At 42.9% G+C, this 71,525-nt stretch overlaps 2 protein-coding genes and 2 pseudogenes across 2 annotated transcripts; 3 read left to right on the top strand and 1 right to left on the bottom strand.

The window, feature by feature from the left end:
* Positions 1-7,376: 7,376 nt before the first annotated feature.
* On the bottom strand, positions 7,377-7,769 carry LOC128563390 (dnaJ homolog subfamily B member 14-like; annotated as a pseudogene).
* Positions 7,770-42,572: 34,803 nt separating this feature from the next.
* LOC128563389 (uncharacterized) lies at positions 42,573-47,176 on the top strand. Its single transcript, XM_053558677.1, has 5 exons — positions 42,573-42,587; positions 42,921-43,124; positions 45,012-45,202; positions 46,496-46,722; positions 46,845-47,176. Exons 1-5 carry the CDS (start codon positions 42,573-42,575, stop codon positions 47,174-47,176), a joined length of 969 nt encoding a protein of 322 aa, XP_053414652.1.
* A 13-nt stretch (positions 47,177-47,189) lies between these two features.
* Positions 47,190-57,528, top strand: LOC128563388 (ral-GDS-related protein-like). The gene is made up of 7 exons (XM_053558676.1): positions 47,190-48,015; positions 48,423-48,526; positions 49,048-49,117; positions 49,693-49,764; positions 50,209-50,283; positions 51,214-51,329; positions 57,426-57,528. The coding sequence occupies exons 1-7, from the start codon at positions 47,776-47,778 to the stop codon at positions 57,526-57,528; spliced, it is 780 nt and encodes a 259-aa protein (XP_053414651.1). The 5' UTR covers positions 47,190-47,775.
* A 5,673-nt stretch (positions 57,529-63,201) lies between these two features.
* On the top strand, positions 63,202-65,710 carry LOC128563387 (disks large-associated protein 5-like; annotated as a pseudogene).
* The last annotated feature ends 5,815 nt before the right edge of the window (positions 65,711-71,525 follow it).

The following is a 71,525-nucleotide window of genomic DNA, read 5'->3' as shown; positions in this document are numbered from 1 at the left end:
GTATGCTTTGTTTGATATGTTGCTGGATTCTGTTTGTTAGAATCTTGTTGAATATTTTTGCGTCTATATTCATTAGTGATATTGGTCTATAATTTTCTTTTCTTGTTGGGTCTTTCCCTGGTTTGGGGATCAGGGTGATGTTTGCTTCATAGAACGTGTTGGGGAGTCTTCCTTCTTTTTCTACATTTTGGAACAGTTTGAGTAATATAGGTACTAATTCTTCTTTAAAGGTTTGGTAGAATTCTGATGTGAAACCATCTGGTCCCGGACTTTTCTTTTTGGGGAGGTTTTGTATGGTTGATGTTATTTCTGAACTTGAAATGGGCCTGTTCAACATTTCCACTTGATTCTGGTTAAGTCTTGGAAGGTGACGAGCTTCCAAGTATCAGTCCATTTCCTTCAGATTTTCATATTTCTGAGAGTAAAGTTTCTTGTAATATTCATTAAGGATTTTTTTGGATTTCTGAGGAGTCTGTTGTTATTTTGTCTTTGTAATTTCTGATTGATGAGATTAGAGATTTTACTCTTTTTTTCCTGATTAGGTTGGCCAAAGGTTTATTTATTTTGTTGACCTTTTAAAAAAACCAGCTTTTTGATTTATTGATCTGTTTTATTGTTCTTTTGTTTTCAATTTCATTTAGTTCTGCTCTGATTTTGGTTATTTCTTTTCTTCTACTGGGTTTGGGTTTGGATTTTTCTTCCCTTTCCAGTTCCTTGATGTCCCGTTAAGTTGCTAACTTCCTCTCTTTCCGTTCTCCTGAGGAAGGCTTGCAGCGCTATAAATTTCCCTTTTAGAACTGCCTTTGCGGTGTCACAGAGGTTCTGATAGTTCGTGTCTTCATTGTCGTTTTGTTTCAAAAATTTGGCAATTTCCTTCTTGATCTCATCTCTGACCCAGCTATCATTCAGCATGAGGTTATTTAACTTCCATGTTTTTGTATGAGTATGTAGATTCCTGTTGTTACTCAGCTCAAGCTTTATTCCATGATGGTCCGAGAAGATGCATGGAATAACTTCTTTTCCTTTAAATTTACTGAGGTTAGATTTGTGACCTAAGATGTGATCAATTTTGGAGGAAGTTCCGTGGGCTGATGAGAAGTATGTGTATTCAGTTTAGTTAGGATGAAATGTTCTGTAGATGTCTGCTAGATCTAAATGCTGGATGGTTAGATATAAATCTAAAATTTCTTTACTCAGCTTCTTGTTGGAGGATTGATCCCTCACTGCCAAAGGAGTGTTAAAATCTCTGAGAATTATGGAGCTGAAGGAAATCAAGTTGCTCATGTCTGTTAGAGTTTCTCTTATGAATTGAGGTGCATTCTGATTGGGTGCATAGATATTAATAATTGAAATCTCATCATATTATTACCCTTAACAAATATGAAGTGACCGTTCTTGTCCTTCCTTACTTTTGTTGGTTTAAAGCCTATTATGTCTTCAAATAAAATTGCAACACATGGTTTTTTCTGGTTACTATTTGCCTGAAATATGGATGACCATCCTTTCACCCTGAGTCTGTATTTGTCTTTTAAGTTAAGATGTGACTCTTGTAAGCAACAGATATCTGGTCTGAGTTTTTGTATCCAGTCGGCTAACCTATTTCTCTTTAGAGGACAATTTCAGCCCTTCACATTAATGAAGATTATTGATAAGTTTGGTGAAATTTTGGGTATCGAGTTTTTCAAAAGTCCAGTGGACAATTTTAATCTTTTTGCCATTGTAGAAGTTGGAGTTTGATCAGGAGTTTGTGATTGAGTTTACGTTTGTAGTAGAGGATTGGGTTGGTCATTATGGAGGATAGGTCTGAGAATATCCTGAAGAGCTGGTTTGGTTGTGGCAAATTTCTTCAACATATGAATGTCGTTAAAGTATTTAATTTCTCCATCATAGATGAAACTCAGTTTAGCTGGCTACAGGATCCGGGGTTGAAAGTTATTTTGCTTTAGGAGATTAAAAGTCAATGACCACCCTCTTCTGGCTTGAAAAGTTTCAGCAGAGAGATCTGCAGTCATTCTAATGTTCTTACCTTTGTAGGTAATGGCTTTCTTTCGCCTGATAACCTTGAGAATTTTCTCCTTCATGTTGACTTTAGTGAAGCTAATTATGATATTTCTGGGGGATGTCTTATTGGGGTTGAATCGTCCTGGAGTTCTGAAACTGTCTGCTATCTGAATTTCAGAATCTCTAGGCATGTCTGGAAAATTCTCTTTCATAATTTCATGCAGAAGGGCCTCTGTGCCCAGCAAGGCCACTTCATCGTTTTCCAGTACTCCTATTATTCATATATTTGCCTTCTTCGAATTATCCCAGAGCTCTCTATGAGAAAGATCCGTTTTTGGTCTTCATTTCTCTTTTTCTTTGAGAGTTTGGGAGCATTTGAAGACTTTATCTTTGATGTCAGAAATCCTTTCTTCTGCTTGGTCCATTCTGTCGCTGAGGGATTCTACTGAATTTTTCATATCTTTAAGGGCTGCAAATTCTTGCTTCGGTGTGTCTAAGTCTTTGGTGGTTTTGTCTTTAAATTCATTAAATTCTTGGGACAACTTTTGAATTTCTCCTTGGATTCCTAATTCCATTTTATCAATCTTGTATGCAATCCAAATTCTGAATTTGATTTCTGACATGTCTGCCAGTTATTTATGAATGGGATCTTCAATTACATCTGCCATTTCTTTCCTTGGGGGGATTGATCTATTCTGGTTATTCATGTTACCGGAGATTTTCCACTGATTCCACCCCATGGTTGTTTTACTCCCTTTGATTTTTCCCCTAGGGTTTTGTTGAGGGCCCGTTCAGTGTTGTAGCCTGAGAGTCTGGGGCCCTGTCTGGTGCGGTGGGGCTGAGTGGTTCTGACTTATTGTCAGCTGGCTTCTGTTTTACCTCAGTGAAGCAGTTACTCTGGGTTGAAGTCTCAGTTCTCTGAGTTGGCCCTACCCTGGATGTTTCCAGGGTCTGTGAGTCACCTCAGGCAAATCCTATACTCAGGGGTGGCCTCCTCTGATTGCCCAGGGAGGCAGGGGGTATGGCTTCAGCCACCTCAGGGAACTGCCACTCTGATGTGGGTCTCCCCCAGCCTCACTCCTTTGTCTGAGAGTCAGGACTGACCAGCCGCTCTTCGGGCACTGTCCATGCCCCAACAAATCCTTCAAGAATCTGGACTCCTGGGGGACAGGCCTCCTGATCCCAGAGTGAGGGTGTGGTGGGGTGCTGGGAGCTCAGAGCCACCAGCAGCAAGCTCACTCAATTCCTCCCAATCTTTGACTCCACGGCACTGCTTCAGCCCAAGCCTCCAGGCTTCAGAGTGAGTGCGGGGTGGAGGGAGCAGCTGGAGCGCAGAACCGCGGGGCAGTGAACAGACTCAGCCCCACCCAGTTCCTTGCCCAGCCACATGGCATGTGCTCAGGTCTCCAGACCACAGAGCGAGTGTGGGGGGGAGCGCCTGGAGCTCAGAGCCAGCATGGGCTCTGAGCCACAGTGAGCCCGGTGGACAGCAAGCAAATTCATTTCCTCCCAGTCTCTCGCCCAGTTGTACCGCTGCTGCTCAAGCCTTCAGGCTTCAGAGTGGGGGCAGGGTGGGGGGAGCGGCTGGAGCCCAGAACCACTGGGCATCAAACAGACTCGGCTACCCCAAGTTCCCTGCCCAGGAACACGGCAGGCGCTCAGGTCTCTGGACCACAGAGTGAGGGCAGGGTGAGTGCCGGGAGCCCAGAGCCAGCATGGGCTCAGAGCTGCAGGGAGCCCAGTCAGCAAGCAAATTGAGTTTCTCCCAGTCTCTCACCCGGTTGTACCGCCGCAGCTCAAGGCTTCAGGCTTCAGAGTGGGGGCAGGGTGGGGCGGAGAGGCTGGAGCCCAGAACCACTGGGCAGCGAACAGACTCGGCTCCCCCCAGTTCCCTGCCCAGCTACACGGCAGGCGCTCAGGTCTCCAGAAAACAGAGTGAGGGCGGGGGAGCGCCTGGAGCCCAGAGCCAGCAGGGGCTCCGAGCCGTAGGGAGCCCGGTCGACAGGGAGCAAATTCAGTTCCTCCCAGTCTCTCGCCCGGTTGTACCATCGCAGCACAAACCTTCAGGCTTCAGAGTGGGGGCAGGGTGGAGGGAGCGGCTGGAGCCCAGAACTGCCGGGCAGCGAAAAACAGATTCAGCTCCACCCAGCTCCCTGCCCGGTCACACAGCAGGCGCTCAGGTCTCCGGACCACAGGGCGAGGGCGGGGGTAGCGCCAGGAGCTCAGAGCAGCAGGGAGCTCAGAACAGCTGGTAGCGAGTTCGACTCAGTTATATGCCTGGTTGAATTGTTGCCCAAGGAGGGCTGCTGCACCTCGCCTCAGGGAAGCGCCGCCCTGGTGAGGGTCTCCCTCCGCTGACAGTCCTCACCTCTCTCCGGTACCCCAGAATCAGCGCTGATAAGCTGCAGCTCAGGGATTGTCCTCTCCCCTTTAGGAGTCACCCAAGAATCCGAACTCCTGGGGGACAGGCTTTCAGACCTCAGAGAGAGTAGAGGGAAGTGCTGGGTTCTCAGAGTTGCCGGCAAAGGATATTTACAGATTTATACAGTTTTATGCCTGGCAGGAGAACGCCTAGGCATCCTAGTAAGGCAGGTAGGTCCAGTTTGTAGTAGGTCTCTCCCGTGAAGTGTAGTGGGATGGCCTTTGATTTCTGCCCATTTGTTTGTGGGGTTCTTAAGCCGACCAGGTGGGGGAGGGGGGACTCCCGTCCGCTTGGTGATGGGTTTTGTACCTTTTGTTTGCTTCCTTGTGGTCGCAGCTCTCCTCAGCAGGGTTGATGTGCGTTCTTCAGCTTTGTTGCTTGGTGTTGCTCAAATCCATCAGGTTACTTGCTAAATTTTCGTCCCCTAACTCTCCTTCAGGATGGGAGCCTCTGTGGAAAGCTGGCTTCAGTCCGCCATCTTCCCATCATCGAAAAATACACTTTAAATCAAACTAAGTATCAACTACCTTGTGAACTTTCACATTATTCAATCCTCAGGACAGAAGTGGCCTTCAGGAGAGCAGCCACCAGGGGAGGCTTTCAGGTTGCAGAGCTGCCTCCCACGGGTCGTCAGGGGAGAAGAGGAATAGCCAGCTCAGTAAAAATTCTTATTACTTACTTGTAAAAAAAAAAAAATCCATTTACTTTTGGATTCTGCTTAAATGATGACTAACAAACTGCAATTTTCATGGGGAGAAAAATAGGTGGTCCTCTATAAAGAATAAATTTTAGCAGCCTTCAAAAAAACATACATGAACATTTGGGAGTGTATTAATTACTGAAGTTGCAAATGGCACAACTGTACTTTACTGTTGAAGACCTTTTAATTTAATATGTATAGCCATTTCCTCATATTTCTCTTAAAGTTTACCAGTATAGCTTTTCATTTCTATGCATGTATATGTGTAGCAATTCATAAAACTAAATAGTAAACTGATACTATACACCAGTTCATTTATCTCAATATATTTTGGAATATAATGGCAATAATAAAAATATCAATTCCCTCTAAGCTGATATGCTATAAGATTTTACATAAAGTTAATCAGTTTTTTTATTTTTGAAAAAGTTTCATGGTTTAAATTCCACATATTTCATACCTTAACAAGAAAAATGTAATTGTGTCATGTAACATTTATTCCATCAATTTAAACTGAACTGTCTCATCGAGATAAACATTAAAGAATTTAAATGAAAAGTCAATAATCTTTATGTACACAAAATTATTATTCATTAATATTTACATGACAAAGGAAACATGGAGAATCACTAAAACTGGAAATTGCTACAGCTGTGACAATCTTCTCTCCAGACATTTTTAGTTAGGAATCATATAAGCTTGGAAAATGAAAATAATTATAGGAGCATAACTAAAATATTAATTTTAGTTTTCAATTCTTACTATTTAAAGGAGTCAGTGGGTCATAAACTGTCCAAGATTTGGGAACCAAAACCTCAGATTAGTTTTTAATATCAAATCTTTTTCTTCATTTCTCATGATGATCCTAAACTTACAGAAAAAAACAAAAAAGGTATACATAAAAATTCCAGTTCATTCTCCTTTATGAAGACTGGTCAGCCACTCTAATTCCTTACTGTTGTCCATGCTCAAGGCGTCCACCTTCCTTTGGAGAAGATCATCACGGTACACTTTTGCTGCATACTGCATATCTTGTTTATTGTTGTCTTTCTTTCCAGCAATTATTTTGTACATTAATCACATAATCTTCTACTACACTCTTTTCTATCCGTTTTTTAATCTTAACTATTTTTGTTCTTTAAATTTATTCGCCATGTTCTTTACTTCTATGCCATGTCTCCATTGCTATCTGTTTCTCTAACTTAAAGGGAATGTATCAATAGTTTTTTTTAATTATTATTATTAAATCAGAGCTGTGTATATTAGTGCAATCATGGGGTACCATGCACTGGTTTTATATATAATTTGAAATATTTTCATCACACTGGTTAACATAACCTTACTGGCATTTTCTTAGTTATTGTTTTAAGACATTTATATTCCACATTTAGTAAGTTTCACATGTACCCTTGTATGATGCACCATAAGTGTTGTCCCACCAACTGCCCTCCCTCCCCCCATCCTTCCCCATACCCGCCCTTTCCCTTTTCCCCTTTCCCCATATTCTTAGGCTTGATATGGATTATAGCTTTCATATGAAAGCTATAAATTAGTTTCATAGAAGGGCTGAGTACATGGACACTTGAGTACTTGGATACTTTTTCTTCCATTCTTGAGATACTTTGCTAAGAAGAATGTGTTCCAGCTCCATCCATGTAAACATGAAAGAGGTAAAGTCTTCAACTTTCTTTGAGGCTGCATAATATTCCATGGTGTACCTTCTGTCATAACATTCCTTTATATTCATTTTTAAAGTCCTTATTGACATAATAAACAACACCCTAATTTTGTCTGCATTTTATTGGTTTGCTGATCCAGATCTGGGATATAAGGAATAATGAGGATTAGAGACCATCAATTGGCTTAATAATGACACGAGGATCAATACAATAATGGGCATCAGCTGGATAAACACAGAAAACCCTCCATCTCCTCTTTCTTCCTCTCTTTCATGGCCACTATGTTGATGTTAATGGCTGTAACCAGCCCATCCATTTGAAAATGAATGTACACTACCTGAAGGAAATCCACCACCAAAAAATATATTAAACAAGTCTTCTGGAGTTCTAGCAGCTTGACAACCTCTATGGAAATTAAATCTCCCATTTTTTTTGGTGATTACAAGCTTGTTCTTCATTGCCTGTGAGTCGTATTGTTTTCGTTTTTCTGGATTACTTAAAACAGCATAAACCTGTCCAATCTTTTCAAAAGCATCTGTTGCTCCAGGTGCATGGTTTTTGTCTGGATGAAACTTCAACGCAAACTTTCTATAAGCTTTTTTAAAATCTTCATTGCCAGCATCTTTGTAACTCCAAGTACTTCATAGTAATTTTTCCATTTGTTTATGCTGAGAACTCCATCTATTTGGTCTTTGGTACACCCTTTTCCACCTTCACCACTACCAGATGAAGTTTTTCGTCCAATTAGGCTTGCTTTTATCATCACCTCCTGATGGTTTTCGGCAAGGAGCGCTACTTCCAGCTGTGCTTCCATTTTTCATAATTATTTCCAACAGTGCGCGGGAGGAGGGCAGTGGGTGGAGCTTCTCAGCTTTGTCTGGAAGCGCTGGGCCTTCTGGCTGTGCCACCTTGGGGCCTCCCGGGTGATCTCCACGGATTTCTTGGCCTCATCCCGGTTCCCCTTCATGGCCTGCGGCTTCTTCCGTTTCCTCCGGTAGAGCGGCTAAGAGGGCCAGAATCCCTCCCTGCTGAGAGGAAAGGCCTCCCGGCAGAGGCGCGCAGCGGCCAGCCAGCGAGGAGGAGCAGGGGACCACGGGGTGGCTCCGCCTCCTCACGGCGGCCTCACCGCCCGCGCCAACCGCTTCCCTCCCGTCCCCAGACCGCGCTCTCGGGCTGGCGTCCGAGCCCACCTGGCAGTCCATCAGCGGTAACCACTGGCCGAAAGCTGGCGGTGGCGGCCCGGCTGTTGGTCGCGGGAGGACTTGGGCAAGCCTGGGCCCCAGACCTCCGGGCACAACTCGCATGGACAGGGACATAGAGAGCCCTGCCCTAACTTTTATCCTGGATAAGGCTCTCCTAGAGAGTGTAAGTTATCTTTTCTTTTCATTTTTTTTTTAACTTTATTTCTGCAAAAGTCCATCAACAAGTGTTGGAAGGAAAAAGTGTAAAAGTTATTTTTTGCATATTTGGGGAGAGGGATTTTCTTGACAGGAATAAACTTAACACAAGGCATAGGCACAAGGGCCTCTGCCAATATAAATAAGTTTCCTGTGAGAGTCATGCTGGTTACAGTTTAGGTATGTAGGCTTTGGTCCTTTCACCCTGATAAAGAAGTTCCCCATGAAGAAAAAAAGGGGGAAAGGAAGAAAGAGAGAGAGAGGAGAAACAGCAGTTCATAGAAAAATGAAAAAATACTCACTAGCTAATCAAATAAAAACAAATTAATTTCGGAGATGGATGATGATGTTTACCCCAAAATGTGAATATACTTAATGGAACAAAACTGTACACTTAAAAATGATTAAAATGGTAAACTTTAAAAAAAAAAAAAAGAAGTTCCCCATGAAAGGCACATTGTAAAATAAACATCCATGACTTAATCCCCTATAGCTATAGCCAGGCAGGGCTAGAGCTTGTAGCCACTCTCCTAAGAGTCACAAGACTAAAGAAGAAAAGATTATAAAAGTTGTAAAATGAAGTGGGATAAAATATAAGGCCATCAGTACAAATTTATTTACATGGGTGTACTCGCCCAGAATCTGGGATTGATTATGTAAGTTCAAGTGCTCCGGAGAAGCAACAATAGTCAGTAGACGTGCTGAATCAGACCCAGACTTAATGGTGGCCCCTGTAAATGAGTTTGAAGTATTAGAACTCCTCTCGTATTCTGTGACCAAAGGTGACCAAAGAGAAATAGAAATATTTTAAGAACTTATGTGCATATTCTCCACTCACCTTTAACCATAACTCTCAGCATAGGAGAGCCTGAGCAAAGCACCCTGCAGTCAATGCATCAAGAAAGACTTTACCATTATCCTTGAAAACGTACATCATGTCTGTCCTCTGTAGGCCAGAGACAGTGGGGTGGTTGTAACACAAGGATAACTAACAGAGCGGGAATTTGGTGACTAATGTGGTTTTTTTTCTGGGAATTAGTGTGTTTTAGAAAAATCAGTCAATTTACCACATTACCAAAATAAAGGAGAAAATCTAATTATCTCAATGGAGGTAGAAAAGACACTTGATAAAATTAAGTAATCAGTCATGATCAAAATGCTCAGCAAATTAGAAAATAAAAGGAAACTTTCTTAATCTGATAAAGAGTATCTACAAAAATCCTTCAGCTAATTCATTCTTAATGGTAAAATATTGAACACTTTCTTCCTGGGGTCAGAAAGAGAAACAACACTTAAATTTGACCTTTTTCTTCACACTTCCAGAAGGCATGAAAAATAAGTTAGAGGTGGGGGAAAGGAAAAGCAGAGAGAGGTAAGGAGGTAGGCGGCTGGGGTCTTGGTGTGTGTCATACCTTTTGGGGGCAAGAGATGATTGTAAGAAGGACTTTACCTAACAAATGCAATCAGTGTACCCTCAATGAATCCTCAACATTAAATAATAAGAAAAAGAAGTTAGGGGTATCAATATTGGAAAAGGAACGAATAATTGAAAGTGTTATTAATCACAAAGGACATAATTGTGTACCCTGACGAATCTGCAAGCAAAGTACTAGGATTAATAAATGAATCTGAAAAAGTTGTCTATATGTAAAATCGTTAAAAATAATATTTCTATATATAAATTAAAAACACTTTAAAAATGAAATAAAAGAAATAAAAATAGCATAAAACATCAAACATTTAGATAAGATCTAACAGAAGATATAAAGATTTTTCATACTGAAAACCAAAAAAGAAAAAATGCAGAGAAATTTAAGACTTTAAAGAATGGAGAGGTATAGGGTATTTATAAATTGAGTAAATATATTGAAAATTGTTACAATGTCATTTATTGCTTGATTGAACTATGGAGTCAATACAACCCAATCAAAAGCTCAATCTTTGAGGAGAAGAGCAGAGTTGGTAAACTCCTAATATTAGATTTCAAGAATTAAAGCTTTTTCATTTAAAGTAGTGTGGTATTAATTCAAACAGAGTAGTATTAATTAAAGTGGTGAGGACTAATAGATGAAAAGTCCAGAAGTCAGTCCTCTCTCCACTTGATTTGTTGATTTAATGATAAAAGTTTCATGACAGTTCAGTAGAGGAAAGAAAAGTCAAATAATTGAACATCTGTAGGGAAAAAACATCTCCTTCAAACATGGCACTGAACACACAATAAAATCTAAGATGGATCATAGAGGTAAATATAAAAGGTAAGATGTAATACTTCTGGAAGAAATCATAAGATAATATCTTCACGAACTTGACGTATACCAAGATATACATCGGGATTGGTCACTGGTGTCTAGTTCATTTGGTGAGATCATGTTTTCTTGGATGTTCTTGATGCTTGTGGTTGTCTGTTGGTGTCTAGGCTTTGAAGAGTTAGGTATTTATTCTAATCTTAGCAGTCTGGGCATTTGTACCCATTCTTTGGTACCCATGCTTTTGGTAGTCAGAGGGATTTGAGTGTTGTGATCTAAGTCTTTGGTCATTGCAACCATGTCAGCACTAGGGGGTGAACGAAGATCAGTAACACCATGACTCCTGCTGCCTACTGGTGGTACCGCCTTGGTGGACCTGGGTAAGGCAGGCAAGAATTCCCTGGATCACCATCTCACTCTCTTCCTTTACTTTCCTTTAAATAAGAGTCTCATTCTCCATGCTGCGCTGCCTGGAGTTGGGGGAGTGATGATGCAAGCCCTTCCCACAGCCACCACTGCTCTGGTCACAAAAGACTATGTAGCCTGGAGACTGCTGGTGTTTATTTAAGGCCTAAGCGCTCTTTAGTCAATAGGTGATGAATCCTGCTGGGGCTCAGTCCTTCCCTTCAGGGAGGCACGTTCCCTTGTTGTCCAGGGTTAAGTCTAGTAATGTCATCTAGGAGCTAAGGCCTGCAATCAGGAACTTCAGGCGTCTGTGTGGTACTTTATTTTATGGTGGCTGTGCTGGTACCCAAGATGTGTGACAGAGTTCACTGTTCTCTACCCTTTCCTCTTTCCAAGTAGAAGGAGCTTCTCCCTGAGCTGCAGTTCCTAGAGTTGAGGTAGGGGTAATGTGATCACCCCCTTGGCCACAACAGCTGGTGTTCCAGCTATGCGAACCCCAAGTCCACCAGATCTAAGCTCAGAACAGGCCCAAGACTTGCTCAAAGACCACAGTCCTTGTGGCCTGACTACCTTTCACATTTATTACTGGCCTCGGTCCACTTTCATGAGCTGGCGGTGGAGCTAGCTGGAACAGAGGTTCCCACTGCAGCAGTGAAAGGTTCCCTTCTGGGGCTGGTCTGCATGCTCCCTTCATGGGTGCCAGCAGAATTCTGCCCTGTGTTGTGTTCCCCTGTGATAGGGTGGCCCTGAATTCCAATGTGAATTCCCACAGTCCTGTGCCCTCCTTTCCCCAAGCACATAGATTCTGTCCCCACCCAGCACTGTCCTGACACTGCTGGGAGATAGTGGAGTTTTGTGATGTTGTGACACTTTTCCTACCTTCTTCAGTGACTCTTTCCATGTTATGATGGTAAAACAAGGTACTGTGATTGGTTGTCTGTTGTTTGGTTCTTACAAAAGTGTTTTTCTGTGTGCATAGTGTTTCAATTTGGTGTACATACAGGTGGACAATCTCTGGAGCCTTCTATTTGGCCATCTTGCTCCACCTGTCAATGAAAGATTTTTACACAGGACATACTTACACCCCCCCCCACACACACAGTCACAATTACAAATGATAGATTGTAACTTATCAAAATTCAGAACTTTATGCAACGAAATTCATGATAAGGAGAGTTAAAGGATGAGCCACAAAATGAGAGGGGATCATTGGCGTTTATAAGTATTTCTGTTCATATCTTTGATGCAAATAAATTGCAAATTCTGATTTAATTCTTCATTATTAGGACTTTTTTTGGTTTGAGGTGCTAGGAGTTGCTCTGAACATTTTTTACATGTCTTTTGGTAGTCACTGCACTTAATTCTCTTGGGTATACAGCTAGGACTAGAAATACTCTGTTTGAGGGTACAGGGATACTGTCCAAAAATTTTCCAAAATAGTGGTACCAACATAAATTCCCACCAGCAAAGTACGAGATTTCCAGTTACTTTGCTTTCTTGTCAACACTGATATTGTCAGTGTTTTCATTTTAGCTATATGAGCAGTATACAGTGGTACTCATTGTAGTGTTCATTTGCTCTTTCCTTATGAGTATGCCGTTGAGCATCTTATCTTTGCATAATCTTTTTGATTATTTGGATCTCAACTTTTATTATGCATTTATTTAAATATTTTGCCCATTTTAACAAAAGGAACAATGTGAAACAGAAGCAGAACTCAGCCAGGGCTCAGTATAGTTGTTCAGAAAACAGGAACTCTTCTGCACTGTCTGGAGAGTGGGGCTGTCAGAAGCAACTGAGTGCTGAGGGTGTCCAGGCTTGGCTGTAGCCTCAGGCCTGCATCACACAGCACAGGAGAGTCACAAAGGGGTTTTGAGGGTGGGGAGGGGACATCAGGAGGAGGGCAGCCACAGCCCCCACCCACCATCCCAGCACATCCTCTGCCCCTGTTGGGACTTCTGAGTCCCTCTGTCTTCCCCTGCCATCCCATTTTACAAATTCACCCTCTCTTCATACCATGTGTTTGCCTCAGTGAAATGTTCCATTTGTTTTATCTGTAACCAGCTATTACCTGAGTCCTCCTTTGCTTTGTGCAGCCTTTGACTTGGACCTTGTAAGTCAGAAATAGCTGGAATTTTTTCCTCTACCTAGAGATATATGCTCTTAAGATTACACAGACACTCAAATCCATCTTATCTACAGAATTTTGTTGCCTTACTCTAACCTAGATATAAAACCTAAACTTCTATTACACTTATTTTAGTTTTATGAATATTGAATATAAAATATTTTCAAGTCAGAGTAGCTGACTCAAATAAAACTAATAATGTTATTCAACATTCCAAAACTAAAATAAGTATAAAATAAATGTATACAATTGAAACTTCGAGTGATATTGGGGTTAAATTTAGAGCACTTCTATTTCTGAAGTTAGTGAAATTTAAACTGCTCAAGAACTTTAGACATAATCTCTACACACACAGATACACAAATGCACATGCTCTGATGAATGAGTCCAATATTTTCCAATTCAGGAACCAATTCCCTCCTATTACTTCAATCTTCCATTCATTATATTGACCATACCTTTTTTCCTAACCCTACCCAAGGAATAGATGGACCAGGACTCTACATTAATTTCATTACAGGCGTTTGGCTCCCTGAAGCCAGGCATAGGTCACATTGTGATAAACTGTTGACTTCCTCAGCCTGTGGTGGCAAGGTAGGACCTAGGAGTGTCAAAGCCTTCAGGCAGAATCTGGTCTTGAGCAGCCTCACCTGAGTCTTCCATGGGCCATGTGAATGTGACCTTTCCTATAGTGAGGCTCTTCATGTCAGGTGTATATACTCCCTATTTTGCTCCACCTTTTCCTATACCTTCTTTGTAAACTCTTTCTCAGATGATAGCTGTCCTCTGAACTGTCTCCCAACTTCTCATGTCTCTCCTAAATTCTGCAGCCCTTCACTTGCCAAGATCTTCCACTCTCTTCTCCCTTTGATATGCATGGTCAATCAAGTTTTCATTTCAGAAATATTTCCTTCTGGAAACTAGGAGACACAGACATCTGTATATTTAGGCCTCTGCCCCTGACCTCATAATGCACTTTTAGCCGTACATCCTACGTAGTTCAAGATCTATGCAAATGAAAAGAACTGGCTTTCCTACCCAAAGCACTTGTAACTGCCAAGTGGTCTCTGGAACAAATCGGATACTGTGGGGCATACCTGCTCCCACACATCGTGTTCCCGGCATTATACTGCTTCACAGATGTGCACTAGTTGACTATTCATAAAACCAAAAAGTACACATAAAAACTAATATTTCAACAATTCTGGAATTATCGTGCAGTTTATTATGCTCATATCATGGAATAATATACATTTTGTTTTTTTATAGACAGAATCACTCAAGCAGGCTGGAGTGAAGTGGTACAGTCATAGCTCACTGTGACATTAGACTCCTGGGTTCTAGAGATCCTCCTTCCTCAGCCTCCAAACTATCTGGGACTACAGTCATGTATCACCTCTAATTTTTATAGAGACAGGGTCTTGCTATGTTGACCTGACTGGTTTTGAACTCATATCCTCAAATAATTCTTCTGCCTCAGCCTCTCAAAACATTACAGGCATGAACCAGGTGCATCTGGCCTGGAATATTATATTCAACGAGATAATGAGAACATTTAATTTTTTTTAGTGCATTAACTAAAACACAAAATATAAAATTAGACGAAAAACCCAGTATTGTGGTTTATATTACACACACAAAGGCACAAATGAAAATGCTAACCACGTGAGTGCTCAATTTAATTACCTTGATTGTGGTGATTTTTCACAATCAAGGAATATGGCAAAATATCTAGTTATGTACCCTAAATACACACAAATTTACTTATCAAGTGTACATCAATAAGCTGGAAAAATTCAAACTGAGAGATATTTTCCAAAATATAGAACTGATTTTAAAATGGGCAAAAGATTTAAATAAATGCATCATAAAATATGATATCCAAATAATGAACAATATTATGGAAAGATAAGATGTTCAACCCCATTACTCATCTGGAAAGAGCAAACTAATTAATACTACACTGTCTAAAATAATACCACACTACTTTAATTAAAAAATCTTACTTGAATTCTTGAAATCTGATATTCTTGCTTTACCAACTATGTTCTTCCCTTCAATGATTGAGCTTTTGACTCCATAGTTCTATCTAGTAATAAAAGACATTTAAAAAATTTTCAGTACATTTACTGAATTTATAACTACCAATATCTCTCCTTTCATTTAGAGTCTTACATTTCTCTCAGCATTTTCCTTTTGGTTTCAGTATGAAAAATTTTTATATATTTAGTTAGATCTTACCTAATGTTTTATGTTTTGTGCTATTTTTTCTTCATTTATTTTTAAAGTGTTTAAGCTTGATATATAGAAATACAATTTTGTATTTTGTACTTATATACAATTTTTTCACATTCACTTATTAATTTTGGTACATTGCTTGCAGATTCCTTAGGGTACACAATTATGTACTTTGTAATTAATAACACTTACAATTATTCATTTCTGTTCCAATATTAATATCTTTTATTTATTTTTCTTATGTTCTGGAAGTGTGCAGAAAAAGTTGAAATAGAAGTGGTACTTCTGTTTCTACCCTGTTTCCCTGAAAATAAGACATCCACCGAAAATAAGACCTACTTACAGGAAAGATAAGACATCCCATGAAAATAAGACCTAGCGCATCTTTGGGAGCATCTTTGGGAGCACACCTTAAAATAAGAACTATTTTCGGGGAAACAGGGTAGTTACAACCACCCCACTTTCTCTGGCCTACAGAGGATGGACACAATGTAAGTTTTCAAGGATAATCGTAAAGTTTTGTTGATGTTTCGACTGAAGGGTGCTTTGCTCAGGCTCTCCAAGGCTGGGGGCTATGGTTTAAGAAGAGTGGACAAAGTGGAAATAAATTTCATATATTTCCATTTGTCAAAGGTCTCTTTTGGTCACAGAATGCAAGAGGAGTTCTAATACTTCAAACTCATTTAAAGGGGGCAACCACTGAGTCCAGGTCTCAATCAGCAGGTCTAACTGACTATTTCTTCTCCCGAGCACTTGAGATTACATAATAAGTCCCAGATTCTGGGCGAGTACATCCAGGTAAATAAATTTGCACTCATGGCCTTATATTTTATCCCACTTTTTCTTATAACCTTTTGTTTCCTTCTCTAATTTGGTCTTGTATCTCTCAGGAGAGTGGCTACAAGCTCTAGCCCTGGCTTGTTCTGGCTGCAAGGGATTAAGTCATGGATGTTTACAATGTGACTTTCACGGAAACTTCTCCATCTTGGTGAAAGGACCAATGCCTACTTAGTTGAGCTGTAACCAGGCATGTCTCCTGTGTCTCTCTTGTGACTACTGTTAAGTTTATTCCTGTTATTTTTATTCCTGTTAAGATACTCTCTTCTTAGGAGAGCCTTCTCCAGGATGAAAGTTATGGCAGGGATATCATCCAAGTGAGACAGAGGGGGCAACACAAACAATATGAAAAATAAGAAATGACAGACATTTATTACTTATAGGCCCATGAAGGAAGAGGAGAACCAGTTGGTCCAATAGGAAGGTCACAGGGACAGTGTGCACAGCCAGGAGGAGGTGAGCAGGACAGAGATGGGCCTTTGGGCTCATGCCTTTATTGGTGTCCATGGCATTACCTAAGCAGGTTTCCCATGGGGAGCTCTAAGAGATGGGCTTAGAGCATGCAGGTGCACATCCCCAGGGGTCACACCATGACAAAAAGATGTCACTGTGCACACAATCATAGGCCAGATGGAGTTCACTGGAGTTATTCAGGTTGATGGAGTCAATAAGTTTCGGAGGGAGGTGATCACCAGCAAAGGATTGCATAAAACAGGTATCAGGACCAACCACACTGAAGAACTTGGAAGAGGTGGAGAACAGAAGCAGTGTCAAGGGTAACATTGTCCTGCTTCTGGTATAAGGTTGGACCTGTATTCACAATGGATGCTGAGGAACATAAAATATAAAAATTTACTACACATCCTAAGAATTCACTCCTGAACGTGTTCTTCTATTCCTGCTGATGTAAATTCAAAACCCCCTGTAGTTCCATCAGTATATACACTGTCTTCTCCAGAAGCAGGTACCATCCCTGCTCTCTGTGCAATGCTGATAATTAACTCAAGGTCCTAGACAGACAATGAGGGGAAGCGGGGGTGGGATGTGAGGAGAATCACCTCAGTGTGTGAGCTCTTGAGACAGGTGCTGTCACTGGAAGACTTCTCTTGTAACAGTGAGGGTGAGACTCCATCACACAGCAAAGGAACTTACGGGAAGATGAGGGCCAGGGAAACAGGGGTTCCAAAGTTCTCAGCATTGAGTGTGAGTGCCCAATTTCCCATTCCTCCTTGCATCGGCTCACATTTTCCTCTTCAAGCCTGATTTAGGCATGAGCCCTGGAGGATCCAGCACCAAAATGGGGCTACACATCCAAATCCTTACAATCAGCCTCAGGACTTGGTTTTCATCCTGATCTGCTCTAGGAAGAAAAGACTGACCCTTTCAAATTGCCCTGGAGGATTTTTTATTTTTCATGAATCTTTGTCTTCTACTTTATAAATAGAGAAAAATAAGTTTAAGTAGGTTATTTCTACTATGAACTCATTATCTACCAGTAGAACATATCGAAAGTAGAAGTCATTGCATTAAATCATATGTTTGTGATCTATATGATGTTATGGAAAGAGATACTAGAAATAGAAGGAAGTATAAGAGATTCTTATATTTGGATATCTACCTTAGAGTATAATGGAGAAATTAATTGAATTTGAAGGCTCTTAAGACTATTAAAGAAGGTGGGAATTCGAAACCATTATTCAGGTAATTCATGAACTAATAAGAGAGGCCAGCAGTTTAACATGCCCAGAGTCTCCATCTTTTTTTAAGGCTGCATAATATGCCATGGTGTACATATACCACAATTTATTAATCCATTCGTGGATTGATGGGCACTTGGGCTTTTTCCATGACTTAGCAATTATGAATTAGGCTGCAATAAATATTCTGATACAAATATCTTTGTTATGGAGCTGGAACATATTCTTCTTAGTAAAGTGTCTCAAGAATGGAAGAAAAAGTACCCAATGTACTCACCCTTATTATGAAACTAATGTAGGACCTTCATTATGAAAGGTATAACCCAGTTACAACCTAAGAATAGGGAGAAGGGGGAAAGGGGGGGGTAGGTGGAGGGAGAGAGATTAATGGGATTACACCTGCGGTGCATCTTACAAGGGTATATGTGAATCCTAGTAAATGTGGAATGTAAAGGTCTCCGCAAAATAACTAAGAAAATGCTATGAAAGCTATGTTAACTAGTATGATGAAAATGTGTTAAACGATCTATGAACCAAGTGTATGGTGCCCCATGATCATATTAATGTACACAGCTATGATTTAATAAAAATAAAAAAGGAAAAAACATAAAATAAAATTGACAAAAAAAAAACAAACATGCCCAGAGTCTCTTAAAGAATACATTTTATAAAACATTCTGTTACTGAGGAATTCTACTTTTTTTTTTTCAGACAGTGTCTCACTATGTTGCCCTCGGTAGACTGCAACGTTTATCAGATTACGTCACAGCTCACAGCAACCTTAGATTCTTGGGCTTAAACAATTCTCTTGCCTCAGCCTCCCAAGTAGCTAGGATTGCAGGCGCCCGCCACAACACCTGGCTATTTTGTTGTTGTTGTTGTTGTTGTTGCAGTCGTCATTGTTGTTTAGCTGGCATGGGTCAGGTTGGAACCCGCCAGCCTCGGTGTATGTGGCCGGTGCCCTACCTCCTGAGCCATGGGTACCACCCTGTTAAGTTTATTTTTTAAAACAAGTGTACATATACTTTTTAATATAGCTTGACATATAAACTACACTACACAGATTTTTGTAATCAGAAAAAGAAACAATAAAAATTCTATAAGTCTGTTAAAACTGAGTATCTTATCACTAGGAGATATGAGTGAATTGAAAGAAACATAACCGAGGATTTCCCTGCAGATTATGAGATCTGTGATCCAAATATACCTCCCCTCCCAGTCCTGATAATTCTCCATTAATGTCGGCATGGTAAAGAAGCTAACACCAAGTAGGTATCTACCTTCTAAAAAGATTTTCATATCTTTACTTAGTGTTCGTTAAATATCCAAGTAATTTTCAAATTAGTGTTTCATTTTATTTTTATAATATCCCTTATCCTGACCATACACCATTCACTAAAACAGCATGCTCCTTTTTAAACCTTTCTCCTCTGAGATTCCAACCTATCAAAAGCTGTCATAGTTAGCAATTTAATAAAATGTTATGAAAATCTGTGACAAATATACTTCTTTGACATTGCATTTGTTATTGGACAAGAAGAAATAACAAGTAATACCATTACAGGCAAAGCCTACTAGCAGGAAAGGCAAAGATGATTTAGAAAAGCCTAAGTATTGAGCAAAAGTCATAGTTTTTCCCCTAATTAAATGCTTTAAAAACTGTAGCCAAACTAATACATAAGCATTATTAATAAGAAAGTCTTTTCTCTCAAATTCTTTTTTTTGAGACAGAGTCTTACAATGTCATCCTTGGTAGAGTGCCGTAGTGTCACAGCTCACAGCAACCTCAGACTCTTGGACTTTTGCCTCAGCCTCCCAAATACCTGGGACTACAGGCACTTGCCACAATGCCTGGCTATTTTTTGTTGCCGTTGTCATTGTTGTTAAGCAGTCCCGGGTTGGGGTTGAGCCTGCCACCCTCGCTGTAAGTGGCTGGGGCCGTAACCACTGTGTTACGGGCGCTGAGCCCATTCCTCTCAAATTCTTGCTATCAAATTTAGTGTATGCAACTCAGTTTGAGGTAAATTTAAACAAGTTTTAATTTCATTTAAGATAAAGATTATTTTTGGTGTTTATGTCAATAACTTATTTTTTTTTAGACAGAGTCTCACTTTGTCACCCTCAGTAGGGCGCCATGGCATCATAGCTCACAGCAATCTCCAACTCTTGGGCTCAAGCGATTCTCTTGCCTTAGCCTCCCAAGTAGCTGGGACTATAGGCACCTGCCACAACACCAGGCTATTTTTTTTAGAGATGAGGGTCTTGCTTTTGCTCAGGCTGGTCTTGAACCTGTAAGCTCAGGGCAATCCACCCACCGTGGGCTTCCAGAGTGCTGGGATTACAAGCGTGAGACACTGCATCTGGCCTATGTCAATAACTTCTTATGGTGTGGAATTCAGCCAACAGTAAATGGCTGAATCCAAATCTCGTTTTAATTTTTATTCCTTTCAATATTATATGAGTAGATAAACGCATTTACAGATATTTAAAAATGCAAATATCTTTGCCACATATTAATATGTACAAAGTTTCATTTTAAAAAGTATATTCACATTCAAATAATCTAATTTATAATCTATCAAATAGGAGCCAAAACATGGTCATGTTCACCAGAAAAAAAGTGAATAATAGTTCTTACCTTCAAATGATTTTTTCTTTTTAAAGATGGGGTCTTCCTGTCACCCAGACTGGAGCCAGTGGTATAATCGTAGCTCACTGTAGCTTCAAACTCCTGGGCTCAAGCAATCCTCCTGACCTACTCCCTCAGCCTCCCAAGTAGCTTGGATTGCAGGCACACACTACTATGTCTGGCTAATTTTTCTTTTTTTTTTTTTAGAAACGGTACCTTATTATGTTGCCAGGCTGGCGTCAAACTCCTGGCCTCAAGTGATCCTCCCACGTGTGCCTCCCAAAGTGCCAGGATTACAAGCATGAGTGACAGCACATAGCCCTAATGATCTTTTCCCTTCACTTCTTCTAGCAGAGGCTAGAAGAAAACTGGGGTAAAAACAAAACACAGTTGGAAAGGAGAATAGTAAAGACTGAGGACAAAAGCAAGAAAGGTCGGTAAAAGGGAATCTAAATCAGCAAAGACATGTCTGATATTCATTTTTATTAGATGTCTCTATCGAACCCGATTGTTTTAGGGTTTGGTGTGTTCCTGATGAACACCTCTGCCGAAAACTGAAGCCTCTGGTGCAGTTAGCCAGCCCTGCTGCTCCGTGGGCACCTGTCAGTGTGCAGTGTGACAGGGGAGGCTATGGTGAGATTCCTATCAGGAATTATTAAGTGTCTACTCCAGCCTGAATTCATCTCAGCACAGTCACTCTGTGTTCTCAGACCCTCTCACGGTACAGATCCTTCCCAGAACTCCAAATCAGAATGGATTTCTCCCATTTCACAGTGGCAAAGCAGGTAGATTGTGAATAGCTTGGGAATAGATTGTGAACTGACAAGGGCAGGAGCCTGATCACAGCACTGACAGTAAGAAGGGTCACAGGGGTTGACTTGAGACCCCTGCTAGCCCCGAACACCCTACTCTCTCCAGAGCGGCTGCACTAAACCTGCTCATCTAATGCAGAACCTGAAGGAGGCTGGGATGGATATGGACTGATCAGGGAGGGTGATGAGTGCTGCCGCTCAGTGACACCTGGTCTTCTGTTCCCACTGGGCTGTCAGGATTCCTAGTGCCTTCCACAATTTGCATAATAAGATACTGAATACCCCTCTAAGCAGGTGGCCAAGCCCTTTCCTAAGGAACAAACCATTTCTAATACTCTAAGTTTTCTAAAAGGGAAAAATACTGAATAGAAGTTACTGCATTTTTGTATTACTACAATGGTCTTTTCACACATACTTAACTAAATTGAATAAATAATCTTGCACTTTCCAACTGAAATGGCTTTAGACCAACTATGAGCACAATCTGGTTTTCACAAAAATGGAATACTGATCTATTACAAACCCAAATTTTATTTTTTTAAACCAGGCAGACTGTATCAATAGGTATCATCTATTCAGTTTGTAATGGATACATTACAGAGAACTTGTGCATTCTTTGGATATATAAACAATTATTTGCTGTTTAATAGGAACTCACACTGAATAGATAAGCTGTGTGTTTTATATAAGACTGATGATTTCATTCCACATTCACATTAGATAAATCTGAACATCTAACTATGCATTCATATGTAAACTTTCCCAGAAATGACCTTTGTTAGGTCTGAAAAAATAAATATAGAATTGTTTCATAGTATTTAAAACAATAGCCACCACTTTTACCAGCTCCCATTACAGAGAGCCTAAGGCCGTGAGTCTGCTGGACTCTTATTATGATTTTCTTTTTCTCCAGAGACAGAATGCTTCAGAAACTGACCAGTAGCACCGATGTATAATCTTGATCTCATGGGCCATTTCTGAAAAAGAATATTTATTTTGTTATAATGCGAGAAAAATAAAAAGAACATCAAAAGTATTTAAAGAAGAATTCAAAGGTTAGCAACTATGATACATATGTAGCATAGTTTATAATGTGAAAGATTCTAAACAGCCCCATACAAATACAATATTACATAGCTAATAATAGTTATAATATGAAGTATAAGGGACATGAAAAAATGTTTTATGGTGGCGCCTGTGGCTCAAAGGAGTAGGGCGCCGGCCCCATATGCCAGAGGTGGTGGGTTCAAACCCAGGTCCAGGCCAAAAACTGCAAAAAAAAAAAAGAAAGAAAAAATGTTTTATTAATGCTAATGGTAAAAAGCAAAACTATTTCCAGACTTTGATTATAACTATAGAAATAATATGGGTACATGTGGACAAGAATTGCAAGAAATCATGGAAAGAATATAGCTGAAGTGTAGAAAAATGTATCTACTCATAATGTTTTAATTTCAAACTAAAGCTATAATAAAATTAACTTAAAACTAGATTTAAGATAAATGGCTTAGCTTTAAAGATATTTTAAAAAGTTCTATGTGCTTTTTTTCTGCCTTTTTTTTTTTTTTTGGTAGAGGCAGAGTCTCACTTTCTCACCCTCGGTAGAGTGCCATGGCATCACAGCTCACAGCAACTTCCAACTCCTGGGCTTAGGCGATTCTGTTGCCTCAACCTCCTGAGTAGCTGGGACTACAGGCACCAGCCACAACGCCTGGCTATTTTTTTGTTGCAGTTTGGCAGGGGCTGGGTTTGAACCCACCACCTTCAGTATATGGGGCGCGCGCCCTACTCACTGAGCCACAGGCAACCTGCCTTTATGTGCTAAGTATTAATGAGTCTATATTTGTCAAAGAATCATGATGGCACGGTGTGATGGCTCACACCTATAATCCTAGCACTTTCGGAGGTCGCAGCAGGAGAATTGCTCAAGGCCAGGAGTTTGATACCAGCCTGGGAAACATAGTGACTTGTCTCTACAAAAAATTTAAAAATTAGCTAGGGACTGGGAGTGATGGCTCATGCCTATAATTCTAGTACTTTGGGAGGCTTAGACAGGTGAACTGCTTGAGCTCAGGAGTTCAAAAGTAGCCTGAAATGAGTGAGACCCCATCTCTACTAAAAACAGAAAACTAGCTGGGCATCATGGTGGATGCCTGTAGTCTCAGCTACTTGGGAAGCTGAGGCAGGAGGATCACTTAAGCCCAAAAGTTTGAGGTTTCCGTGATGTATAGACATCATGGCACTCTAGCCAGGGCAACTCACAGAGTGAGACTGTCAAAAAAAAAGGTAGGCATGGTGGCACATGCCTATAGTTTCAGCTACTTAGAAGGCTCAGGTAGAAGGTTTGAGTGAGCTATGAAGGTGCCACTGCACTCTGCGCTCCAAACTGCGTCACAGAGTAAAACTCTCTTAAAAAAAAAAATGCCATGATGAAAAGCAAAAATTCAACCATCTAAATATTTTCTCCATCTGGAGAACATCTGGAAGTTGTAAATATTAGAATATTTGGTGTTATATAGATAGAACATCCAGATTAAATGTCCGCATGTATTGATATCACACAGCTTTAACCTTGTGGTAATTATCATACTTGAATTACTGAAAGGATTTTTCTCAATTCATCTTTATGATGGACAACCTCCCTCTCAAACAATATAATTTATTGCCAGGGAGGCATAGTGATGAATAAACATATGAGTAGTACTTTTAGAATAGAATTCATTTTGGAGAAGAGGGAGTCATATAAACAGGTTCTAAGGTCCTTGGAATACTAATCAGAGAGATACATGTTTTTAATACAAAGATAAGACTAAAAAAGTGCAACTCCCAAAAAGGTGTGCGGTGTGGTCCCATACTCTCCAGAGAACGAATGCTCCCACCATCAGGCTACCCATCTTCATCAGTGAACATGCACAAACAGGCTGCTGGTTGCAGAGCACCAGAAAATGTTTTTAAATGCTTGGCAGATAATCTCCAGCGCTCACAATAGAGGTATAATTTATTAATGTGTTCTTGTTCCCAACCCAGAACATGATAGCTCTGGGTTTTCCATCCAACTTGCATATTAAAATCACCCGGAGACCTTTAAACAAATACTGATGGCCAAGTTGTACCTAGACCAATTATATCAGAATGGACTATTACTTTTCTTACAGAAGCAATGGAGCATAAGGTAGAGTCAGATCTTAGCTGGAATATAAACTCTCATTGCACAGTTATTTTCATCTAGACTGGGATTCCAAATGTAAAAGCCATCAATTTCTGTTTTGTGGCAACCAACAGAAGTTCCATTTTTACATCTCCAGATATGCTAAGTGACTTCATGTCTATGTGGTTCAGGTCATTTAAGTGTCCTAAATTCAGATTATTCTGGCTAGCAATCTATACTTTAAACGCAGATAAAAGATAACATTTATGTTACTTGGAATTTAAAATGGTCTGCTCCTGTATGGTCTTCCAATAAATAACCTTATGCATTACGTTTGATACAGTAACGAGACTGATACTGCACTACTTTTTGCAGATCCATTTCAATTTTTAAAAATAACACATGCACATTCTTGTACATTTTAGGTGTATCACTGTCAATGCTCCTGTCCCTGGGATCTTCCAAAGTCCACTAAACTGAGATAGTTAGAAGCTGTCTGGAGGTTCATCTGATAGGCCAGGACCTGGCATTTTTATATCAGATTAAAATCCTGCATTATACCAAAGACCCCACTGCTGTAGTGTTAGGACTGTTTGCGTCCCCACTCCCCTAACCTCCAAGGTGATGGGATTTGGAGATGGGGCCGTTGGGAGGTAATGAAGGCTAGATTAGGTCATGATGAACTAGTGGCCTTTCAAGAAGAGGAAGAGCTCTCTCTCTCTCTCTCTCCCCTCCTTAGTGGGCATGCACCAGCAAGAGGAGAGGCTGTGTGAGAACACAGCAAGAAGAAGGCCATCTCGTTAGGAACTGAACCCTGCTGCCACCTTGATCTTGGACATTACAGCCTCTAGACAGTAAGATAATATCAGGACCTGGCATTGTTTTTTGTTTTTGTTTGTTTGTTTGTTTGTTTTTGGAGACAGAGTGTCTCTATGTCACCCTCAGTAGAGTGCTATGGCAACTCACAGCAACCTCAAACTCTTGGGCTTAAGCAATTCTCTTGCCTCAGCCTCCCAAGTAGCTGGGACTACAGGTGCCCACCACAATGCCCGGCTATTTTTTATTGCAATTGTCATTGTTGTTTGGCAGGTCCGGGCTGGATTCGAACCCGCCAGCTCTGGTGTATGTGGCTGGCACCCTAGCTGCTGAGCCAGGACCTGGCATTGTTATGTAAGATTAATACATGTTGTGAATAGTGTAGGACAGACTATAAAACATGTAATGAATAGTGTATGGTGGCAGAAATCATCCATTTTAAGTGCTTCATTTTTAGCAATAATATGTACCAGTGCTTTTCAACCTTTTAATCCCCTGTTCTATTTTCTTAAGCATACAAATCTCATGTTCAAATCTCAAATGTAATTTGACAATGATGTGACAATTTTAAAAGTAAAATCAAAATCGTATGGAATGCTTGCCTGGTGGTTCTTGTATGTGCTACCGGGGTCCTACTGTTTTGAGAATTGCTCTGCATCATTCAACCATGCCTGGAGACAGATGAAAGCATCTGTTCCTTTAATCTTTGCTAGGATGTAAGCAATTAACAAAGCAAACCTAGAGGGAGGGAGGTGGGGCCTTGGTGTGTGTCACAGTTTATGGGGGCAAGACATGTTTGCAAGAGGGACTTTACCTAACAATTGCAATCAGTGTAACCTGGCTTATTGTACCCTCAATGAATCCCCAACAATAAAAAAGAAAAAAAAGAAAAAAAAAAAACAAAGCAAACCTAAAAATGCATATGTGGATTTTTGCCTCATTTTTCATGGATTTAATAAAATAATAAAACTTTCCTTTTTAAGAACCCCATGTCCTTGATTTCAAAAGCCTCGTAATGATTTTAATCAAATTAATGTAGATAAAGTTTTTTTTTTTTTTTGTAGAGATAGAGTCTCACTGTACCGCCCTGGTGTAGAGTGCCATGGCGTCACACGGCTCACAGCAACCTCTAACTCTTGGGCTTACGCGATTCTCTTGCCTCAGCCTCCCGAGCAGCTGGGACTATAGGCGCCCGACACAACGCCCAGCTAATTGTAGATATAGTTTTAAAAATCAGAAATTAAAATGAAAATAGAATATCATTTAGGTTGCATGTTACCTCGTTGCCAAAAAATCCAATTGACTGATTTCACATTTCACTTTTCAATGGTTTTGGCATTGTGTAGATTAGCACAATCCTTAGCTGTAGTTTCCCAAATAAGGTATATTTAACACTATGTGCTGTAGTTTCATTGAGCTTAGAAAAATTAAGCAAACTCACAACCAGAATTGAACCTGAAACTGAAGACCTTAACAAATGCACTCTTGGTTTAGTTAAAGCACTCCCAAATATCAAAATCTTGGGTTTACTTTTTAAATTGTTGTTTATCTGTATTATAAACAATGATGCTTAAGGGGTATGGCAATTAGTAAAATCATATGTACTTTTCTGCCAATGTAAAGATCTGAAATACATGAATACTCCTGTTCTTTTGGAGATTCACTGCCCTTTAAGCAACTGGTGCTGACTGAAATTGTTAGTACTCAACGGGATAAAAACTATTTTAAGGCTACACCCCAGGATCCTAGTCTCTTTAACCTTCCAGTTTCATTTGAGATATTCTTTTTTTTAAATGTATTATTAAATCATAGCTGTGCACATTAATGCAATCATGGAGCACCTACACTGGTTTTATAGACCATTTGACATATTTTCATCACACTGGTTAACACAGCCTTCCTGGCATTTCTTAATTATTGTGTTAAGACTTTTATATTCTACATTTAGTAAGTTTCACATGTACCGTTGTAAGATGCACCGTAGGTATCATCCCACCAATCACCCTCCCTCCGCCCACTCTCCCACCTCCCCTCCCCTCCCTGTCCCCCTTCCCTATATTCTCAGGTTATAACTGGGTTATAGCTTTCATATGAAAGCCATAAATTAGTTTCATAGTAGGGCTGAGTACACTGGATACTTTTTCTTCCATTCTTGAGATACTTTACTAAGAAGAATATGTTCCAGCTCCATCCATGTAAACATGAAAGAGGTAAAGTCTCCATCTTTCTTTAAGGCTACATAATATTCCATGGTGTACATATACCACAATTTATTAATCCATTCCTGGATCGATGGGCACTTGGGCTTTTTCCATGACTTAGCAATTAGGAATTGGGCTACAATAAGCATTCTGGTAGAAATATCTTTGTTATGATGTGATTTTTGGTCTTCTGAGTATATGCCTAGTAGAGGAATTACAGGATTGAATGGCAGATATATTTTTAGATCTCTCAGTGTTCTCCAAACATCTTTCTAAAAGCAATGTATTAATTTGCATTCTCACCAGCAGTGTAGAAGTGTTCCCTTTTCTCCACATCCATGCCAACATCTCTGGTCTTGGGATTTTGTGATATAGTCTAATCTTACCAGAGTTAGATGATATCTCAAGGTAGTTTTGATTTGCATTTCTCTGATGATTAAGGATGATGAGCATTTTTTTATATGTCTGTAGGCTGTGCACCTGTCTTCTTCAGAGAAGTTTCTCTTCAAGTCCCTTGCCCAGCTTGTGATGGGATCACTTGTTCTTTTCTTGCTTATACGTTTGAGTTCTCTGTGGATTCTGGTTATTAAACCTTTGTCAGACATAAGCTGCAAATATCTTCTGCCATTCTCAGGTCTATCTTCTTGCTTTACTTACTGTGTTCTTGGCTGTGCAGAAGCTTTTTAGTTTGATCAGGTCCCACTAGTGTATTTTTGAAGCTGCTTCCATTGCCCGGGGGGTCCTCCTCATAAAATAGTCACCCAGGCCGATTTCTTCAAGGGTTTTCCCTGCACTCTCTTCTAGTATTTTTATAGTTTCACGTTTAAGTTTCAATCTTTAATCCAGTGAGAGTCTATCTTAGTTAATGGTGAAAGGTGTGGGTCCAGTTTCAGTCTTCTGCAGGTTGCCAGCCAGTTCATCCAGCACCATTTGTTAAATAGGGAATCTTTTCCCCACTGAATGTTTTTAATTGGCTTGTCACAGATCAAATAACGGAAAGTAGCTGGATTCATCTCTTGGTTCTCTATTCTGTTCCAGACATCTACTTCTCTGCTTTTGTGCCAGTACAATGCTATTTTGATCACTATCTATTTGTAGTATGGTCTGAGGTCTGGTAGCATGATTCCTCCTGCTTTGTTTTTCTTTCTGAGTAATGTTTTGGCTATTCGAGGTTTTTTCTGATTCCATATAAAACAAAGTATTGTTTTTTCAAGATCTTTAAAGTATAACAGTGGAGCTTTAATAGGGATTGCATTGAAATTATATATTGCTTTGGGTAGTATGGACATTTTAACAATGTTGATTCTTCCCAGCCATGAGCAAGGTGTGTTTTTCCATTTGTTAACATTTTCAGCTATTTCTTTTTTAGAGTTTCATAGTTCTCTTTATAGAGATCTTTCATGTCCTTTGTTAGATAAACTCCCAAATATTTCATCTTTTTTGGCACTACTGTGAAGGAAATAGAGTCCTAAACTGTTTATTCAACTTGACTATTGTTGGTATGTATAACGGCTACCGATTTATGAATGTTGATTTTGTAACCTGAGACTCTGCTGTATTCCTTGATCACTTCTAAGAGTTTTGTAGTAGAATCCCTGGTGTTTTCCAGATATACAATCATATCATCTGCGAAGAGCGAAAGTTTGATCTCTTCTGACCCTACTTGCGGTGCCTAAAACTTCCACTACAATGTTAAAAAGCAATGGAGACAATGGGCAGCCTTGTCTGGTTCCTGATCTGATTGGAAATGATTCCAATTTAACTCCATTCAATACGATATTAGCTGTGAGTTTGCTGTAGATGGTCTCTATCAGTTTAAGATATGTCCCTTCTATACCGATTTTCTTAAGTGTTCTGATCATGAAGGGATGCTGGATATTATCAAAAGCCTTTTCTTCATCAATTGAGAGAATCATATGGTCTTTGTTTTTTAATTTGTTTATGTGCTGGATTACATTTATAGACTTACATATATTGAACCAGCCTTGAGACCCTGGGATAAAACCGACTTGGTCATGATGTATAATTTGTTTGATGTGTTGCTGGATTCTGTTTGTTAGGATCTTGTTGAATATTTTTGCATCTATATTCATTAGTGATATTGGTCTATAATTTTCTTTTCTTGTTGGGTCTTTTCTTGGTTTGGGGATCAGGGTGATATTTGCTTCATAGAACGTGTTGGATAGTCTTCCTTCTTCTTCTACCTTTTTAACAGGTTGAGTAATATAGGTACTAATTCCTCTTTAAAGGTTTGGTAGAATTCTGAGGTGAAACCATCTGGTCCTGGGCTTTTCTTTTTAATGAGGTTTTGTACGGTTGATGCTATTTCCGAACTTGATATGGGCCTGTTCAACATTTCCACTTGATTCTGGCTAAGTCTTGGAAGGTGATATGCTTCCAAGTATTGTCAATTTCCTTCAGATTTTCATATTTCTGAGAATAAAGTTTCTTGTAATATTCATTAAGGATTTTTTGAGTTTCTGAGGAGTCTGTTGTTATTTTTTCTTTGTCGTTTCTGATTGATGAGGTTAGAGATTTTACTCTTTTTTTCCCGATTAGGTTGACCAAAGGTTTATCTATTTTATTGACCTTTTTAAAAAACCAACTTTTTGATTTATTGATCTGTTGTCTAATTCTTTTGTTTTCAATTTCATTTAATTCTGTTCTAATTTTGGTTATTTCTTTTCTTCTACTGGGTTTGGGGTTGGAATGTTCTTCCTTTTCCACTTGCTTGAATGTCCCATTAAGCTGTTAACTTCCTCTCTTTCCGTTCTCTTGAGGAAGGCTTGCAGTGCTATAAATTTCCCTTTTAGGACTGCCTTTGCGGTATCCCAGAGTTTCTGATAATTTGTGTCTTCATTGTCATTTTGTTCCAAAAGTTTGGCAATTTCCTTCTTAATCTCATCTAGACCCTGCTATCATTCAGCATAAGGTTATTTAACTTCCATGTTTTTGTATGAGTATGCAGATTCCTGTTGTTACTGAGCTCAAATGTTATTCCATGGTGGTCCGAGAAGATGTAAGGAATAATTTCTATTGCTTTAAATTTACTGAGGTTAGACTTGTGACCCAAGATGTGATGGATTTTGGAGTATGTTCCATGGGCTGATGAGAAGTATGTGTATTCAGTTTTGTTGGGAAGAAATGTTCTGTAGATGTCTGCTAAATCCAAATGTTGGATGGTTAGATTTAAATCTAAAATTTCTTTGCTGAGCTTCTTATTGGAGGGTCGATCCAACACTGCCAAAGGAGTGTTGAAATCTCCAACTATTATGGAGCTAGAAGAAATCAAGTTGCTCATGTCTGTTAGAGTCTCTATTATAAATTGAGGTGCATTGTGGTTGGGTGCATGGATATTAATGATTGAAATCTCATCATATTGAGTATTACCCTTAACAAATATGAAGTGACCACTGTTATCCTTCCTTACTTTTGTTGGTTTAAAGCCTATTGTATCTGCAAATAATATTGCAACACCTTCTTTTTTCTGATTACCATTTGCGTGAAATATGGATGACCATCCTTTCACCCTGAGTCTATCTTTGTCTTTTAAGGTAGGATGTGACTCTTGTGTGCAGCAAATATCTGGCCTGAGTTTTTGTATCCAGTCAGCTAACCTGTGCCTCTTTAGAGGACAGTTTAAGCCATTCACATTAATGGAGACTATTGATAAGTCTGGTAAAATTTTGAGTATCGAGTTTTTTGAAAGTCCAGTGGACATTTTTAATCCTTTTGCCACTGTGGAAGTTGGAGTTTGATCAAATTTTCTGAGTGAGTTTACTTTTGTGGTAGAGGATCGGGCTGGTCATTATGGAGGATAGGTCTGATAATATCCTGAAGAGCTGGTTTGGTTATGGCAAATTTCTTCAACATATGAATGTCATTAAAGTATTTAATTTCTCCATCATAAATGAAACTCTGTTTAGCTGGATATAGGACCCGGGGTTGAAAGTTATTTTGCTTTAGGAGATTAAAAGTCGATGACCACCCTCTTCTGGCTTGAAAAGTTTCAGCAGAGAGATCTCCAGTCATTCTAATAGTCTTCCCTTTGTAGGTAATGGATTTCTTATGTCTGGCTGCTTTGAGAATTTTCTCCTTCATGTTAACTTTAGTGAAGTTAATTATGATATGCCTGGGGGATGTTTTCTTGGGATTGAGTCATTCTGGGGTTCTGAAACGGTCTGCTATCTGAATTTCTGAATCTCTTGGCACGTCTGGATAATTCTCTTTCATAATTTCATGGAGAAGGGCCTCTGTGCCTAGGAAGGCCACTTCATCAGTTTCAGAAATTACAATGAGGGGGATATTAGCCTTCTTCGAATTATCCAAGATCTCTCTGAGAGAATGATTTGTTTTTACTTTCCATTTCTCTTCCTCTTTGAGAGTTTGGGAGTGTTCAAAGGCTTTGTCTTCAATGTCAGCAATCCTTTCTACTGCTTGCTCTACTCTGTTACTGAGGGATTCTACTGCATTTTTCAGATCTTGGTAGACTGCAAATTCTTGCTTCAGTGGGTCAAAATCTTAGATGGTTTTGTCTTTAAATTCGTTAAATTCTTGAGACAACTTTTGAATTTCTTGTCGAATTTCTAATTCCGAGTTTTGAATTGCTGCTCGAATTTCTAATTCCAAATTTTCCTCCACTTTATTACTCTTGTTTGCAATCCAAACTCTGAATTCGATTTCTGACATCTCGGCCAGTTGTTTATGAATGGGATCTTCAGTTACATCTGCCATATCTTTCCTCGGGGTGTTGATCTATTCTGGTTATTCATGTTACCAGAGTTTTTCTGCCGATTCCCCCCATGATTGTTTTACACCATTTGATTTTTCCCCTGGAGCTTTGTCGAGGACCCGTACAGTGCTATGGCCTGAGAAACTGGGGCCCTGTTTGGTGTGGTGGGGCTAAGTGGTTCTTTCTTGTTTTCAGCTGGTTTCTGTTTGACCCTAGTGATACAGTTGCTCTGGGTTGAAGTCTCAGCTGTGGAGAAATACCAGCAGTTAAGTCACCCTGCCCCCCACAGACAACAATTAGAAAAGGAAACCTTCCAATAACCACACACCCAGGGCACCACCTGAATAGTCCTCAGGCGATTGGCTCAGTTCAAAAGGTCCAAATGAATTGTCTCAGTCAGCACCTGTCTCAGGTGGGAGAGTTTAAAAGGTCTCTGGCAACTGGATCACAGGGGTTTGGTGACTACTCTGATATGGCTTGCTCCAGTGCTGCGTGGAGTCAGGAGGAGCCACCCAGCAAATAGATCCAGTCTGGGAAGGTTGATGCCTCCTTCTCCACCTTGTACCTCTGTCACACCCAGTCACTGATAGCCCTGCAGTTGGCTGACCCAGTTTCCTGTAGTGAACCGATACTCCAGAGGTTTGCACCTGCCTGAATCACAAGGAAATCTATTTCTGCTGTCATTCTGCTGCGCTCTGCCTCTATCTAGCAGGAGGAGGTGAGGCCTGACAACCTCGGGCGCTTGATGGAGGCTGGGGAGTGTTCACTTAGTTCCAGCCCTGCCCCTGATTGATGTTACTGACAGAACAGAACAGAAAAACTTTGAGGGAATTTGTTCTGTTCCTGCTAAATTCCCCTGCAGAAGAGAAGCTGTTTTGAGTTCCCAGAGCCTGTGCCTCAGGCTCTGTCTTTGCTCCTACAGGTTTGTATTTGGTTACCTGTCAGTTCTATCCTGCTGCCTTCCTTTGTCTATAGGCTGACGATCCCCTGAGGGCAGGGTGCGTCTTTGGCTCAGTAAAGCCGTCCTCTGGGTCAGCCCCACCCTGGGAACTTCCCGGTTCTGCCAGTGAGTATCTAGTCCCTGCGCTCCACCCAGGTCGGTACCCCCTAAGGCAAATCCTTTACTCACGGGGCCTGCGTTTTCATCCCAGATCTGTTCAGTAGTGGTTGCCACCTGAGTAGATGCCAGGCCTCCTCTGTTTGCCCAGAGAGACAGGGTATGTGGCTTCAGGATATCTGGGAGTGAGCTGTATTGTTGCTAAAAGACTGTTGATGCTCTGTGCCTCAGGGCACTGCCTCTTGGGTGTGGTTCCTCTCAGCCTACCATCCTGTCCTCACTCTTGTGCCCCAGAGTCAGCACTGACCAGCTGCCATTTAGGCACTGTCCACATCCCTCGAGAAATCACCCAAGAATCTGGACTCCTGGGGGCCAGGCCTCCAGACCTCAGAGTGCGAGTGGAGGGGAGTGCTGGGAGCTCAGAGTTGCAGGTAGGGAATATACACAGTTTTATATAGTTTTATGCCTGGCAGGAGAATGCCATGGCACCCTAGTAGGGGAGGGAGGTCCAGGTTTTAGAGGGTTTCTCCCTTAGAGTGTAGTGGGAGGACCTTTGAACTCTGCTTGTTTGTTTGTGGGGCACTCTGAGCTGTTCTTATGGGGGAGGAGACCCCTGTCCTCTTGGTGATGAATTTTGTACCTTTTTTTTGTATCCTTGTGGTCGCAGCTCGCCTCAGCAGGGTTGATGTGCGTTCTTCAACCTTCACTCTTGGTGCAGCTCACATCCACCAGGTTACTTGCTCGGTGAGCCATTTGAACACTTGAAGTATAGTCTAAGGTTTACTTTCACTTTCATTTCTGTTTATTCCTTCTTTTTCAATTGCTCTAGCCATTTTCCTTAATATCCATTATTTTCTTTCATTCTATGATATCTCTATTTCCTTGTTTTGAAAAACTTTTGAAAAACTTATAAAGTTTGCCTTCTATGAAATTGATTTCACTTTCTTTTGTTTTGTTTCAAACAATTTCTAATGTAGGTTGAAGCTTAAAAATTTAATGCCTTCTAAATCCATCTTTATCTTGGCCTATTCCACTTCTTTTTTCTTATCTTATTGTTTTAGCCTGATCCTGCCTTTCAGTCACATCACCCTGCTGTACCTGGATGGCTCTCTATATTTCTTTATGGAGATGTCTACTTATAATTTATAGAAGATGTCAAAGGTTAACAATGATTTTGCATCTGCTTTCAGTGATAATGTTGTTTCAAACATCATTCCACCTTCTGGATCATCACGATGGTATTTCCTTCCGCTTGTTATGCATTATTTTTCCATAGATTCCTGTTGATTTCTCTTTATGTGTGAATCACAAAGTGTGAAGCAATTTATTCAATTTATCTTAACATAATAATGTTCTTGACTTCTCAGGTTTGTAGCTGGGCAGCCAGTTGGAGGGACTAGATTTAGGAACATTGGGTTTAGCGATTTTTCTTGATTAAACCCAGTTGCCCCTAGATGAGATATTTGTTTACCTTCACCTCACTGCACTGTCACGTATCTGGTTTCCTTGGAATGCAGAAGCCATGATTTCACTAATTGCATTTCTTTTTTATACATCTGCTGCCCCTATTTTGTAATCTTTAAGATTTTGCCCACAAATGCTTTAACTTTTTGAAATTCAATGAAGCTTCAAGTATTTCTCTCTCTCTCTCTCTATTTTTTTTTTGTTCCAAAAAAATAAGAGCATTTATTGACTGACATAGTAGTCCAGAGATGAAATGAGTTTTAGAAATGGTGGATCTGTCAACTCAACCCTGCTTATTTTTTAATTTTTTTATTTTTTGAGACAGAATTTTACTTTTCTGTCCTTAGTAGCGTACCATGGTATAGCTGACGGCAACCTCAATTTACTGGGCTCCAAGTGATTCTCACACAACCTCAAATTCTTGGGCTCCAAGTGATTCTTTTGTCTCAACTTCCTTGGTAGCTGGGACTACAGGCTCCTGCCACAATGCCTGACTGTTTTGAAGAGACAGGATCTCCCTCTTGTTCAGGCTGGTCTTGAAATCCTCTGCTCACTGCCGTGCTTTAGACAGGGGACCACACCCCAGCCCTCGGGTCTTGAGTCACACCCAGCAAGCTTCTGCTGGAGGGTTCTGTTGGTGTCAGGGAACATGCTCTTGCCCTCAGGACTCAGTCCATTCCTGGCAAGACTCTGCTCACAGGCCCAGCCCTGCCTACCGAACTCAGTCCACACGGGGCAACCACTGTCCCACTGTGGGTTCTGCACCCCATCCCACCAGGCATAGCCCGAACTCAGGGTCAATACCACCACTGGCTGTGCATAGTCATAACCAGGGCACTGTTCCTTCTCCCATCGAGTATCCCTTTATTCTCATAACCTCTTTTTCCCCTGGTACACACAGATTTCATCCTGATGTTTGGTGGTCAACACTATGCCCCAATCACTCAGGAAAAGACCAAACACTGTGCCCTCTGCAGGGGGCAGAACTTCAGACCGCCATGCTAGGTGGCAAGGGTAGACTGGGAGTTTGGACTTGTGGGGGGAAATGTCTGTCCAGTTTTATGTGTGGTGGTGTTGTGTCTAGGTTCATAAGTGGGACCTATCTGGAGAAAGAAATCTGGTTTTTAGTGGCTCTCTCCAGCGAGGTAAAATGAGAAGACTTTTGTTCCCCGCTTGCTTGGAGGCTGTGGTGGGCCTCCTACGTAGGGGAGGGCTCTCCTGTCCTCCAGTCAGTAGGCTTTGTATCTGTAATTTGTTTTTTTTTTTTGAATGTTCTTCCTTGGACTTACAGCTTGCTGAACTTCTTTCTTGGCTCAGCTCTCCACCGTTGGCTTCATAGTATCTGATTCTGTCCACTTTTCCTTCCTCTGGTCAGGAGCCTCTGCCGAGGTTTGCAGTCAGGCATCTTCCTGAGCAGTAACCTTTATTCTTACACCTTCGTTAACTCCAGTGGCCAATTAAGGGAACAACTCCTAGATTTTCCTGGAGTATAAAAATTAGTGTCTCTGTAGAAGGAATGACTCCCTGAACCCTCTGCCACATTCTGCCCTACGGACACGGGATAATAAAAGTCTCTTCAAACTGTGTGACCCCGGGGCTCACTCCACTCTACCCTTTCTCTCTCCTGTCTCTGCTAATAAAGTGTTCCCAATCCATGAACTGGCCTCCTCTTCCTTTTATAGACCCTTGCCCCAAAACTCTATCTCTGGTATGTTCGGTTTGTTTTTCAGGTGGTATTTCAGAAAAAGGCATTGTTATTGTAGGACATGTCTGCGTGTATGTTGTTTTCCCTGAAGACCTTCCAGTAGGACAACATGTGGTGCTGAAAAGGTGGTAATAATGACCCTGACCCTGTGTGTGCCTGCATCTGAGTATTTAAGAAAAGAAAATTGTTGTTATTGTTTTGAGCCCGAGTCTCACTCATTCGCCTTGGGGTTGAGTGCTATGGAGTCACAGTGCACAGCAACCTCAAACTTCAAACTCTCAGGCTCTAGGGAATCTTTTCTTGCCTCAGTTTCCCAAGTAGCTGGGCTACAGGCTCCTGGTACAACGCCTGGCTAGTATTTTATATTTTTAGTAGCGATGGAGTCTCACTCTTGCTTAGGCTGCTCTTGAACTCCTGAGCTCAAGCGATCCACCAGCTTCAGTCTCCCAGAGTGTTAGAATTACAAGCATGAGCCACTGCATCCAGTCACAAAAAAGCTTTAAAGGTCAGAAGAAAATCCTTTCTTAAGTTTTAAATGCTGCCTTTATTAGCCACGTTCTGTTGGACCTTTGGCAAATCACTTTGCCATTGATTACCTTCTTCAATTTTTTTTAATCAAAATGACTTTCATTTTTAATTCTATGAAATCATGACTGTGTATAGTAATGCATTTATAGGGTACATTGTGCTAAATTGATATACAGGTTGCAAAGCTCACTTCAAACTTGTTAACATAACCAGCACTCGACTTGCTCATTTTTCATGGTAAGACATTTATGCTCCACACTGAATAGTTTTAACATGTACCATTGCATTATGTACAATAGATGAAGAAAATCGTAAAAATAGAAAAAGTTTATAGAATAAAGATATAAAGAAAGAAAATACTTTTGTACAGTTGGGCTATGTAAACTTTTATTACAAAAAAGTAAGTATGTTCACAAAATTCAAAGATGTACAAATGAAAGAATACAGGAAGGTAAGGTTAATTTATTACTGAAGAGAGAATAATTTTTAAAATAAATTTAGTGTAGCTAAGTGTACAGTATTTATAAAGTCTACAACAGTATATGATAATCCCCTAACCCTTAACATTACCCACTCCTTAACTCGCTGATTTACCCAGAGACTTACTTCTAATTTTGGAAGCTTCCTTCATGCTGAGTGTCCTGTGCAGGGATACCATTGAAAACAATCTCTTATACTGTATTTGTAGTCCACCTTTTCAAAGTTTAGACCTATTCAGACACACAAATACTTACTGTCACGATTGCCTACTATTTTCAGAACATGCTGTACAGATTTGTAGTCCAGAATCATTAGGCCATGTCCCACAGCCTAGGCGTGCAGCATGAGGTACCATCCAGATTTGAAAGGTGGGGAAACCAGCCTCAGGCCAATATGGCCCTTCAGAACCCCAGGTACGGTCCCTTGATCAAATCCAAATTTCAGAGAATAAAATCGAATTTTTTTTTTTTTTGCAGTTTTTGGCCAGGGCTGGGTTTGAACCACCACCTCAGGTACATGGGTCCGGTGCCCTACTCCTTTGAGCCACAGGCACTGCCAGAGAATAATTGGCTCTGTAAAATTTGGATTCATTTAAAAAGTTGCATATAAGGATCAAGAAGGCCACAGGTTTCCCACCACATGAACATACATGTGTATGTATAGAACCCTTAATTGTGCTAAATCACATTTATTTTATTAGTTCTGGTAAGAATACTGTTCAAGAAAGGCTCGTGTGACCAACTCCAGACTCCTGATTCCTGCTCTTTTCTGCTTTACCATTAGTGAGCAGGTCATGCTGCAAAGTTCCCACGTGCTTTCAGCTTTCTCGCAGCATCTTTCTTTAGCTGAGATTGAGAAAAGTGATTTAAATGTCTAGATATTGCTGCTGGGTGTGGTGGCTCACACCTGTAATCCCAGCACTCTGGGAGGCTGAGGTGGGTGGATTGCTTGATCTCATGAGTTGGAGAACAGCCTGAGAAGGATCAAGACTCCATCTCTACTAGAAATAGAAAAATTAGCCAGGTGTCCTGGCAGGCGCCTGTAATCTCAGCTACTAGGGAGGCTGAGGTAGGAGGATAGCTTAAGTCCCAGTTTAAGGTTGCTGTGACCTATGACACTATAGCCCTCTACCCAGGGTGATAGAGTGTGATCCTGTCTAAGAAATGAATGAATGAATGAATGAATAAATAAATAAATATTGACATGTTTTAAACATATGAAACCAAATAATAACAATTTGCTGGCTGAACAAGATATAGTTCCCTGATGTAAAGTTTTAGGAGTGTTTATGTTTAATGCATTTGTATTGCATTTTTTTTTTCTTTTTTGTAGAATAATTTATTTTGTGGCCCGGTGACTGTAATTTGAACCCAGCCCAGGCCTGCAAAATAGCAATGAGAACTCCAACCAAAATATTGCTGGGCACTGTGGCAGGCTCCTGAAGTCCCAGCTACTTGGGAGGCTGAGACAGGAGAATCGCTTAAGCCCAGGAGTTGGAGACCGCTGTGAGCTGTGATGTTGCGGCACTCTACTGGGCAACGTAGTGAGACTCTGTCACAAAAAAGGAAATCATTTCTTTTGTAAGATCATTACATATTTTAAAAATTAACTTTAATAAAAATCATAACAGAAAACTTGAAATGGTATAGAGCAACTTTCACAATTTGCTCATGTATTTTCTGGTCCCTTAGGGACAGTTTTTACTTCATGATCTTGTCAAAAGAAAAAAAATAAAACAAGAAGGAATTAAGAGAGAAACCTAAAACTTATCGGAGCAGATGATCTGCTGTCAATGGTATCATGGAAGGTGTATTCTTATTTTCTTTGAGGGATTTTCTTCATCGTCATCATTTCAACCAATCATTACACCAAGGCTACATCAAAACACCTTCCTTGTTTATCCTACACATGACCATTTTTGAATTGGAGACATTCTCATTAAATATGGAAATTTTTCTTAGGGAACGTTTTCCTAAGTTGTGCAGTAAAATATCCTATAAGGATATCTTGCTTCATAGTTTAATAGAGTGAATACATAGAATGTCTATCAGAATGGATTAAATCTTCTACACTGTTCATTGGTCCACTTGAGATACATGTTTATTTTCAAAGGGACAATTTCTGCATTTACACTATAATACATGTACATATTGCTGGGCTCCAGATTTGTATAATCTCCCTTTACAATCTGCTTCTCAGTTTCTCTCTAGAATGCTATGCAGTTAGAGAGATGGTTAGAAGACGTTCTTGTTCTCTCCGTGTCCCTGGGTTATTTGTAAAGTGATTGACTTACACTTCGACTATCCCTGCTTTGAAGTGACGGGGAATCACAATTATATGAAACCCAGACAATGACAGTGTAGGGAAGGTGGAGACTCACACCTGTGCAGTTGCATTCCCCTGCCTCAGAGTGCTCTCAGGGATTAGAGCAGATGTGTTTATTTTTCCACCAAGGAATTCATATCACTTTAATACCAGAACATGGTAAACTTGTAGCTGTTTCAAACATCTGGTGGGCTTTTTGAATAGCCTCATCAACTGGTACCATTCAGTGTTCTGTCTCCACCCCTTCTTGTGATTCTTCCACCCACAAGTCTGTGTGTTATCCAGAGGTGACAAGACACTGTGAGCTTTCTACGTTGTTTTCAAGTACACTTGATGAATTCCCTAGGATATAGAGGATAACATGATCCCCACTGTGCACGTATTCGACTGGGGGACAGAATGGAAAAACACACAGGACTTGTCTAGGGTGACCTTCAAGGTCAGGAAGGGAGATTGAGAGCCAGCCCTGTCTCCACAGTGTGGGGGACCGTGCACTGAGGGGGCTGTGTTTGTATAACAGTGTACAGGTGAGGAGTAGACATAGTGAAGAGGGTGAGGGCCAAATGTGGAATCTTGGAAAAGTGACCTCACTTCCTTGGTGACAGACCCCAACAGAACTTAGAACCCTTGGTAGCCAGGCACCCACATTCTAGACACAGACCTGTGTCCGGCTCATTTGGTGGGAGACGCTCAAGAGAGCAAGATGTTCTCCTGTTGCGTCGCACCTTCTCCTAATCCTCATGTCCGGAAAGCCCGAAGTGGGTGCCTTGTCCGAATTGTCTGATGTTGGCGCTCCCTCTACTCCCGTTGCCTGCGGAGACCTGGCAGGGGGCATCTACAGGTAACACAGGGCAGCCCCAGGTAATCTCTTGCAGGCAAGGTCTCACCTGTGAGCCCATCTGGGGAGGTCCACACGCCTCATATCACTATGTTTGGGGAAGGAAGAGACAAGGGGACCCCCACTGAACAGGAGCAGGGTGTCACCTATGGGAATCCTGATGGGGCTGTCAGGTTGATACCTCAGAACTCCAGGTCCTGGCTGTTGGGACAGAAAGGTGAGTGTCAAGGACAAGTTTGTCTACTGAGATGTCATCCCTAGACATCCAGCTGTCATCTGTCTTCTTCCCTGGTGGGAGGTCTGTTCAGACGCCCCACTGCGTGTGTGTTCTGGGGAGCAGAATCTCCCAGGGGGTTTCCCCTGTGGAGAGTGCCAGGCAGTCATTGATGCCTCTCGCCCCGGCATGGGGCCTTCCATTTGCAGAGGTGCGTGGGGATGCAGGACCTCCGTGAGGAGTCCCTGGAGGACTCCACACAATCTCTGCTTTCACATGAAGAACAGGTGCACCAGTCCACCGACTATGGCCATCGCTAGACTGGGGTGAGAATGGGCACAGACGTGGTCCCCACAGACCCAAAGAGGGATGCCAGAGGCTCTATCCTTGGCAGTTTTCCCACTTGAGTGATCCAAAATCCCCTCTCTAAAGAATCCAGCCATCGTGTGTCCCCAGGGCAACTTGGTAAGATGCATCAAAACTGCTCACATACTTGTGGGGATAACGGAGAAAATGCTTCCTGTAGTTTTCACTTTACACGAGTCCAGGGAGCGCTCCCAATGTGGCTGCTGCTCTCACAGCTTTAATCCGGCCCAGGGGTCTGCCGGAGAAGGCAGGCAGTTCCCTTCCCGGCCAGGCCTCTCCAACACTAACAGACACTGTACACCAGGGTGGCTGAACAAAATGGGAGGGGTCACACACAGAAGGAGACAAAGCTGCTGCCTACTCTTGTCTGCAACTTGCCATCTCTAGAATAGATCCTTGTAGCCCCAGTGGGCAGGAGCTCTGCCCTCCGGTCTTGGCCATTTTCCCTCAGGGAGGCCATTTCCCGCTGCTGCCAGCCTTTCAATGTCCATGGAGCCTGACTGGACACAGTCCTATTTCTCATTCAGCCATGCTGCAGGGAACCTGCTTTGTCCCAATTGGCTGGGACAGTTCGGGAAGCTGGCAGAACTTAGCCCCAAGGCCGAAGGGCTCCTTCAATAGAAATTGACTTCCTCTCAGTTCTGGATGCTGGAAGTCCCACGTGACGCTGCCGGCTAGGGAGGTCTCTCAGAGGTCTCTCTCCTCGGCTTCTGTGGCCACGTTTCATCTCCGCATTCACAGAGAGGTCCTCTGTCATGCCTGTCTGTGTCCTTAGCACCTCTTCTTATAAGGACACCAGTCATATGTTATTAGGGACATGTTACTAAAAGGAGCTTTTGTCCTAATGCAGTCACATTCTGAGGGCATCAGACATGAGGGTCTGAATTCCGGCCCCTGACATGTGCTCAGGTGGGCTCCCAGGAAGGGGGTGCTTGCCAACAGTTTACATTGGAGAGTTGTATTGGCCGCGTTCAGTATAATTTCCAGACTTGCTGTGGCACGGACAGGTTACCAGTGGTCTTTGAATGTCACACTGCTCTGTAGCCAGCCTCCCTGGTGTTAATGTTGTTTTAAGTGTTTTCCAATGTAGGTTTGGTGGGAAATGCAATCACATCATTGCTGTCATTTCCAGTTTTGTGATTGACACCTGGGAGTCACATTTCAGTGTCTTCATACCTATTTGGGATTTCTCTCCCCTGAGTCACCTGCTCAGCCCTGTGGCCCTGTAACAAGCTTTCTTCCACCCTGGGGTTTCATAGAATTTGCCCCTATGCCAGGCCCAGAGTTGCTGAGGCTGTTTCTCAGGAATCCGTTCAATGTAACAAAGACAGGCACTGGCGCTTTTCTCAGTAGAGAGCTTTCTCCTGGGACGTCTGGTCCCGGGAATGGTCTCTACAGAGAGGGGGAAAACAGGTTGGCCCAAGACACTCTCCCCAAGTGAGAGCAGGCTGAGTCTCTGTGAGCTTAGAGGGAAATTCATGGAGGCCTCCCTGGGAGGGCCGCAGCCATGTCCCACATGCTGGTGACAGCCAGGTGACATCCCAGAGCCTGAGTTTTCTCATTTGCACAGTGAGGGCCATTTGGGGACTCACTGCACAGTGCTCCTCATCCATGGTGTGTGAGCAGGGCATTGTTGTTCTGCCTAACAACCTCCCTGAAGCAGCCTGGAAGGTGTCAGTGGTGTCATGCAGCTCTTTGTGCCCATCACTTTTTAGTTGAAAAGTGTAGAATCGTGGACACCCATGACTTCTAAGGGCACGAGTCTCTGGAGGGCTGGAGCTGCCTGCATTGAGGATCAGAGCCCATTCTCTGGAGGGTCAGGTTCACTGACTATGTCTCTCTTTGTCCATGCTAGAATAGAGATGAGTCTCGATTGGTGATTTCCTTGAGGAGAACACCTGTCTGCCATCGAAGGCTCTCAGCCCGACGTCGGGGCCTCTCTTTCCAGAACTCCCTGGAGGTAATCCAGCAGGAGACGCTGGAGGAGTCCGCACAATCTCTGTCTTTGGATAAAGAACTGGTGCACCAAGCCACTGACCGTGGCCAGCGCCAGACTGGGGTGAGAATGGGCGCAAAGGGGTCTCCACAGACCCAAAGAGGGATGCCGCGGGCTCTGTCCTTGGCAGTTTTACACCTTGAGTGACCCACAATCCACTCCCTAAATATTCCGGCCTTGTGTCTCCCCAGTGGCAACTTGGTAAGAGGCACGTTCACTACTCACGTAGTTGTGGGGATGTCAGAGAAAATGCTTCCTATAGTTTTCACTTTACACTAGTCCAGGGATAGTTCCCCATGTGGTTGCTGCTCTCACAGCTTTAATATGGCCCAGGGGGTCTCCCGGAATAGGCAGGCAGTTCCCTTCCCAGCCAGGCCTCTCCAACACTAACAGCCAACACTAAACCAGGGGGTCTAAACAAAATGGGAGGGGTCACATACAGAAGAAGACAATGCTGCTGCCTGCTCTTGTCTGCAAAGTGACAACTCGGGAACAGATCCTTGTAGCCCCACCAGGCAGGTGCTCTGCCCTCCGGTCTTGGCCATTTTCCCTCAAGGAGGCCGTTTCCCACTGCTGCCCAACCTTTCAATACCCGCGGAGCCTGACTGGACACAGTCCTATTTCTCAGTCAGCCATGCTGCAGGGAACCTGCTGTGTCCCAATTGGCTGGGACAGTTCGGGGAGCTGGCTGAACTTAGCCCCAAGGCTGAAGGGCTCCTTCAATAGAAATTGACTTCCTCTCAGTTTTGGAGGCTGGAAGTCCCATATGACGCTGCCGGCTGGGGAGGTCTCTCAGAGGCCTCTCTCCTCAGCTTCTGTGGTCACGTTTCATCTCCGCATTCACAGAGAGGTCCTCTGTCATGCCTGTCTGTGTCCTTAGCACTTCTTCTTATAAGGACACCAGTCATATGTTATTAGAGACATGTAACTACAAGGACCTTTTGTCCTAATGCCGTCATGTTCTGGGGACATCAGACATGAAGTTATGAATTTCGGCCCATGACATGTGCTCAGGTGGGCTCCCAGGAAGGGAGTGCTTGGCAACTGTTCAGTATAACCTCCAGACTTCCTGGGGCACGGACTGGTTAGCAGTGGTCTTTGAATGTCACTGCTGCTCTGCAGCCAGCCTCCCTGGTTTTAATATTGTTTTAAGTGTTTTCCAATGTAGGTTTGGTAGGAAATGCAATCACATCATTGCTTCCATTTCCAGTTTTGCAACTGACACCTGGGAGTCATATTTCAGTCTTACCTATACATTTCTGCATACCTATTTGAGATTTCTCCCCGCTGAGTCACCTCCTCAGCCCTGTGGACTTGTAACAAGCTTTCTTCCACCCTGGGGTCTCACTGCATTTACCCCTATGCCAAGCCGAGAGTTGCTCAGGCTGTCTCTCAAGACTTCTTTTAAAGTAACAAAGACAGACACTTGCGCGGTTCTCAGTGGAGAATCCTGTTCTAGGACGCATGGCCCTGTGCATGGTCTCCACAGAGAGGGGGGAAACAGGCTGGGCCAAGACCCTCTCCCTGAGTAAGAGCGGGCTGAACTGCTGCAAGCTTAGGGGAAAATTCATGCAGCCCTCCCTGGGAGGGCCACAGCTCTAACCCATGTGCGTGTGACAGCCAGGTGACATCCCAGAGCCTGAATTTTCTCATTGGCACAGTGAGGGTCATTTGGGGACTCACGGGCACAGGGCTCTTCATACAGGGTGTCTGAGCAGGGGCATTCTTTTTCTGCCTAATAAGCCCCCTGAAGCAGCCTGCAGGGTATCAAGGGTTTCATGCAGCTCTTTGTGCACTTCACATTTTACGTCCTAAGTGTAGAATTGGGGACACCCATGACTTCTAAAGGCACAAGTCTCTGAAGGGCTGGAGCTTCCTGCATTGAGCATCAGACCCCATTCTCTGGAGGGTCAGGGTCACTGACTGTGTGACCCTCTTTCTCCCCGCTAGTATGGAAATGAGTCGGCCGTCTGCTTTACGGAGCTGCAAGTGATGAGGACCTCCCAGCCAGCCACCTGGGACATGCTGGTGAGCTCCCTGGTGCCAGTTCTTTCGGCACAAACCATCTGCTCCATGACCTCCCAGGGCTCCTACCACGACATCAACACCATGGCATGCTTCCTAGAGAAACTGGTCAGGAGGTGAGTGGCCAAGGCACAGTGCTGCCCCCACCTGCCAACTAGGTCTGTGGGTGTCATTCAGTTCCCCTGAGCCTCGCTTCACTCCTCTGAAAAGTGGAGTGGTCAGAGGATTACATTTATGAGGTTTTGGAGCAAAATAAATAGAATAAGAGGTGGCAGGTGGGTCCCTCGCTGCTGGCTCTGTGGAGAGGCGTCGGGGCTGCTGTGGCTGTTCACATTTACCGTCTGTCTCCTCACAGAAGGCGCCCTCTGCCTCACACCTCAGTAGCCCATACGTCTGTGTCCCTTTGTGGGAAAAGCACAGAGAGGGCAAACCTGGTCCCACTCGCAGAGGTTTGAGTTTCCTTCCACCTTGCCCCTGTCCTTGAGAGAACGGGGTTTCCTGGGGAGGGGAAAGAGTCCCGAGAACCACTTAGATATCTGCCAAGGTTCTTTCGGAGTCATTCAGTAACCAGCTGCTTGTGCAGGCATGTGCTAGAAACTTATTTTAATGAACAAAGAAGATGACAATCTTGGGGCTGCAGTTCTGTGCAGGGAGGCAGGAAGTCAGAGCAGACACGAGGAGGTAACGTCCTCCTCCTGGAGGACCACCCAGCATCTTCTATGCACAGAGAAAGATCCCAGATTCTGGGATTTTTCCATCACGATCCGCACGAGTAACTCAAAAGGCATGCTTTGTGGTCCAAGGAAAGAACTCCTTTTCCATTCAGAGTATGGGGCTCTGTGGACTGTGGCTGGGGAGACAAAACAGAACCTGGGTCTAAGCCACTTGAGGATGCTCATGAGAGGGCTAAGGTCAGGGGATTTCAGGGAAGAAATAAGTCGGTTAGAGTTGTGGAGGAGTGGCAGGTCCCTGCAGAGAGGAGAAGCGGGGCTCAGAACTGCCCCTGAGGCCCATCCTTAGCACAAGTACCTTCCCAGCTCTGCCTGTCTCCTCCAGCCCACACCCCCTCCCCGACCACAGCAGCAGGAGCCCAGACTGGTGTGATGATGAGCACCCTGCTGACCCTCCGGCCTCCAGTCACAGCCCTGAGGAGCCAGGGGTGCAGAGGTCCTTGCGGTTGATCTGCGGTGACAATGGCAGGGGGAGGGCGAGGCCCACAATAGTGTGTCCAATCCTGATCCATGACCAGTTCTGTCCCTACCAGGGCAGCAGAGACAGCCAGTGGAGTTCAGCCTGTCCTCTAGACTGGAGGAGCAGGCCCAGGGACACATAAATACACAGGACTGTCCTGGGAAGGGTGTCAGAGGAAAAGCCAGGCCTCTGACTCAGGTTCCGCTTGTCATCCCCAGAAGCACCTCTTCCATCTACGTCTCCTGGCCAGATGGATGCCCTGTGGTCTGCGACCAGTATGTGAGCAGTCCAAGGCTCAGGTTTGAGGTGGCTGACATACAGGTCACCGTGTCCACATCATACCTGAGGCATCAAGCCACCATCACCCTTGCCTGGCTGTACCAATTCAGGCCCATTGGCACAAACCCAGAGGGTGGGATGGCCGCAGTTTACCAGCTTCAGAAAGGTAGAGTTTAGGGCTGAAATTCTCTTTGTCATGGGGAGGTAATGGTGTGTTTGGATAACCCAGTAGGCAGTGACAGATGCGGCTGACTTTATCTCCTTTTCCATCTCCTGCTCAATCTCCAGAACAACAGGCACTCCCAGTGCCGGCCATAGAACCAGCGCCACCGCCAGCAGATCTGGGCGAGCAGAGGCCTGCTCTGGAGCCAGGGGTGCCTGCATCCCTGGATCTCCCAATATATATCGAGCCAGCTCCAGGGCCAGGGTCAAGGGCAGCACCCTGGACAGAGCCATCTGGAAAGCCAGTGAAAACTGGAAAGGCACAACCAAAGGCAATCGTAGGCCTCAGCCAGCCCAGGACTGTGCCTGAAGAAATGCTGCACAGGGCGGGGCCGTCTAGCATCCTGGCGTACACAGGGAAACAAGTGGGTGAGCAGCTGCTCAAACCCCTTCCCTGACCAGAGGCCAGCGATCTGGTCCCACCCTGCTGCACGGCTTATGAGCCAGGCCAGCTGTTCGAGTTTCTTTCTGTATTTACGGTCCCTGTGTCTGTGGCAGCTACACACATCTGCTGGGCACATCCCATGGGAGGGGACAGAGCACAGGGTGGAGGCCTGGCCCACTAGATGCAGGGGTGGCCCACTGAGCATGCCCCCCCGGCTGCTAAGCCCCCCGCCCGGGAGGCCTCACCAGCCTCAGCAATTACTACACATCTGGCACAGACTGCATTTCAGACCAGAAACCTGCACTGAGACCCTGGAGGTGGCTGCCACAAGCCACGTGCGTCTCAATAGAAAGAAGGCCTGGCACACAGGTGGCCTCAGGAAGGGCCGGGCTGAGCATGTTGCAGAGTGTGGGCTCCGGGAGGCCGGCCTGGGGGAAACACCACGTGCTGTTCTCTCCTTGCCCGGCTCTATGCGTTTCGCGCCCTCCGTGAAAGGGGAATGAAACCCGGGGCTCCGACTACTCTGGGAGAGCCAATGTCAAAGCTGAGAATCTGGTCACCTGCCTGAGTCAAGGGGTGACTTTAGACTCAGAGCTGCCCTGGGCGGTGCCCATGTGGATCTTTCTTCCTCCCCAGGAGCAATTTAAGAAGCTGCTGCCGTGGGAGTGCCTGGACACCTTTTTGATTGAGCTGGAGGGGATGCACATAGCGCTGGTGGCACCCACAGTCGGCGCTGCCCTCATTCACTTCGATACTGTGGTGTATTTTGTGATAAGCACGTGCTTGGAGACCGGCACCATGAAAGCCCAGGACAGGGCCAGGGTGCTGGAGCTTTGGATACAGGTGGCCAGGGTAAGCCGTGGGAGGGCCCGAGACAGGGCCAGGGTGCTGGGGCTCTGGATCCAGGTGGCCCCGGTAAAGCATGGGAGGCCCTAGGACACTCGTTCTCTCCTCTGTCCGATGTCAAATTTGCTGAACAGAGTCCAAGCCCCTGAACAGCCCCCAGCCCCGTTCCTGTCAGGGGCACACTGACCTTGACTTCCATGCCCAGTGTTGGTGCGCTCTTTGCGCCTGGACACCTACCTTGGGTTGAACTGTAATTGTCCTCCCAGAGTGTGAAACTCACTGGGACCCAGACTGCTCTCCTGTGCCTCCCTGGGCCTCTGCCTCCCCACAGAGGAAAGGTCAGCACAGGGGGCACAGCTGGGGCAGTGGGGCTCCAACTCCCCACCTCACGGTGCATCCTCTTCCCTCCCCAGGAGTGTAATAAGTTGAGCAACTACTCATCTTTGCATGGCATAGTCACAGCCCTGAAGGCTGCGCCCATCCATAGTCTCCAGGAAACCTGGAGAGCAGTATCCAGGTGGGTGGGCGTGTGTCTCCTGAGCTGCACCCAGCACCTCTCCCAGGTCTGCCATGCTCCCTCACTGCACTGGGAGGGGAGGGGAGCCCAGCACCTCTCCCGGGTCTGCCATGCTCCCTCACTGCACTGGGAGGGGAGGGGAGCCCAGCACCTCCGGAGGCAGGAATGGGTGGCCTGCCAGGGTCTCTCAGTCCACTGGGTGTTAGCACCGAATGTCTAACTCAGCACCAAGTTTTCTTCACCGTGGGGCACGGGTCTTTGCCACATTGGAGATATTCCCATGTCTAGCGCACAGCACATCTAAACTGAGAAACTGAGCTGCCCAGTTGACATTGGGCTGGGCCAGATGAACAGCAGGTCAGCGCCCGCCCCAGTCCTGTGGAGCCTCTGGGAATCAGGAGCCCAGAGGAAACACAAATCCTGCCAGTTTGGATCCTTTTCATTCCCAGTTCAAGGAATGTGAACTCGCCCTCCTCCCCGCTACTCCCCGAGTTATCCGACTTTCTTTCCCCTCTACAAAGGGAAAGCGCCAGAGCATATAAAGAACTGTGCACACGCGATGACAGGATGACCCGGGAGAAGCTGATAAAGGTACAGGGGGGCTGGGGCTGGGGGCAAATGTTTAGAGGGAAGGGAGAGGGGAATTTGGAAAGGGTACCGGGCCGGGTGATTTTTGGTTAATTTTCTAACTCAACGTTTACCTGAAAAGTACCAGTCGCCAGTCCTGTTCAGAAGAGAGAAGGGGTTTTCCTGGCTGTTCATCAGGGACGAGCTGGATAATTAGCAGGGCTCTGGCTCTTGCATTGGTCCCTCTGGTTATGGAGCTTCCACCAGGTGATGGGGAAATGTCGTGGTGGTGGTGGTGGTGGCTTCTTTCTTTCCTGAAACCAGCCAGAAATTTTCCAGAAAGCCAGGCCTCTATTACTGGTGTGTGGTGTGGGCAGCTGGGGCAGGGTCTCCAGACAAACGAGGGGCTGAGCTGCATGCCCCAGTAACACAGAAAGTGGGTGTAGGACACAGGGCTGGGTCTAGAACCAGAGCTCACTGAGTGACTGTAGCACCTCACCAGCTGACTGTGGCCAGGTGTCCACAGTGCGAGGTCAGGGTCCTGGGAGTAGCTGAGTGAGGGCAAGATAGTCTCACTGACCTTGTCCTGACCCTGGCAGCTGGGGATCTCCAAGCTGGCCCGCCGGGAAAAAAACCCTCAGAGAGCCCAGATGAGGCAGCAGAGACGGAAGGTGAGCCTCCTCTGGTGTGGGTGGGGAGGGCCACTGGGACGGAGGGCAGGGCCTCCCCCCCAGCTGGAGTCTCCCCATCAGGAGAGCAAGGGCCTCCTCCTAGGCCCTCCTTCCTGTAGCTGGTGCCTGAAATGCCCTCAGCAGAGGGATCAGGACAAAGGCCTGGAAGAGCTGGGCTCAGCATGCCCTACGGGAAGGGTGGGGTCCGGGACCACAAGACATTGTGACCTGTGAACATCCCAGGGCTGTAGGTGACCATGGGTGCAGCTGGGGGAGGAGAGGGATAGAATTGAAGGAGGAAGCTGAAGGTGTCTGGCTGCTCCAAGTCAGAAATCTTGAGGAGGGGTGTAGGAGACCGGGGTGGGGTATGAGATTCCGGACAACAGAACTGGGAAGGCCACCTGCAGGTGGGTGCTCATCACCACTCCCACCCCAATGACACAGGGCGTCATTCCCTTTCTTGGAATCTTCGTCGATGACCTAACTCTGCTGCAGAAGTGGACGCAGAATAATGTGGCTGTGAGTGAGCCTAGGGCTGGCACACTGGGGACCAGAATCCTAAGGCTGGGGGGAGACATTCCTGGATGGAGCCCTGAGAACTCAGCACTCAGCAAAACTGCTCCCAGGCAGCCCTGTGAGCTGGGGTATCAGGCCCGACGTCAGCCTCCAGTCCCTGCTCCCGAGGCAGAAGCTGCAGAGCTGCGTGACTGCTGAGCTGCCCGAGTGTCTGGCTGAGCTGGACTCAGCCTCTCCCTCAGGTGCTGCCCATGGGAGGAGTTGAAATTGGCCTCTCCACACTCAGGCAGCTCCCATGTGGCTCCAAACTCTCTTTGTGTGCAAGGAGATTTTGTGTGCCCCTACTTGTCATGAGGAAGTGTTGGGTCACAGGGCCCCTGAACGTCAGCCCCCACGCCCCCTTCATCACAACCCACAGCGTGATGTGGGTGCAAGTGCCTTCTGTGCAGGTCCCCTGGCCGGTGAGTCTGGATGACACGCAGCAAGGGAGCCCAAGGAGGGGGGAGTCATGGATGGGGGACCTTTCTCCCGGGCATTGGCTGTGCCTTGCACGGAAATGTGCTCACCATAACAAAAAGGGGAAGGTGGGCAACTGGGGGCCTCTCTCTGGGGAAGCACAACATGTGGAAGTCAGAGACTGCCCTGGGAGGACATTCCCTGGCTGCATCCTCCACATCGTAGATTTCCTGGGAGGGTTTGACGTACAGGGAAGGGGCAGTCCACCCCATGAAACGTGCAGGATGGGAATGAAAACCAACTCCTGGAGAAAGGCAGTTGATATCCAACTCTGAGGACAGACTGGGCCTTCAGAGGATGGGAGGGGAGAAGGGAACCACTCCAGAGAAAGGCGCCAGAGATCGGCCCCTTGCCCTCCCCAACATGGCCCCTTCAGAATCTTCCCCCCGGCCTAGTCATCCTTCTCTCTGGCTCCAGGCCTTCAAGATCGTCCAGCAGCTGCAGTTGCTGCAGGTGACTGCCAATAATTTCTGTTTTCAACCGGACAGAGACTTTCAGTCCTGGCTCCAAACCATGAAGCCACTGGACAATATGTGAGTGCCTGCAAAGGTTGGCGGAGGGTAGGGGGACCTTTGTGCATCCCTGCTCAGGACTCTGTCTGGTGGCCAGCTGCAAAGAGCCTGTGGCCGTGGTTCCCTGGTCACCAACAGTCCCTGGGGCATGGTGACTGCTGAGCGCCGGGTGTCCAAGCCTGCCAGGCAGACCCTGGGCGGGGGACCTGAATTTTGTTCCTGGTGGCCTCATAGCTGCCTCTCTGTCCTGCAGCCACAACTTCTCCTGGGAGCTGGAGCCACCATTTGAATAGGCCAAAACAACATCAAGACCAAGGAGACCTGTCCTGGGACTGTGTCCACATTTGAGCTACTTTTATTTATTCTCCCCTGCCACTCCCTTACACCCCCCTGGAAACCTGTTCATTTACTCCGCCCTGACACTCCCTTTTCCTGTTATCTATATCCCTTATTCCTTGCTCCTCATCCCTGGCTTTTACTTAAATAAATGTATGTTCCATATTGTTATCAGTTTTCTTCATGATTTTTCTCTATAGCTTTCGTGGCTAGTCTGTATAATTTAGAGAGTGTGCTCTGTAAACGCATGGATGCCACACACATGAAACTCTTCATGATCTGAGGCTGTCGCTTATCTATGTGAACTCAAGGTAGCTGTGTGGAGCTCCATCTCTCCTGTATAGAGTTTCTGCAAAGACCACCTCATGAATGACATCTGGAGGATTGTCTCGTATCTGCTTTCAAAAGGCTTCCTAATTCTTTTTTTTCTTCTACACTTTGTGGCATGGATTTAGCACACTTCCAAACTGACTTCGCGCCACCAGTTTCACCCTGATACCAACACCGGACAAAACACAACTTGATCTTTACTACTAAAGGTGGATGTGTTTCACCACAAAGGTCTTCATCCTCATTCTCCACTCATGCTGGCTGAGCAGGGGGAGGAAGAGGAGAGGTTGGTCCAGCTGAAAAGGGTGGCTGGCAAAAGGGGTGCACACAGGTTTCTCTATGGTGGTAGAGTTTGTCCTGCCGACTCCACTCTGGAGACGCAGACGGCCTGAAGGGTGATGAAAATGCCAGCACACATGTCTTTTTTAGACTTCAGTTGTCATACAACAATAGACATGGAGGAGATGACCATCAATAACAGCTTACTTGGTGCTGCCCAAGCCACATTTTCTGGACCAGAGGACCATCCTACACTATCGTGGCTCAGATGGTCTGGATTAGACTAGTAGTATTTTTTTTTCTACTCCTATTGATTAGTTTGCTAGCAGCCGCACTACCCTAAATTTACACTACCTGGTGTTTCTCACTAGCTCCTCCATGTGTTTGAAGCATCTTCTGTTATCATTTGACTTTAGAGTACTAATGATTTTAATTCCTCATCACCACAATTTGAGGGAATGTGGGTTGGAGAAACTTCACTTTTGATAAAAAAAATTTTAGATTCTCTAAAGAAGGTCTTAGTCTCCTTGTTCATGGTAGTGTTGGAGGAGAGTACATACTCCCGTGGTTTGTTCTATTTCTTCCTTCTAGTTTTTTCTGAAATGTGTAATGGAAGGTAATGGTAAGGCGGGATTCTAGCACCAGACTCTCCGGATTCTCGCCCAGCTCTGTTACTTACTCTTTGTGAGTCCTCGGGAATATTATTTAAGCAATGGCTCCTTTGCCTTCACTATGAAATGAAGATTGTGTTAATAAAATTGCTGTGGGCATTAAAAGGGTTTATATTTGTAAAGTGCTTTATAATGCGGTTGGCACATTGTGTCACCCTTATAATTACATACGGTCATACAAGCAGTTCTCATTTAAAATTTGTGGTTGTTAAGTAGTAATGTTGTTTTAAAAATATGAGTCCTATTTTTAAGCTCAGAGAGGCATAAGAATAGATTCTTTAAAAATGGGAGAGGCTTTTTTGGCTCAAGGAGTAGGGTGCTGGCCCCACATAATGGGTATGGCAGCTTCGAACCAGGGCCTGGCTAAAAACTGCAAGAAATAAATAAAGAAAGAAATAAAAATAAAAAAGTGAGAGGCTTCAGGTGAGACAAAGATTTGGCTGGGCACAATAGCTCATGGTTGTCATCCTAGCATGCTGGGAGGCTGAGGTGGGTGGATTGCCTGAGCTGGGGAGGTGGAGACCAGTCTGAGCAAGATGGAGACCTTGTCTCTATGAAAAATAGAAAAATTAGATGGGCAAATGGTAGGTACCTGTAGTCACAGCTATTGGGGAGGCTGAGGCAAGGGGATCAGATCATTGAAGCCCAGGAGTTAGGGGTTGCTGTCAGCTCTGACACCAGAGCACTGTAGCCTGGGGCAACCATGTGAGACTGTCTAAAAAACAAGAAAACCTACAGACGTGTGCCATCCTCAGTGCACCACCCCATGCATTCTTTTCACTTGCCAACCTCTTCCCTAGCACAGCTTAGCGGCTGCTCCAGAACTTATGGCCATGTCAAAGCCTATGCAATCTTTCAGTTTAGTTGACCTCGTGGCTACAGGTACCACCCCTGCTTTACCTTGTGAAATAATCGGAATCCCACTAGTGCTTTCCTAGGGGGCACTGCCGCTCACCTCTTGCAGCAAAATTATCGCTGAGTTTTCAAATGAAGGAAAAAAACCCCACAAGTTTGTGCCTATGTAACCAACAAAACTTCTAAATGGTGCATCAAAGACGAGGGGGCCTCAGTGTGTACATGCAGTTGGGTCCAAAGACGCTTGAGGAGCTATACAGTGGTTGCTGTGAAAAGGGAGCTTAACTTTAAGGTTGTATACTGGGTGCATTGAGCATTTCAAACCCACTACAGTAACATCAGTTTCGTTTTGTTTTGTTTTTTATTCAGTGAATTATACAACATCCCTCACAGGAATCAGCAAGAATGGAAGATAAAGAGTTCCTAAGACAACATTCAACACACACATAACTTTTTAGAAGCATCATTGCATATAAGGTTTTTTAGAAAATATTTCACTTGCTCCTTTCCTCTGTTTTTTAAAAAGTCATTTGTAATGGCCATTTTCTCACCCCTCTGTTTTCATAAGTGCCAACTGTAAGGTTACTGTAAAGGCTCCTTCTTGTAAATATTTCTGACAATAGTGGCTATCAATGATCTCTAATCCTCTCTCATCGATGATTCAACTAACGCACTGTAAGGAAATCTATGACAGAGACCTCAGGACACAAGAAATTTGAAATTATTTTATTTTATGGAATATTGCAATTGTATGAATTTCAATATCTAGAGGAATGCACACATAAGGTTAGCCAAAGAGAGAAATATCACAATCATATTGTTATTTTAGTTACAAAGAGCCAATGGGCTGGAAGTGAAATGGTTCGCCAAAGAAAGCAAACAATGGACAAGACTCCCAGAATTAGAAATGAGAATTATTTTATTAGTACTAAAATAAATTGCTTGTAAGTCAAATCCATGTACTTTAGTATAGATACGTCTTCATATCCTCAGATAGGAGAGCACCGTTATGCAGGAAGAAGGCACTTCGTGATATTTCTCAATAATAATCGTGTTAACCACCTATCCTAGTGTGACCCAACTAATGTAAAATAAAAGCTAAAGCATACGGGTTATACTCTAAAAGCAACCCTATTTCCTAGGCTTCACTAGGACCTTGGCTAGGTCCTTTACCCTCCACTTTTATGTTCTTTTTTTTGAGACAGAGCCTCAAGCTGTCACCCTGGGTAGAGTGCAGTTGCATCACAGCTCACAGCAACCTCCAACTCCTGGGCTCCAGCGAGTCTCCTGCCTCCGCCTCCCAAGTAGCTGGGATTACAGGCATCTGCCACAATGCCCAGCTATTTTTTGGTTGCAGCCGTCATTGTTGTTTGGTGGACCTGGGCTAGATTCAGGTGTATGTGGCTGGCGCCTTAGCCGCTTGAGCCATAGGCGCTGAGCCCACTTTGCATTCTTTCCATGTGGGGAGTATCATCTCACTACTTATTCTATTTTTTTTTTTTGAGACAGAGTCTCACTATATTGCCCTCTGTAGAGTGCAGTGGCATCATAGCTCACAGCAACTTCAAATTCCTGGGCTTAAAGGATGCTATTGCTTAGCCTCCCAGTAGCTGGGACTACAGGTGCCTGCCACAACGCCCAGCTATTTTTTTGTTGCAGTTGGCCCTGGCTGGGTTCCAACCTGCTAGCCTCAGTGTATGTGGCTGGCCCTGTAACCACTGTGCTACAGGCACCGAGCCATTACTATTTATTCTAACATTTTTCACCCAGTAGCTTCTCCTAAACGATTGGCTGCGCTCTTGGCTCAGACCCAAAGGGCCAGATTATCCCCCTACACATTACCCTCTCTTCCTATCCACCCGGATGCATGCATTCCTTGCCCAGGTGACTGATACCAGTACCTTGTTTGCCTCACTTTCTTGATGAGACCTTTCCCCCTCTTTTACAGAAGGACATAGCTTTGCGTTCTAGGCTTTTTCACGTTCACTATGGGAGAGCTGTTAATATAACCTTCTCCCCTCATCCACAGACAAGGTCTCTGTCTGTCACCCATGCTTCAGTGCAGTGGTACCATCATAGCTCACTGCAGGATTGCTGGGCTCAAGCCGTCCTCCCACTTCAGTCCCCCAAGTAGCTAGGCACACACCACCATGCATGGCTGATTTCTAAAATTTTTTGTAGAGACCAAGTCTCACTGTGTTCATCCAGGCTCATCTTAAACTCCTGGCCTCAAGTAATACTCCTTCCTTGGGCTCTCAAACTGCTAGAATTACAGGTGTGAGCCAGTGCACCCAGCCAGTGTGACCATATTTTAAAGTTTAAACAGTACTACAGAATTCATGTATAATATCACCTATAGGATCAGAGAGATGTTTTCCTCACAATATTATCTAAATATGAACTTGTGAGTATAGGTTACCTATCTTTCATGGGCAGAGATAGTTTATACACTTTAGTATGCCTGTCTTCTGAAGTAAATCTTATTTCTTCTTTTAACTTGTTCAATAGACTGTGGAAAGTTGCATCATAAACCCCAGAGCAAATCATATGTTTCCCCTCATCATCACTGTAAAATAGTAAGATTGGTAACTCAAGCCAGCATCATCTAGTCTTTCCTCATATAGCTGGATTCTTATTATTTTCACTTTAGAAATGGTCCAAGACCGTTGGTCCTCCAAACTCTTTTCTTACTGTTGGTATGTTGAATTCTATTCTGAGAGTACCTGTAGAATGAATTATGAGGGTTGATTGTATATTATAATTGATACTGTTTCTTGTGGGTAGACAATTAGCTTTAGATTTTAGTCTCAGTTTTATGTTTTTTTATTAATTTGTGAACTTAGGCAAGTTACATAAATTTTTGGTCTGTTATTTCCTCATGTATAGTAGAGGTGTAGTGGAAGCTGCAATGTTCTGCTTACTTCATAGGCTTCATATGATTATGTGAGATTATGTATGAAAATAGTAAATGCATGTAAGATGGAAGTAAGAAACCTGAGGATAAGTTTTTAGCTTGAAATATAATGTTTAAAAGATGATCTGGAAGAAAGGGGACTAATAATTGTTTACTGTGTGCCAGGCATCACTTTTGAAATACTTTATAATTTCAAAGTAATAACTATGGCTAAGGCGGTGGCACCTGTGGCTCAGTGAATAGGGCGCTGGCCCCATATACCGAGGGTGGTGGGTTCGAACTCAGCCCCAGCCAAACTGCAACAAAAAAATAGCAGGGCATTGTGGCGGGCACCTGTAGTCCCAGCTACTGAGGAGGCTGAGTGAGGCAAGAGAATTGTCTAAGCCCAAGAGCTGGAGGTTGCTGTGAGCTGTGATGCCAGCACTCTACCATGGGCAACAAAGTGAGAATCTGTCTCTAAAAAAAAAAATATATATATATATATATATATATATATATGGCTGAGGAAGAAGAGAGGAAAATGACGTCAATTGAATCTATAATATTTTATTCTTGGGGAAAAATATGACGCAAGAATGATAAAATGATAGAATTTAATAGCTCTAAATAATGAGCACAAAGAAACATTTCTGTAATTTTCAGAGAAAATTCACAGCAAACATAGTGTTATTCTTTGAAAATTACAGAAATATTTCACAACTTTTGGAGACAAGGTCTTATTCTATCGCCCAGCTTGGAGGGCAGTGGCATCGTCGTAGCTTCTGACCTCAGCAGTCCTCAGCCTCACCCCTCTGAAGACCCGGAACTGCAAGTGTCTGCCACCTTGTCCGGCTGATTTTGTTTATAGAGATGGGTTCTGGCCGTTGCCTAGTCTGGTCTCAAACTCCTGGCCTCAAGTGATTTTTCTGCCTCAAGACTCCTAAAGTGCTAGGATTATAGGCAGCAATCACCATGCCCAGCAACATTTCTAAAATAGAATATCACCTTTTGTCAAGATATAATAAGTGTTTTAGTTGACGTGCTTATGTATCTTACAGAATCACAATATATATCAGTGTCGTGGATATGAAAACAGATTTTCACATATTTAAATAGACAGTGGATTTTTTTGCAATTGAATTTTGTTTCATTATGTTACTTTTTATCTCCACAGGTTTATAAAGTTCTGGTCTCAGTGGGCAGGAGTGAATGGTTTGTCTTCAGGAGATATGCAGAGTTTGATAAACTTTATAACAATGTAAGTAATAGTCGTTTTATAAGATTTTTGTTTAAAACAAAATAACCTGAGAAAATGACCAAATGAGAGAGATTTATTTGAATGATTAAATTAATATTTGCACATATCAGATAAGAAGAAAAGGGTAAGATTTTTCAAATGCATTGTAACTCTAAAGAATTCTTACAGAAGAAGATGAACAGATACCATTGAGAGGTTCCAAATAAATCATTGAAAGTAAGAGAACTAGATAATGGCTTAAAGTTCACGCACGAACTTTATGGCCACCCTGTACATTTTACTGTCCTAAAATGTTAGAAATAAATTGTTTCTACCTACCTCTTTGATAATGGTTAATCATCATGATATTTCTGTTTAAATTGCCCAACTGTAAGGTTTAAGTTTGAACTTATGTCATGTACCCACTCTCCTTTCATACTTAGTTAGAAGGCAAGTCTCAGGTTCCAGATTTTAAGTACCTGACACAACTGAAATGTGTATAAACTTTCAGAAGTTCTGATAGTTACCTGGGATGAGAGACCATTAGCTATTTACTTAAATAATTAAAACCTATTTTTATGCATTCATAGTGCAGATATGAAATAGTATTCATAATCTAGTGTTTGCAGTGCTCCTAGTACATACTTTCTAGAGTAGGCCACAGACCACCTCTGTTGTGATACATCAGGCCAGATCTTACATAGGTACCAATGTTTGTGGACAGTGTCGCCTTGAAGATCCTACACAGAGGCCCAAGTGGTAGGATTACAAGATAAGCCACTGTTCCCTGCCAAAGTTCCACTTTTGAAATAAGTAGAAGCCAGTAGAACTTTGTGCATGCAGATAAATACCTTCCATGATTTTCTTTTTGAGACGTAGTCTGTATTGTCCTGGATAGAGTGCTCTGGCATCACAGCTCATAGTAATCTCAAACTCTTGGGCTCAAGTGGTCCTCTTGCCTCTGCCTCCCAAGTAACTGGGACTACAGGCACCCACCACAATGCCTGGCTAGCCTTCTATAATTTTTTTTGTTTCTTGAGACAGAGTCTTATTTTGTCACCTTTGGTAGAGTGCTGTGGTGTCACAGCTCAGGCAACCTCAAACTCTTGGGCTTAAGTGATTCTCTTGCCTTAACCTCTCAAGTAGCTGGGACTATAGGCGCTCGCCACAATGCCTGGCTGTTTTTAGAGATGGAGATCTCACTCTGGCTCAGTCTGGTCTCGAACCTGTGAGCTCAGGCACTCAACCCACCTCAGCCTCCCAGAGTGCTAGGATTACAGGCATGAACCACCGTACCCAGGCTGCCTTCCGTAATTTTTAAAAAATGGTTTTATTTTGGATACTGAGTAAGAGTTGAACTGTTAGTTCTGCTGAAAACTCTTAGATACCTGTTATCTACATGTTCATCCTTGTTTTGAGGATTGTAAACTCTGTACCCACTGGGATACCTAGTTATGCTCAGGGAAAAATAACATTACAATATTTTTCTCATATGAACACAGTTTATATGATCTTCTTAGATAAGATGAAATTTTGTTTAAAGAAATAGTAGTAACGGTGGCGCCTGTGGCTCAAGGAGTAGGGTGCCAGCCCCATAGACCAGAAGTGGCATGTTCAAACCTGGCCCCGGCCAAAAAAAAAAGAAAGAAATAGTAATAACTGAAATTTGAGACTTCTTTCTACATTCTGCTTAAAATATTTTATAGGCTACACTTACTTTCTAAACTTACCTTTAGCAGAACTGTTCATAAAAGGAAGGGGTGTAACAGGGAATGTCACCTAAAAACTGAGCAGTATGGCGATCCATCCCAGTGCTGCACTTGAAGATGGTTTTATGAATTAAATAGCTGATGATCTCATAGACAGAGTGTTAATATTTGTGTACCTTTGGCTGGGTGAGGTGGCTCAACACCTGTAATCCTACCACTCTGGGGGACCAAGGTGGGTGGATTGCTTGAGCTCAAGAGTTCCAGACCAGCCTGAGCAAGAGTGAGACCCTGTCTCTGAAAAAAAAAAAAATAGCTGGGTGTTGTGGTGGGCACCTGTAGTCGCAGCTACTTGGGAGGCTGAGATAAGAGAATCACTTGAGCTCAAGAATTTGAAGTTGCTGTGAACTGTGATGCCAGGGTGTCACTCTACCCAGTGTGACAAAGTGAGACTATATCTCAAAAAAATAATATATATATGTGTATATTTGTATATCTTTAATAATAAAGGTGAAGTAAGAAAACTTGTATGAACCCCTTCCCCCATGATCACTTTTATTCTCTCTTCTTTGAAATGCCCTGTCTTTAAACTTTTGCAGCAGAATTTTTTAATATGTAATTCATTTTTTATCATTCATCTCCCTTGTTGCTCTTGTATTTCTCTTCCTTTTTTTCATCTTTTTCTTACTTCATTCCTTTTTGTGTCTACCTCTGTCTTTTTATAGAACTCCTTTTAATTCTGCCTCCTGTGGTGAGGGGCAGGAAATAAAACAGAAAAATGGTATCAGTTGTGTTCTTTGAAACTGCAAACATGAGGTTAAACTTGGCCTGTATTTCAAAAAACACAAATTCTTGAACTATTCTCCTTTTAGAGTAAAAGAAAAGATAAAAATTATAATAAAATTTTCCAAACTGTAAGCATTTTATTGTCAGATTAAATGTATATTTGATGACTATAGTTTATATTTTTAAACTTTTTATTATAGAAATTGTTGAATACATGCAGAAGTAGATTAGTATAAATATAGAAAGTAATATAACGTAACTGTACCACTAACCTTCAACAATTACTAGTACATGGCTATTCTTGATTAATTAATCTCCATCCTGTACCATTCCATCAATGATTTTGACACAGATCTCAGATATCATTTCATTTGTAAATATTTTAGTGTACATCTCTAAAAGATAAAAATTCTTTTCTTTTTTTTTGTTGAAATAGAGTTCTACTTTGTCGCCCTTGCTAGAGAGTGCCATGGTGTCATAGCTTATAGCAGCCTCAAACACTTGGGTTCAAGTGATCCTCTTGTTTTAGCCTCCTGAGTAGCTGGAACTACAGGTACCCTTCACAATGCCTTGCCATTTGTGTTTTTTTCTTATAGAAATGGGGTCTTGCCCTTGCTCAGGCTGGTCTTGAACTTCAGAGCTCAATCTACCCACCTTGACTCCCCAAAGTGCTAGGATTACAGGAGTGAGCCACTGCACCCAGCCAAAAGATAAACATTCTTAAAAACAAAACCACTATCACATTAAAAAAAAAAAAAAAAAAGAGGGCGGCGCCTGTGGCTCAGTCGGTAAGGCGCCGGCCCCATATACCGAGGGTGGCGGGTTCAAACCCGGCCCCGGCTGAACCGCAACCAAAAAATAGCCGGGCGTTGTGACGGGCGCCTGTAGTCCCAGCTACTCGGGAGGCTGAGGCAAGAGAATCGGTTAAGCCCAGGAGTTGGAGGTTGCTGTCAGCTGTGTGAGGCCACCGCACTCTCCTGAGGGCCATAAAGTGAGACCCTGTCTCTACAAAAAAAAAAAAAAGAACAGTAATGCCTTAGTATCAAATATCTAATTAGAGTCCAGGCATGGTGGCTCATGCCTGTAATCCTAGCACTCTGGGATGCTGAAGCAGGTGAATTGCCTGAGCTCATGGGTTTAAGACCAGTATGAACAAGAGAGAGACTCCATCTCTAAAAATAGGCATTGTGGTGGGTGTCTGTAGTCCCAGCTGCTCGGGAGGCTGAGGCAAGAGAATCTTTTAAGCCAAGAGTTTGAGGTTGCCGTGAAGTATAACGATACTCTACCAAGGGTAACAAAGTGAAACTCTCTTCTTTCTTTTCTTTTCTTTCTTTCTTTTTTTTTTTTTTTTGAGAGAGAACCCTACTATGTCACTCTCGATAGAGTATGTGGTGCCACAGCTTATAGCAACCTCAAACTCTTGGGCCCAAGAGATTCTCTTGCCTCAGCCTCCCAAGTAGCTGGGACTACAGGAGCCCACCACAACGCCCGGCTATTTTTTTTGTTGCAGTTGTCACTGTTGCTTAGCTGCCCCAGGTCAAACCTGCCACCCTTGGTGTATGTGGCTGGTGCCATAACCACTGTGCTATGGGTGCCAAGCCAAAACTGTCTCTCTGAAAAAAAAAAAAAATCCAGTTAGTGTTCAAAGGACTGGTTAATAGCTCTATAAAGTGTCTTTTTTTTTTCTTTTCTTTTTTTGTGGTTTTTTGGCTGGGGCTGGGTTTGAACCCACCGCCTCTGGCATATGGGGCCAGCGTCCTACTCCTTTGAGCCACAAGTGCCGCCCTATCAAGTGTCTTTTAATCACCAAATTCCCCTTTGCCTCTCTTTTCTTTCCTCTACAAACTTTTGTGAAAAAAAGTCTTTTTCTGGGCGACGCCTGTGGCTCAAGGAGTAGGGTGCCGGTCCCATATGTCGGAGGTGGCAGGTTCAAACCCAGCCCTGGCTAAAAGAAAAAAAAAAAAAAGTCTTTTTCTTTTTTTATAGATTTTCCAGTTGACCGTATGCCTATATTGTAAAGTGATTAATGCATTCTTTTATTCTTGGTATTTCGAGGTGTTAGAACTGTAGTTTTTATATTTGCGTGTGGTTTTTGTTTATATTAAGTTTATATTATAAATATAACCCATTTTTGTGACTTTACTGTCCCAAATTTAATTTCTTCAGGGCCAAGTTTACCTTCTCTGGGGACATGCAAATCTGATATGAATGCATTAGAATTTATTTATTTATTTTTTTTTGAGACAGGGGCTCACTATGTCACCCTTGGTAGAGTGCTGTGGCATCACAGCTCAAAACCTCCACCTCTTGGGTTCAAGTGATTCTCTTGCCACAGCCTCCTAGTAGCTGGGACTACAGGTGCCTGTCACCACGCCTGGCTATTTTTTTTTGTTTTTGTTGCAGTTGTCATTGTTTAGCAGGTCCAGGCCAGGCTCAAACCCGCCACCCTCCGTTTATGTGGCTGACACCCTACACACTGAGCTACAGGTGCCGCCTGAATATATTAGAATATTAATAAGAAGTCTAGAGCAGAGGTTATTTAAAGCAAAATCCTTCAGCTTTTTTTTTCAATATTTAGCAAAAATTTAAAGCAATGTTTCTATATCCATTGGCACAGCAATTTCACTTCTAAAATTTTATATACAATACTCATAAAGCATTATTTAAAAATCCAAAGATGGGCTCAGTGCAGGAAGTTTTTGTTGTATGGAGGCGAGCCTTGGAGGCGGTGGTGTGCGTCCACTTCCAGGGTTCCTTAACTTTTGATTCACTTGAGGTTCACGCTAGGATGTGCTTCAGAATGTCTTCATCACATTTTGCCAGTCGGTTCAGAAAGGATTTCAGTAGTGAAATGATTAGGACTAAACTTGCTCAAAGGAAATCACTGTCTGAGAAACAAAAACAGACATAAGGAATATGAACAAAATAGACTCTTTGGTTTGAAAGATGTCAGCATTCCAACCTTGGAAGGTAGAATTCTTGTTGAATTAGATGAGACATCTCCAGAGCTTGCTCTAGAAAACGCCAAGCCAAGGTCAATAAAAACTGTTCTGTGTGACCAACGAAAACAAACGCTCCAAAAATACAAAGAAGAAAAGCAACTACAAAAATTGAAAGCACAGAGAAAGAGAAAGCTAAACGAGAAGTGTTTAAAGTGGGTTTTTATAGACCTGATATGCCTGGTTTTCTTTCATCAAACCTGAATGCTATGAAAGCTGGGCCACAAAAGACTTCTTCTGTATGGATTACAAGGTCAAAGGCAAAAGACCTGTTTGGTTTGTCCTAGGAGGCTCACTCGTACTGCTCGAACATCACTCCCAATAATGGGAGTATGACCAGCAGTATGACCTGGTCAAAGACAAACTTCTGAAAACAAAGTGTTGGACAAAGAGGGAAAAGTTGGACAGCCTGTAGTGCCCACGTCAGTGAGAATGACTTGATCTGCTGCTCAAGCAGCAAAGCAGGTTGCTGGAGCAGTCTCATCCAGCACAGCAAGAAAGCCATTCTCAAGAGCCACTGGTGACAGTGAACCAGGAAGAAAGGCATCAAATAAAGGAAGACCCGCCCCCCCAAAAGAAACAAAACCTGCAAAGACCCTGGATGGTCTGAAGACCTATCAAGTCACACCCATGACTCCCAGAAATGCTGACGATTTCTCGACACCCAGTTACACCTGGACCTCTTGCAAAATAGAAGATGATAAGACTCAAGAAGCAACAAAAGTATTTTGGTGCTAAAATGTAAAATGTCGGCTACTGAGTTAGTACAGCAAGATTCAAGTAAATTACAACATCCTTTGGGTTCTCTAACAGTTTGGAATGAAGAACAGGTCTTAAATCGTAATAAATCTATTAAAAAGTCAAATGGCCTTCCAGTAACAGAGGTCCCATCACTTTAAATGAAGAAAGGACAGCTATGTACCATATTTCAGAAATATCCTCCAGTCAGAAACTGAGAAATTAACAATGTCAAGTTGCCTTCAGGGGGAGAAGAAGCTGGGATCGGACATTCCAGATGATGCTAAAGATCTTATTCGCACAGCAGTTGGTCCCACAAGACTCCTTATGAAGGAAAGGTTCAAACAATTTGAAGGACTAGGGAATGATTGTGAATATAAACAAGGTGAAAAGGAGATTACTCGCACAGATCTGGACAGGTTCTGGGACATGATTAGTTTTAAGATAGAAGATGTAAAGCAAAAATTCAACAATTTGACCAGACTTGAAGAATCTGGGTGGCAAAACAATAGTAATGCAAGCATTTTAGTCTTCAGGAAAAAAGTCATCTCGGGTATGGTGAATAAACCAAAACAAATTCTTCCACATGATGGTGGAAGAATTGCAGGTAGAAATCGCTTGGCTGCCATAAAAAGTGCAGAGAGAGAGAAGACGAAGCTGGGAGAACATGTGGAGGCAGCAGCCTCTATGATGGCAAAGGAGATTGATAAAATAGTGTTTGATGCTGGATTTTTCAGGGTTGAAAGTCCCGTTATATCATTTTCAAGACTTTCCATTTCTTTTGAACATCCTTCTCAAAAGACGTTGAACACCTAAGTCTGTCAGCAAAGCTGCGTCTCAGAGCAGGGGTGCGGTGGGTCTCCTAGGACAAACTGCATCACCAGAGAGTTCCAGTCCTTGGAGTACCAAAAATGAACACGATGATAAGAAGACTTTGTTCGAAAATACTCCTGAAAGCCAGAGCAACCTAGGAGAAGATGCTCAGTGTCCTGGATCACAGAATTTAATCGAAGCGAAACATGATGAAAATAAGGTAAACTTTGGGGTGCATTACTTACCCAGTGAAAGAATTGAGTTTGCAAGAGATCTTCTTGCTGGTGGAGTAGCAGATAATATTAACAAAAAAGAAGAAATTTCAGATGTTGTGGAAGGAATGGAGCTAATTCTTCAATTATATCACACGATGTTTTGATGAGTAGCCCTGAAAAAATTAAACCATCACAGAATATCCTCTCACCAGAAGAGGAAACTAAACTTCCTCCGTCAGTACTATTTGATAATAAAGGTCTCATTACTGAATGCCTTGTTGATTCAACAGGCCTGAACTGCAGCAATCCATTCACTCAGCCAGAGGGCAGACATTGAGAACATTCCGGATACATTTCCCTTGGTGGTGACCTGATCTCCTTTTCACCTCTAATGCCTCCCGTTGGCCTGGGTGCTGGAGGGGGGCAGGACGTGGAGCCCCGGACTCCGACCCGGGCTGGAGACCCTACCTGGAGCCCATCGGGTGTGGGCAGCTGTCAATACATCAGCTTTTTAAGAAAACCGTTGTTGGCCCAGGACCTCTAGCTTAAGCAGCCAGTGCCAGCCACATACACCGGGCCCGGGCTGGCAGGTTGGAATCCAGCCCGGGCCCGCCAAACAATGACATCTATAACCAAAAACTATCCAGGCATTGTGGTGGGCGCCTGTAGTCCCAGCTACTTGGGAGGCTGAGGCAAGAGAATCACCTAAGCCCAGGAGCTGGAAGTTGCTGTGAACTGTGATGCCATGGCACTCTACCCAGTGCGACAGCTGGAGGCTCTGTCTCAAAGAAACAAAAAAAAAAAAAGAAAAGAAAGAAAACTATTGTTAATCTGTTCATGTAGAGGGAACACAAAAGATCACATCTCCTCTTGAGGTCATAAATGGTGAGTAACATGTACTTACACATCAGATTCTCGTCCAAGCACTTAACATCCAATCTTCTCTAAGTCTCACAATAAATCTGTAAAGGAATTGCTAAAATTACTTCCATTTCACAGGCCAGAAAACTGAGGCTCAGAGATGTTAATAACTGATACAAGGCAACACAGATACCGAGTGTTTTATTGGGGCAAATAAAGATGCTTAGTCAGTGTGTGGTTTACTGGTATAACTTAATACTGTACATTGGGTGGGCATCTGTTTAAAAGTGTTTTAGAATGGGTTTTCTTCAAAATCAGGTTATATTTGGTTTTGGCGCATGCATAACTAGACCACTTGCAAAATTATTTGTAATTTGTAATGTTATTTTAAATTTTTTTAGTTAAAGAAGCAGTTTCCTGCTATGGCCCTGAAGATTCCTGCCAAGAGAATATTTGGTGATAATTTTGATCCAGGTAAGCTGTAACTTTATAGACCAGGAATTAAGTGGTAGTTCAGGTTTGAAGAAGTCATGAGCATATTCATTGGACTGTGTCATAGTGCAGGACTTTAGAAAACTAATTGATCTTGTGCTTTATGAAAATACTGCTTCTGGAATGTGCTTACTGTGTGCCAGGTGTTTTAATTTATTCAATCCTTACAACAAGCCTATAAGGTAGGTATTGTTGTCATTATTAGATAAGGAAACTGAGGCACAGTTAGGTTCATTATTTTGCTCAGGGTCACACACACAGGGTAAATGGCAGCTTTGGAAGTTAAACTCAAGCAATCTTGCCTCAGATAAATTTAGCAATCGCTAACTTAGGGGTACTTTTCTAACTTTAAACAATGCCAGAAAAGGAATTTATTTTTACATTTAGAAACTTTTTATTTATTTATTTTTTTTTGAGACAGAGTCTTGCTATGTCACCCTTGGTAGCATGCTGTGGAGTCATAGCTCACAGCAACCTCAAGCTCGTGGGCTTAAGCAATTCTCTTGCCTCAGCCTCCCAAAGTAGCTGGGACTATTTTTTTGTTGTAGTTGTCATTGTTGTTTAGCAGGTCCAGGCTGGGTTCGAACCTGCCAGCCCCAGTGTACCCTAGCCACTGAGCTATGGGCACTGAACCTATATACATATGTATATATATATATTTTTTGGGTGGGGGGGCAGAGTTTTATTTTGTCACCCTCGGTAGAGTGCTGTGGCATCACAGCTCACAGCAACCTCCAACTCTTGGGCTTTAGCGATTTTCTTAGCCTCCCAAGTAGCTGGGACTATAGGCGCCTGCCACAACACCAAGCTATTTTTTGGTTGTAGTTGTCATTGTTGTTTGGCGGGCCTAGGCTGGATTCGAACATGCCAGCTCCCGTGTATGTGGCTGGTGCCCTAACTTCTGAGCTACAAGGACCAAGCCCAAGATAGATGGATGGATATATATACATATATATATATATATATATGTATGTATATATATATATATATATAATTTTGTTCTACATAGTAAGATACATAGTTCAAGCATTTCTTTGGTACATGCTGAAAATATTTTTGCTATTGTAATGAGACAGATTCTAGTAATCATATTTCTGAAAAATGTCACATAATAGTCTGTTCCACTGTGTATAAAGTTTATTGTACTTTGCAAAAATCCTTATACATGCCATCATTGGCATTTAATTCAAGGGTAGCAGATACTAGGATTGTAAAAATATCCTCTTTTAGGCTTTAAGTATATCAATTTGTCTAATTTCCCATTATTTTATTTTATTTTTTATTTTGCATCAGAGTCTCACTATATCGTCCTTGGTAGAGTGCTATACTGTCACAGCTCACAGCAACCTCAAACTCTTGGACTTAAGTGATTCTCTTGCCTCAGCCTCCTAAGAAGCTGGGATTACAGGCGCCTGCCACAATGCCTGGCTGGTTTTGTTTTTTCTTTTCTTGTTGTAGTTATTATTTGGCAGGCCTGCACTGGGTTCGAACCACCAGCTCCAGTGTATGTGGCTGGCGCCCTAGCTGCTGAGCTACAGGTGCTGAGCCTCTAATTTCCCTTTTTTACTCAATTTAAATTAAAGAAAGATAGATATAGATATGTAGAAAAAAATTACAAAATATTCTCTATGTGTTCTCAATGGCCACCTCTTTGTAACATACACAGTCTTCTCCCTCACTCCTGGAGAACACAGTCTAAGGGATCTTTTGTGTTAAAGTTTTTCCTGTGTGTGGAGACTTTTAGAATACCCTGTAGTAGGCACTGCAGAGAGGAAAGACCAAGTAGAGAGTGGGAGGCTGGTTAAGAGAGTATTCCCACCAGTCATGGCATTAGATAATGAGCATGGAGACTCGAGTGGGAATAGGGTTAAAAAATGAGCCATGTGCAAAAGCTCTTCTAATGATAAATCTGTAAGAAATTTTGATGATTGCTTAGTAATGCCACATAAAGAAGAGAATGAGAGATAAGTGAAGTGTCAGGTATGATCTGACTGAGAAAATTAATTAATATGAAGTGGCAGAAAGACTTTAAGATGAATCAAACGATGCTAGTGATGACACTTGAACTTGGGTTGGAGTTCTGTAGAGCCCTTAGTTGAATCGTTAAGACAGTCATTACTTCAAGGAATGAAGGCACAAAGAAGTAAAAGATCCGCAGCTCTACTCCTTTCTTATAAAAGACAAGATACCAGACTGAATGCCCAATGGTACCTATGTTTTAATGAATTAATTATTTGACACTAAAAATGGATTTTTATTGAAAAGCCATTTGCAGTCTATCTTAAAGTGTGTTGTATATGATTTAGTAACAGTGAACTACATTGTATGTAACAGAAATCTTGAAAAGCATTGGGGATAGCAAATGTAAGTCTTAACGTAAAAATCCAGAAATAGGTAAGAATGTCTGTTTGGTTAAGCCTTGTTGGGGAAACAGGCATTCTTACATTTTGCCGGTAGGAAAGCCAAATGGAAATCCATGTCGATGGAAATTTGGTAACATTTAGGAAAACTGTATGTATTTCACTTGGACCAAGAAATTACATTTCTAGGAATCTATCCCAAAGATAAACTGCACATAAAATGATATATGTTCAGGGAAGCACCAGCCCCATATACCGAGAGTGGCGGGTTCAAACACGGTCCTGGCCAAACTGCAACAAAAAATAGCTGGGTGTTGTGGCGGGCACCTGTAGTCCCAGCTACTTGGGAAGCTGAGGCAAGAGAATCCCCTAAGCCCAAGAGCTGGAGGTTGCTGTGAGCTGTGACGCCGCAGCACTCTACCGAGGAGATGATGAAAGAATAAATCAAAACTGGGGACTTTGAGGAGGGAGAGGCTAGGGGACGCAACAGAGGTGGAAGTTAAATGTCCCTGAGTGAATCTTGTTCATTGTTTTGACTTTGGAACCATGTATTTGTTTTACATAATTTATGTATGTATGTTTGAGACAGAGTTTCACTTGGTCACCCTTGGTAGAGTGCTGTGGCGTCTTACCTCACAGCAACCTCAAACTCTTGGGTTCAAGTGATCCTCTGGCCTCAGCTTCCCAACGCCTGGCTATGTTTTAGACGCAGGGTCTTGCACTGGCTCAGTCTGGTCTGGAACCTGTAAGCTCAGGCAATCCACCCACCTCAGCCTTCCAAGTGCTGGGATTACAGGCATGAGCCACTGGGCCCAGCCCTTGTTTTACATGATTTAAAAACAAAAATTCAAATGCAATAACAAAGAGACCTCTAATGATCCAAAATAAACTAAAGGAAAAAATAACCTAACTATATTTTGATTTTTGTTGTAAATACTTAGAGAATAATTAATCACTAGAATAATAAGATTTTGACTATATCTCATGGGTTTATATGCCAAAGACAAAAACAAAAACCTTCAAAGAAGTTTTATATGGCATTCAATAGTAAGTTATATAAAGTTGTTATTCTGGAATTATGTTAATGTCATGGGAACCAAGATTTTAGGCAGAAGAGGAAAGAGAAACAAATATGAAATCAAAGATTTTAAGTGAAAATCCTATAATTTTTGCTTCATTTTGAAACATAACGTGGAATCATAATTTTTTTCTTTTTTTTACATTTTCAAACAGTATGTATTAGTGTTCTCTCCTGGAAACGCCTAAAAGCAGTAACAAATAAGTAGCAATCAACAACCCCAGCATTCAAGTTGTGATCTCTCAATACCATTTTCCTCTCAAGGGAACCAGAGTTCCTGGAAAATGGGCATTTCAGCTTCTGGGCAAGCAATGTAGTAGATTATCTCAAGACATCTTGCCTTAAATTTTCACACAGAAGCGATCTGCAATTACTGAAGGTTTATCAAAACTACAAAAGAGCTGAATTTATTGGAGCTTTAGTTGAGCAAAGATTGGACAATTAGAACATGGAGAAAGAGTATTGGAGTGGGTTAGAACACATTAATATATAAAGACCCTTGAGTTCACATGGATTCCCTTTTTTTTTTTTATTGTTGGGGATTCATTGAGGGCACAATAAGCCAGGTTACACTGATTGCAATTGTTAGGTAAAGTCTCTCTTGCAATCATGTCTTGCCCCCATAAAGTGTGACATACAACAAGGCCCCACCCACCTCCCTCCTTCCCACTTTCTGTTCCCCCCCATAACCATAATTGTCATTAATTGTTCTCATATCAAAATTGAGTACATAGGATTCATGCTTCTCCATTCTTGTGATGCTTTACTAAGAATAACGTCTTCCACGAGCATCCAGGTTAATACAAAGGATGTAAAGTCTCCATTTTTTTTAATGGCTGAATAGTATTCCATGGTATACATATACCACAGCTTGTTAATCCATTCCTGGGTTGGTGGGCATTTAGGCTGTTTCCACATTTTGGCAATTGTAAATTAAGCTGCAATAAACAGTCTAGAACAAGTGTCCTTTTGATAAAAGGATTTCTTTCCTTCTGGGTAGATGCCCAGTAATGGGATTGCAGGATCAAATGGGAGGTCTAGCTTGAGTGCTTTGAGGTTTCTCCATACTTCCTTCCAGAAAGGTTGTACTAGTTTGCAGTCCCACCAGCAGTGTAAAAGTGTTCCCTTCTCTCCACATCCACGCCAGCATCTGCACATGGATTCTTAAAAAAAAAAAAATAGAACAACTCATCAAATACCTTAGAGGTTACTAGATTACTGATTTATTATCCTTGCAATCAGTCAAAGAATCAAACATTTATCGTTTTTGGTATGAAACATAATTTCTTTGTACCAAAGAGCTAATGATGGAAAGTAGTACTTCTTCATTGAAGAATCAACAGCTCATAATTGCAAAAGGAATGACAAAATGGGAAGAATCACTGTATAACTTCTGATGAGTTAATGGATCTAGGCACAGACCATCAATGATGAAAGCTTTACTGGGGCAGGAGAATCCACTTCCAAGATGACTCACTCTTGTGGTTCTTGGCAGAAAGCCTTCTTGAACGTGGGCTACTTAGCCTTCGGTGTCCTTTCAACATGGCAACTGGCTTTTCCGGAATGAA

This window comes from Nycticebus coucang, chromosome 13 (assembly GCF_027406575.1).
Source record: "Nycticebus coucang isolate mNycCou1 chromosome 13, mNycCou1.pri, whole genome shotgun sequence".
In the NCBI taxonomy this organism is placed as follows: domain Eukaryota; kingdom Metazoa; phylum Chordata; class Mammalia; order Primates; family Lorisidae; genus Nycticebus; species Nycticebus coucang.
Note: the sequence above shows the minus strand (reverse complement) of the source record. Positions and strands in the feature narration are given on the sequence as shown.

Bases quoted from the DNA above. Each gene is read 5' to 3' on its own strand.
- LOC128563389 (XM_053558677.1), top strand. The intron at 45,203-46,495 runs GTGAGTGGCCAA...TGTCATCCCCAG, and splicing joins CTAGAGAAACTGGTCAGGAG to AAGCACCTCTTCCATCTACG. The intron at 46,723-46,844 runs GTAGAGTTTAGG...CTCAATCTCCAG, and splicing joins AGTTTACCAGCTTCAGAAAG to AACAACAGGCACTCCCAGTG.
- LOC128563388 (XM_053558676.1), top strand. From the start codon at position 47,776: ATGTGGATCTTTCTTCCTCCCCAGGAGCAATTTAAGAAGCTGCTGCCG. The intron at 48,016-48,422 runs GTAAGCCGTGGG...TTCCCTCCCCAG, and splicing joins TTTGGATACAGGTGGCCAGG to GAGTGTAATAAGTTGAGCAA. The intron at 51,330-57,425 runs GTGAGTGCCTGC...TCTATCGCCCAG, and splicing joins ATGAAGCCACTGGACAATAT to CTTGGAGGGCAGTGGCATCG.